The sequence below is a fragment of the Sminthopsis crassicaudata genome, chromosome 1, assembly GCF_048593235.1.
Source record: "Sminthopsis crassicaudata isolate SCR6 chromosome 1, ASM4859323v1, whole genome shotgun sequence".
NCBI classification, from domain to species: domain Eukaryota; kingdom Metazoa; phylum Chordata; class Mammalia; order Dasyuromorphia; family Dasyuridae; genus Sminthopsis; species Sminthopsis crassicaudata.
Window position 1 is genome coordinate 246,449,506 of NC_133617.1, and position 72,089 is coordinate 246,521,594.

At 34.6% G+C, this 72,089-nt stretch overlaps 1 protein-coding gene across 2 annotated transcripts; it reads left to right on the top strand.

The window, feature by feature from the left end:
• The first annotated feature begins 631 nt into the window (after positions 1–631).
• On the top strand, positions 632–58,997 carry DSG2 (desmoglein 2). Of its 2 annotated transcripts, XM_074277161.1 has the most exons (16): positions 632–742; positions 1,139–1,286; positions 39,117–39,149; positions 40,001–40,135; positions 40,993–41,154; positions 41,306–41,450; positions 41,859–42,025; positions 46,178–46,315; positions 46,449–46,634; positions 46,744–47,009; positions 48,367–48,509; positions 48,634–48,861; positions 50,547–50,774; positions 52,702–52,836; positions 53,180–53,532; positions 54,934–58,997. In XM_074277161.1, the coding sequence occupies exons 2-16, from the start codon at positions 1,251–1,253 to the stop codon at positions 55,933–55,935; spliced, it is 3,357 nt and encodes a 1,118-aa protein (XP_074133262.1). In that variant the 5' UTR covers positions 632–742; positions 1,139–1,250; the 3' UTR covers positions 55,936–58,997. The 2 variants fall into 2 exon arrangements, with proteins under 2 accessions (XP_074133262.1, XP_074133256.1); XM_074277155.1 differs by lacking the exons at positions 632–742; positions 1,139–1,286 and adding an exon at positions 13,995–14,168.
• Positions 58,998–72,089: the final 13,092 nt, after the last annotated feature.

Below are 72,089 nucleotides of genomic sequence, written 5' to 3' on the forward strand. Positions count from 1 at the left end.
GTTCCATTCCTTTTATGGTCAACCTCACATGTAAGACTCTGATGTAACTAAATAGTAGGTAAAAATATTTATATTGTCATCTAACACTTTCTTGAAATATTTTATCCTAGGATTGTCTTTCTTGTCAAAACAAATTCCCCATTCATGGAATACTTAGCAAAGTAAGAAATTGTAACCATCAAGCCCTAAGTTATTTTAATATACATCCCTGGTTTCAATATGACAGGAGGCTTTAAAAACCTCATTTTAGTCCTGTCCTTCTACATTCCTCTTAATAGATATAATTGTCAAAAATTCAAATTATTTATGAGGTTTTTCACTATATAATTATATGGGCATTCAATCATTGGGCAAACCTTCCTTCTGAAAACTTCAAAATAAGTTGCCTCTAAATATGATAGAAAATCCTTTATTGGTTTAATTTTTTAAGATTTTTTTTTGCTTTTTTTTTTAATTACAGAAGGAGGAAAACTCTGATAAGTGAGTATCATGTTAGCATAATATAACATTTGTCAAGTTCTTTGAATTTGGAAAAGCTTTGATAAGGGCCCAGAGACAGGCTGTGTTTTGGTTGTCCAAGGATTAGTCTTAATGTCAGAGAAGCTCAATCCCTGAGCTGATAGTGAATTTCAAAGGTACAAAAACTCTCACAGATCAGCAACTAAGTTATAAAAGGGTTATGTTTTGAGTCAGCAGAAGATGAATCCATAGAGGACAAAAAAACAGAAATCAAAGTATCAAGGCAAGTATATGTTGTATTATATTTTGTGTTTTATGAAATTAAGGTGGATAAATATGATTTCTGTGTGAGAAAAGTAAACAAATGGTTTATTATTTGTCACTAATGTTTCAAGCTAGCAGTACTGAATTAAGAAAAAATATGGGATCTCAGGAAAGGGAGAATAGGCACTAGTGCTAAAGGACCCTCCCCCCAAAAAATAAAAGGAAGAACACCAATGAGTTATGTTAAAATGCTGAGAAGAAAACAGAAAAAAAATGTGTCTAAGTAGACTGCTTACAAATAGCTTTATTAACTAATTTTATTTTGCAACTAACATTAAGTTTATTATATGCTTTAGAAAAAAACTATGGGTTAGAGATTTGTAGGTTCATATAAAAAAAAATTTATCTTTTTTAGATATGAAATAGGGGCTAGTGAACATATATAATGTGCTTGACTGGTGCAATCTCCATGTGGAATAGCCTGAGGATTCTGCTTCTGTAAAGACTTTTATCTCTGCTACCTCCATATGGAAATGTCCTTCTGGTCGTCCTTCTGGTCAGAGGTGAGTGATATAAGGAATCATCCAGAAGCTATGTTACATTTATTTTTTTTAATAGTTTTTATTTACCAGATATATGCATGGGTAATTTTACAACATTGACAACTGCCAAACCTTTTGTTCTAATTTTTCCCCTCCTTCCCCCTCCCTCAGATGGCAAGTTGACCAATACATATTAAATATGTTAAAGTATAAATTAAATACAATATATGTATACATGTCCAAACAGTTGTTTTGCTGTACACTTTGAAATAGTGTACAATTAGCCTGTGAAGGAAATCCAAAATGCAGGCAGACAAAAATAGAGGGATTGGGAATTCTATGTAGTGGTTCATAGTCATCTCCCAGAGTTCTTTCACTGAGTGTAGCTTGTTCAGTTCATTACTGCTCTATTGAAAATGGCCACATCCATAAGAATTGATCATCATGTAATATTGTTGTTGACATATACAAGCTATGTTACATTTAGAAGTGATCCTAGAGGGACAGATCCCTATGTAAAAAACTGCTTTAAGTTTGAACTCACCTTCTCTAGAGATCAAGATGGTTTGGAGGAGAGTATATACTCCAGATGTTAGTGCAAAATATCCGTATTTTTGTTCTTGCTATATTTTTTTCAGCAGATATCCTCAGTAAAAGCTAAATGATGTTAACTGGTAAAATGGAATTAGTGTTCACGGACAGTTAATAGTTTACAGCATACACTGAAATAGGGGAGAGGCATCAAAATAATCACATTGGGTAAGTCAGATCCAGCCTCTACTACACTGAGGAGGTATTATGGTTACCCTTACTTTGAGGAAGTGAATCCAAAGTCCCATTTCATGTGAAACAATAAAAGCTGAATCCAAGATAATATATAATATCATATAATCTTTAAATGACTAAAAAAAGGAGCTAAAGATAATGGGAGCCACTGAAGCTTCCTAAGCAGAAGAGTAACAAAAACAGATTTGTGTTCAGTAATATAAATCTGACTGCTATGTGAAAGGGCCAATGAGAAAGTTACTGCAATATTCCAGGTGAGAAATAATGAGAACAAAGCTTAGGTTTGTAGTGGTATGAAAAAAGATAGGAAGGAGAATTAAGACAAATGAGGACACACACATACATCTGAGGCTGCTTCAGTCTATCAATCACGTTTTTAAAAAAGCAAATTATAGATTTTTCTGTTTTCTTCTTTGGTCCAAGAAACAGTAGAATTCTTCTTCTCTTTTTTTATTGAATGTTCAGTCATGATCTTTGTTTGTTTGTTTCTAAAAATGAGCATTATTTGGAACAATAAAGAAATGCTGAGACTATGAGAATTCTAATCCCTCTTTAAAATTCAACTGTCTAGTGGCAGCTAACTAGTGTAATAAATGGAGTCTAAACTCTGGAATCAGAAGACCTGAGTTCAAATCAAATTTGCTAGCTATGTGACCTGGGCAAGTCACTTAATTCCTATTCCCTCCAGTACAAACAAACAATACTGCCACTTGATAAAATGAAAACTAAGACCTTAAAAATTAATAATAATAATAATAATAATAGGCATTCCATTTAAAGATGACAGAAAAAACCACATAAATAATTTTTGGGCAAAAAGGGGTCACAAGTGGTAAAAGAAGATAAAAGAAACCTTGATTTTAGATAACTGTCTAGTGGCAGCTAGGTGATACAATGAACAGAGCCCAAACTCTGGAGTCAGAAAGACCTGAGTTCAAATCTCAGACATTTACTAGCTGTGTGACCCTGGGCAGTCACTGAATTCTGAGTCCCTCCAAAAGAAACATACAAACAATACTGCCACTTGGTAAAATGGAAACTTAGACCTTAAATATATATTTTTTAAAAGTAACGGATTTTTCACAAGAAACACTAGATACATAAATCATTTGCTACATTCACCTGACATATACATAATCTAAAAAGTAAAAAATTTTCATAAAACATTATTGCTACTGTAAAACTATCTCAGTTCAATGTATTAAACAGAGAAAAGAGAGTGATGAAACTTGAACCAAAAGTCCTAACTTCTAATCCCAGTATTTCTGATACTAACATCCATGGACAAATCACTTTACCTTTATTTATAAAAGAAATGAGTTAGACTAGAATCAGGGGTCTTTTTGGAACACAAATCTCTCTGGAAGCCTAGTAAAGCCAAGGGATCTTAATATTATCAACTGCATAAAATGCACAATATCCAAAGGAAACTAAAGGTTAGTAAAAATAGACATATTTTTTCCCAAACAAGTTCATACCTCCTTAGGCTGGATAATGTCTCAAATGCTTTCCAATCTTAAATCTTAAGAACCTTTTGACATATATAGAGTGCCTATTATGTACAAAGCATTGTTGATACTAAAATTAAAAAAAGAAAAGGGAATAAGCATTTATTTAACATTTATTGCATGCCAGATAGAGTGCTAAGTGCTAGTTACAAATATCTCATTTTATCCTCATAATAACTCTACCCTAAAAAGAAGGTGCTATTCACATCCTTGTTTTACAATTGAGGAAATTGGAATAAACAAATAAGTGTCTGAAATGGAATGTGAAATGAATAAATAAGTGAAGGAATCAATCAATGAATAAAACAAACAAAACAAATGAGCAAGTCCCTTTTCTGTAGAAGCTTTTTAATCTAATGGGAAGACTTAATGTTTATTAAGTAACTAGAATACAAAAAAGAAGTACAAAAAAGACTTCCCCATCCCAGGCAAGGGGTTAGAGTTCTAGGCCCAGAAAGACCTGTGGCCAAGTCCTCCCTCCACTTTCACTACTAAAAGAAGTCCCTCAACATCTAGTGCCTCACTCCCGAGTAAGTCCTTGACTGGGCTGGATCTGCTTTCCAAAAATGAAGCTAGGAATCTTATTTGAATATTGTTTAATGCATGGGTTACATCAGTAGAATTACTTAATGGAAGACTGCCCAGAGTTTTTGACAACCCCAAATTCCTCACTAAATTGAATTCTTACTTTTGATACTTAATAGCTAGACAAGTCACTCAGAATCTGTGTGCTTCCACCCAATTCCCTAAGAGTTACCTACTCAGTCATGAACAGTGAAGAGTTTTAACTTGCTTGTGGCTAAAATCACACATGTATTATAAAGTGCCTAAGAGAGGTATAAAGTTTCATGGGAATCCAAAGGATGGTGGAGAATCAGAGGAGACAATAAATAACTAGATTTTGAAAGACAGTTGGTAAAGATTTCAGTACAGGTGAAGGGCCTTCTAACTAGAAGATCCTAAAGAAGAAAAAAGCAATTCACAAATAAGAAACTGTGAATTTACAGTTGAACCACAGTACAATTTTTTTTTTTTTGGTGGAGGAAATAGGTAAGTAGCAAATTATGAAGGGCTTTGAATGCTATTATAAGGAGCTAGGATATTATTTGGCAAAAATAGGGGATTAAATAGATTAATTTGGCAGGGAGGAATTTGACGAGGAAGAAACTGGAAGTAGAGAGCAACCTAAATAATCCAAATAACAGGAAATAAAAATCTGGATTTCAAAAGGTCATTTGTAAGAGAGATTCTAGAGCTAATCAGTAGTAATTGGGAACATTAACTGTATGTAACTGTTAAAGGAGATATCAAGGATGTCTCTTTAAGCATTTGGGAAGCAAAATAGTGGGAGAAATTAGAGGAAAATAATAGAAAAGTAAGACCTTAGAACAGTTCCTGTTTTCAGTTTGGAACACATTGATTTTCAGGATCCAATAGAACACTCAGCCTCTCATAATTCTAATGCATTCTTTCTCTTAATTATTTCCTATTTATCCTATTTACATCTTGTTTGTACAAATGTGTTTGCTTGTTGTCTTTTCCATTAGATTTGGAGCTCTTTTGAAGATAGGAACTGGTTTTTTTTGTCCCTTTTTTGTATCCCCAGGTGCTTGGTATATAACCTGGTACAGGCACCCAATTAATGCGTCTACTGACTGAATATGTAGGGAGCACATATTCAGAAAGTAACAAGTAAGTAAGGATCTGAAAATGAGAGCATGGAATTCAAAGAGAAAGGGCAACTTTGGCATTAGATATCAAGATTTGAGAATTGTACACAGAAGTAAAAAATGAAGTCACAAGAATTAATGATATAAAAAATAGACGTTGTGGGAGAAAACAAGAAGGCTGCAGAAGGAACTTGAGAAAAACTTGTTGTTAGATAGTAGAAGGAAAAAGATTAGCCTAAAAAGGAGACAGCTAAAGGCCTGGAAAAGATGGTTAATAATTATATCTTCAGAGAATATAGAGAGGGGGGAAAGTCATTACATTTCTTGAGGAGGTTATTGACACATTGAATCACAATTTCTGAAGGCATCTGTAAACATGTGGACAGTAGTTATGAAGGATGCTCAGACTGGGTCCCTTCCATTAAAGGGAAAAGGAGGGAAACATAAACATGAAAAGCTAGAATGACTAACAAATTTTTGAGTTTGGTGGCTAACTGTAAAGAAATTCTACAAATGAGTCTTTAATCTTATCTGACTTAAGCAGGTATACTCAGATATCTGGGGTCTTCTTACTCTACATTTTTACATTTGTAAGATCCTTTGCATATCTCAAAAAAATAAATAAAAAATTACAAACCCTTTTGATTCTGTCTATAGATAGGATAAACCCTATTTCATTGCATATGGCAGTTCCATTTCCCAGAATAACAGGGCTAAGACCCTTGATATGGCAGCACATATTTCCATGGATCCATTGTTCCATATGAGTGCTTTACTGGTGATTTGTATGTTATTAATAAGTCTCTAGCTATCTTAGAAGTGGCTGTGACTGTTTATTTTCCTAGAGATCCACAATCAAAGCACTACTTATGGAAAGTTAAAGGGCATGAGATTAAGTGTACAGGTAGAGAGGTAACCTTGACAGAGAAAAGAAACACTTCTTTCTCTCACAAGCCAGGAGGAAGAGAAAATGGATAAAGACAGAAGGTCAGAAATGTTAGTGAATTGAAGGAACTCTAAGGACTCTGAGGAAAGTCATGTTAGGTGAACTTGATCCTTCTCCCCCCCCCCAAAAAAAAAGATCACTTGATAAGTTTGAATCATTCTTCCAAAGCCACACAAAGTGCATCTGGGTTCCAGTCCACCTTGAAAAGTTTGGGGTATCTCTACTGCTGTCGATTCTGAATCCCAACTAGATAATATTTCCATTAGGTATCAGTGAATAGTCTAATTCCATTTAATCACTTAACTTCAATTGACTTTTACAAAGGAAAACATATCAAAATAGAGCACTAACAAAGTACAAACAATCCCCTCAATACTGCTGGGACACTAATCTCATTTCCTAAACAACTTTGATCTTGGCAAAGTTCAAGTCAAACTTACATCCAGATGCAGCAAATCAGATGAGTCTTGCCCTCAACTATTGCTGGCCTAGGACCAGATTACTCCCTGCCCCTCTGGGAATTTATCCTGAATTGTGAACTCAGACTCTAGAACCACGATGCCAGGATGCCCCACTGACTTCTTGAAACTCACAGGATTAAAGTACTACTCCCTTTAGCTAAAAGAAAAGGACCCACACAGAGTTGATTTAAGAGTCACATGGTCCTGAATGGGAGAAGGCCTCAAGATCTTTCTATTTGAGCTCAGTCTTTTGCTAGATTTCATAAGTGAAGAAGTCTACTTACAAACTGACCAGTTGAAAGGGACAAAGGCTTACTCAAGCCTAAATGTCTCAGTAGCCATTCACCAAGTTATTAGCCATCCAGAACCATTTATAGATTATCAACTTATGATCTACAGTTTCTCTAAAGCATTTTCATTCTATATTATTACAATGTGCTCAGAAGCAGGCTTTTCACCTCTCTATTTTGGAGAAATGCTACCCAAGTCATTCCGAGCTTGCACCAAATCCTTATCACACAGAGAATGGTTCTTTCCATTTAGTACAAGTTTCATAGGGAATATAAAAGAAAAATAATGAGAATTGATTACAAAGTTAAATAAGCAACAGTAACCCCCAACCAAAAATTAAACTCGAAATACAAAAATTAAAAGGAGAAATCAATAAAATTGAAAGTAAAAAAACTATTGAATTAATAAATAAAACCAAGAGTTGGTTTTATGAAAAAGCCAATAAAATAGATAAACCTTTGGTAAATTTGATCAAAAAAAAGAAAGAGGAAAATCAAATTGATAGTCTTACAAATGAAAAGGGGGATCTTTCCACCAATGAAGAGGAAATTAGAGAAATAATAAGGAGTTACTTTGCCCAACTTTATGCCAATAAATTTGATAACTTAAGTGAAATGGATGACTTCCTCCAAAAATATAGGCTCCCTAGATTAACAGAGGAGGAGATAAATTGCTTAAATAGTCCCATTTCAGAAAAAGAAATAGAACAAGCTATTAATCAACTCCCCAGGAAAAAATCCCCAGGGCCAGATGGATTCACATGTGAATTCTACCAAACATTTAAAGAACAATTAGCCCCAATGTTATATAAATTATTTGAAAAAATAGGGGATGAAGGAGTCCTACCAAATTCCTTTTATGAAACAGACATGGTACTGATACCTAAACCTGGTAGATCGAAAACTGAGAAAGAAAATTATAGACCAATCTCCTTAATGAATATTGATGCTAAAATCTTAAATAAGATATTAGCAAAAAGACTTCAGAAAATCATCTCCAAGATAATACACTATGATCAAGTAGGATTTATTCCAGGAATGCAGGGCTGGTTTAATATTAGGAAAACTATTAATATAATTGACCATATTAATAATCAAATTAATAAGAACCATATGATCATCTCAATAGATGCAGAAAAAGCATTTGACAAAATCCAACATCCATTCCTACTAAAAACTCTTGAGAGTATAGGAATAAATGGATTATTCCTTAGAATAATCAGGAGTATATATTTAAGACCGTCAGTAAGCATAATATGCAATAGAAATAAACTGCAACCTTTCCCAGTAAGATCAGGAGTGAAACAAGGTTGCCCACTATCACCATTACTATTCAATATAGTACTAGAAACGCTAGCCTTGGCAATAAGAGCCGAGAAAGAGATTCAAGGAATTAGAGTAGGAAATGAGGAAATTAAACTATCACTTTTTGCAGATGACATGATGGTATACTTAGAGAACCCCAAAGACTCTGCTAAAAAGCTACTAGAAATAATTCAAAATTTCAGCAAAGTGGCAGGATACAAAATAAATCCACATAAATCCTCGGCATTTTTATATATCACTAACAAAATGCAACAGCAAGAGATACAAAGAGAAATTCCATTCCAAACAAATGTTGAGAGTATAAAATATTTGGGAATCCATCTACCAAAGAAAAGTCAGGAATTATATGAGAAAAATTACAAAACACTTGCCACAAAAATAAAATCAGATTTAAATAATTGGAAAGACATTCAGTGCTCTTGGATAGGCCGAGCGAATATAATAAAGATGACAATACTCCCCAAACTAATCTATTTATTTAGTGCTATACCAATCAGACTCCCAAGAAACTATTTTAATGACCTAGAAAAAATAACAACAAAATTCATATGGAAGAATAAAAGGTCAAGAATTGCAAGGGAACTAATAAAAAAAAACTCAGAGGAAGGTGGTCTAAGTGTACCTGATCTAAAGCTATATTATATAGCAGCAGTCACCAAAACCATTTGGTATTGGCTACGAAATAGACCGGTAGATCAGTGGAACAGATTAGATACAAAGGACAAAAAAGGGTACATCTATAGCAATCTAATCTTTGACAAACCCAAAGATTCCAACATTAGGGATAAAAATTCATTATTCGGAAAAAACTGTTGGGAAAACTGGAAATTAGTATGGCAGAAATTAGATATGGATCCACACTTAACACCACATACCAAGATAAGATCAAAATGGGTCCATGATTTAGGCATAAAGAGGGAGATAATAAATAGATTAGAGGAACAGAGGATAATCTACCTCTCAGACTTGTGGAGGAGGAAGGAATTTATGACCAGAGGAGAACTAGAGATCATTATTGATCACAAAATAGAAGATTTTGATTACATCAAACTAAAAAGTTTCTGTACAAATAATACTAATGCAAACAAGATTAGAAGGGAAGTAACAAATTGGGAAAATATTTTTAAAAACAAAGGTTCTGACAAAGGTCTCATTTCCAAAATATATAGAGAACTGACCATAATTTATAAGAAACCGAACCATTCTCCAATTGATAAATGGTCAAGGGATATGAACAGACAATTCTCAGAGGAAGAAATTGAAACTATATCCACTCACATGAAAGAGTGTTCCAAATCACTACTGATCAGAGAAATGCAAATTAAGACCACTCTGAGATACCACTACACACCTGTCAGATTGGCTAAGATGACAGGAACAAATAATGACAAATGTTGGAGGGGATGTGGGGAAATTGGGACACTAATACATTGCTGGTGGAGTTGTGAAAGAATCCAGCCATTCTGGAGAGCAATCTGGAATTATGCCCAAAAAGTTATCAAACTGTGCATACCCTTTGACCCAGCAGTGCTACTACTGGGATTATATCCCAAAGAAATACTAAAGAGCGGAAAGAGACATATATGTGCCAAAATGTTTGTGGCAGCTCTTTTTGTTGTAGCTAGAAACTGGAAGATGAATGGATGTCCATCAGTTGGAGAATGGTTGGGTAAATTGTGGTATATGAAGGTTATGGAATATTATTGCTCGGTAAGAAATGACCAGCAGGAGGAATACAGAGAGGGTTGGAGAGACTTAAATCAACTGATGCTGAGTGAAATGAGCAGAACCAGAAGATCACTGTATACTTCAACAACAATACTGTATGAGGATGTATTCTGATGGAAGTGGAAATCTTCAACATAAAGAAGATCCAACTCACTTCCAGTTGATCAATGATGGACAGAGGTAGATACACCCAGAGAAGAAACACTGGGAGGGGAATGTAAATTGTTAGCACTAATATCTGTCTGCCCAGGTTGCATGTACCTTCGGATTCTAATGTTTATTGTGCAACAAGAAAATGATATTCACACACATGTATTGTACTTAGACTATATTGTAACACATGTAAAATGTATGGGATTGCCTGTCGTCGGGGGGAGGGAATAGAGGGAGGGGGGGTAATTTGGAAAAATGAATACAAGGGATAATATTATAAAATATATATATATATATATATAATAAATTTTAAAAAAAATAAGCAACAGTAAAAGGCCAGCTAAGACCAAAAAGAACTATTTTAAAAATTAGTACCTAATAGTTTATAATGGTTAAACCTGTGGCTTTGCACATAACAGATATTTAATAAATATAGGTGTTCAATAATTATTGAATTTTATTGATTCATAGCTACTTATAAAATTCTTAAAAACCAAATTTTTAATTTTTATCCTGTGAATTATGCTATATATTAAGTGTCAACTATACATAGCACTCTGCTAAATATAAACTAGATGGTCTTACCATCTAGTCGGGAGAGGTAATAACATTCACAAAAAAACTATGATATAGATAATGAATGACAAATGAATAAGTATAAACTAAATGCTTGATAATTCAGTGACCATGTAAAAATGTTATTCAATGCTAACTACTTCAGTCAGAGTTTTGGAATATGAGTGTGCTGTGCTATAGGAGGAATGTTATCCTGAAACTTGTATTGGAAAGTATCATGAGGAAGTTTAACAACCTATTTTGAATGACCAAAAAATTCCTCATTTAATCACCCCCCAAAAAAATTTTGTCTATTTCCAATACTGAAATATTTCCAGTCTTCAATCACTTAATGAAAATTCCAGAACGCGTCAGTCTACTGTGCACCTAGGTGCCAAATGATAGGTAGGTAAGGAGGTACATGAATGGATGGAAAGAGAGGGGAGGGGCACAGATCACAAACATTACATAGAAAGATAATAGATCATTTATTAAATACTATGTATCAAGCACTATGTTAAATTAATAGAACTTAATATAGTTGTCAGATGATGTTTTAATAAGGAAAGACTGTACTCCTGGTCATAAAGACTGTACTCCTGTTCAGAAAGGTTGCCTTGATGGTAGTGAGAGAGCATCCAATTCATTGGTGCCAATATCTTTTTAGGAGAAAGGACAGAAAAGGAAAGAAACAGAATTATGAATGTAAGAATAATCCCTAAAGCCATAATTCTTTAGGGATTATTCTTACATTCATTCATTTAAATGTTTAAGTACCTACCATAGGAAGGACATAAAGAAGTACCCTCAAACAGGTTAAGTATTAGTTTATAGTACCACAGATTTGAAGCTAGAAAGAATGAACCTGAGATCATTTAATGAAAACTTTTGATTTTACAAATGACGAAATTGAGGCAGATACAAATTAAGTGATATTTCCAAGGTACTGGTGGACACTGGGTTATCCAGATCCTCTGATACTAAAACCATCCCTCCTTCCACTATAGCATACTACCAAGAGTGAAAAAATGCATATATAAAATAATAATACAAGAACAAGACAGAAATACAAGAAAACAACCAAATTATCATTATCTGAAGCATCAAATGAATGGTGTAGACAGTAAACTGTATGAATCCAGAAGAACAAGAGCAATTAATCAGCAAGTATTTCTTTAATGTGTGCAAAGCAATGTACTTGCAATAAAGATAGAAAGGCAAAAGAAAGAGAGGGGGGAAGGAAGGAAGGAGAAAGGGAAGAAGTGAAGGAGACAGACAGAGACAGAGAGAGACAGAGGAATATTGTTGTCAAATTTGGAAACCCCCAGATCAAAGAGAAAATTTTGCAAGAAACAAGAAAAAAATTCAAATATGCTGGAGCTACAATTAGAATTGTTCAGAACTTAGCAGCTACAATAAAAGACTGTCTTGAAATCATGTCTGCCCATAATCAAAAGAATTAGGCCTACAGACAAAAATATATTCATTGAATGAGATACTGAACAAGAAAAAAAATGAACATTCAAGGAACTTGCAGATTTTTTTTCAGGACTTTATATCAACCAAACTCGAACTTAATATTAAATTTTCTATTAAGAGAGTCAATATCAAAGATCATTTCAAGGAGCTTAATATGGAAAAATGGCTAATGTTTTTTTTTTTTTTTTTAACATGGGAAATATACACTATATGTTTAAGGTTCTTATCAACAATAGGATTGCTGGAAAGAAAAATTGGCAGAGTTAAAGTAAAAATAGTAATTAGATTATACAAATGTGGTGCAGAGGAGTACATACATAAAGGCATTAGAGGAGAGGAGGGCTCCTAGTTATATAAAAACCTACACACACCGGGAATAGGTAAAATAGGCAACACTACATATATACCATGAAGGGTTTAGCGCCCTCCAAAATCTGTGAAGAAATGAGGCGGTGCGATGGGCTGATGGGGAAGCAAAGGATGTGGGAAAAAGAAAATGGAGGTATCCATGGGTGGGAGGAGGTTAAGTAACAGCCAGGCAAATTAAGGAAGAGAATTAAAGCAGAAGAGTTAAAAGGGACAGGAAATATGTCTCTGTGTATGTGGAGTGTGTGTAACTATATAAATATATATGTTTACGTAAATATATTTTTTCTTAACCATAGTTTATTTGAGGGTGAGGGGGGATGAAAGGGGGAGAAAGAATAAAGTATGCAGCAGAGACCCAAAAAACAATTTACAAGGAAGTAAAAAAATGGATATTTATGAATATAATTTCATATATATATATATACATACATACATACATACTTTCTTGATCTGCTAATTTGTTGTTATACATTTTGAATCTTCCCAGATGTTCTGCTGGACACATAACAAAACTTTTGTTTTATTTTGTTTTGTATTTCTTTTCTGTTTTTCTTATTGTTTGTTTTTTAAATAAATTTTTTAAAAAATTAAAAGAAAAGAAAGTATTTAAATTTGTTCTAGGCCAGCGTAGGCTGGAAGAATTTAGAACACTTCCGGAGCTCTTTCCTATAAATAACTCTTCTTCGAATGACTAGATAAGCTAGTAGGGAGGCACAATAGGCCGAAATAGTGTATGGGGACATTTTTATTCCAGATGGCGACCTGAAATCCTATATCTTCACTTCTCCCTAAATCCAACCTGCCTAGCCAAGCAGCAGTCGTTAGGCTTTCGAGTCAGTCTCTTCAACTTCATCTTTACCTGCATGGCTTTGGAAACGCACCCGTCCTTCCCACCCACAGTGTGCGGCCTGCTGCGAGTCACTTGTCCTTTGTTGCACTCCCCTTTGGAACAAACACCCGCAGATCCAACCCCGGCGCCTGGACGATCCCAGCCCAGGGATAGCAAAGGTAGCGGAAGTTGCACCGTGCCAGGTCTAGCGCCTTCTCCAAAAAACTCCCCCACCCCAGTTACAAGACCCCATTAGGCTTAGTGCTATGGGGGAGGTGGTTCCCCGGAGGAGGAGGAGGAGGAGGAGGAGAAGGAAGCAGCGAGGCGGAGCTTGCAAGCCAAGGTCCCCTCTCCTGGGGACGTCACAGTCCCAGGTGTCCCTGTGGGCGTTTGGAGGAGGAGAAAAAGGGGAAGAGGGGTCTACGAGCTTCCCGGAGTCTTCCCTCACCTCCGCTTATGCGCCCGACCGGAGGCATTAGATAGAAAATACTGAATCTCCCAGGAGGGTGAGTCACACCTGGGCACGGCCACCCACCTCGGAGCTAGGAAGGCGTCCCCGGGGATCACCAAGGCAGAGTAGCTGCAAAAAGGGGCGGTGCCGCCCAAATCCCGGAGGACAGCCGAGGGCCTAGGGAGGAACCTGCCCCGGGGCGGAGCGGGGCTGAGGGCGTTGGAAAGGGAGCGAGACTGGACGAGTCCGGACTGGACAGTTGCCCCGGGCGCCGGACGATACTGGGGAGAACTCCGCTATGGCTGCGCTCCAGGCGCAAGGAGCCGGGGAGTTGTGCGCGCTGCTGCTTCTGGTAAGTTGGGGTCCCCAGGGCTTTCCTCGAGCTCTGGCACGTCTAGGCCTGTGTCTAGGGCGTAGGTACGGGGAGCCGCGCCCGAGACCCGTTGCCTCCAGCTTCCATTGAGTTCATTAACTAGCTTGCTTGACTGATTAATAACTTACGGGATCCCACTGCTCATTCGTTCACTCTGCGCGCCCGGAGGCTGCTAAAGGCTAAGGCGAAATGGTAACTCGGGGAGAGCCCAAGCTGCCCAAAATGGGATCTTCCTGGGCACGAAAGGGGGAGTCCAGGCTTGTCGGTACCTCTTCTTGTTCTCCCTTCTTGCCACACCCAGACCGGAGCCTCCTAAAATCGACTTCTGTAGCCAAGGCTGTTCAACACCTGGACATGCAGACACTAGCCAGTTTGATTCTCCTTTTTTTTTTTTTTTTTTTTTTTTTTTTTTTTTTTAAACACCAGAGTGGGAGTGGGGAAGTTCGGCCAATTATTAACCACGGAGCCGCGTCTCTATCCTAGAAATACTTAGAGAAAGCAGTTCCCTATCCTGAAGCTACTTAAAAGAAGCTTTTACCTAGGCTGTCCACGCCCAAGCAAAGTCAGCCGGGTGGAGAACTGGGCTGAAGCTGAGTAGTTTGGTTTCAATCAGTGTCACTCAGCAAGCATTTATTAATTTTCTACTGTGTTTCACTGGGGGTGGGGCTGGGGTGGGGGGCATGAGCGTGAACATTAGCGGGAGGAGATAGATAAAGACAAAGGAAACGGTCTCCTTTCTCCTTTCTAGGGAGATAAAAATCTTTGCATGTTGAGACACTCATTAAAACTTATAATTTTAAAATTGTGTTCCATTCATAGCTCAAGAAAACAAAAGTAGTTTATAAAGGCAGGAAACGTTGAGAATAGTAACTGAATACAGAATCTGGGACATTTTTTGATGTTTAATATTTATTAGCAGTAATTAAGAACTCACATTCTAGATTTAGCAACAAAAAGAATTTTGATTTCATAAATTTATTTTTTATTTTTTATTCCCTTAAAATAGTAGTCATTGAAGATCGTGAGAACTGCATATACTGGTTACCTAGGACATTTAAAAAAAATTAGCTGGTAATAACATTATCCCTTTAGACTTTCCTAGCACTTTGCTGCTGTCTCCACGGTTTATTTGGTTTTTGGTTTTTTTTTTTGGGGGGGGGAAGAGGGGATCATTTTTAAAATTTTAGCTATCTTATTTGTGTCATCCTTTAACTATAATGTAAACTCCATGAGGACAGGGACCAGTTGCCTAGATTTTGTATCTTCCTCAACCATGTTCATTTTAAGGTCAAAGAAAAACTTTACAGTAAATACAAATCCAGGATTTTTGTTTCAGTGGTGTCCCAACTTTCCCTGACCTCATTTGGAGTTTTTATTTTGGAGTTATTTGGAGTTTTCTTGACAAAGATAATGGAGTGGTTTTTCATTTCCTTCTCCCCATCATTTTACAGATGAGGAAACTGAGAAAAACAGGGTAAAGTGACTTGTCCAGGGCCACACATTAAGTGTCTGAGGCAAGATTTGAATTCAGGAAGATGAGTCTTCCTGATTCCAGGCCCCAATCCACTGTTCCACTTAGCTGCCCAAAATTAAATCATCTTTATTTTATTATGTTAGTAAAATAATCTTTAATCCTTTTACTCCAAATGAATGATACACAGCTTCATAAATAACCTTATGTTTATTTCTGAAGTAATATGTTCATGTTTTATCAACTTAGAGACATTTAATTTTAGGGGAAAAAACAATGAAATCAAATCATGCTGAAATATGACTTAAATTAAATATACTTGACTGGAATTGTGAACAATTATCCTTTAAATTTCAATCTCTCTCTTTCCCTATCCCTTTGTTTTACCTCTTATATTATCCAAGTAATTGCCTCAATTCTTCACCAGTATTTTCTTGCATTATCCAAACTATTCATCAACTCATCATAAAGCCTTTACACATTCAGACACTGTTAAAAATCTTTATAACATTAAATTTGTGTTTCCTTCATATTTCAAGAAAGAGCAAAATGAACAAAAGTTCTTGGTAATGTATAAAGATAGTAAACAGAGATTAGTAGATGATATTTTTGATGTTTAATGTTTATTAAGTACTACTAAGTAAGGAAATGCATGATAGAGAACTAATTTAAAGCTTAGGACGAATCTGCCAGAAAGTTATGCCAGAGGAAAAATGAATACATAATTTGACAAATTTTTCACTTTTTAAATAATTAAAGCTTTTCCATTTGCATTGAAATTTTTAACTCTAGTATTTTATATATGTCATTTTAAGACCTGTAATCAATCAGCTAAGCTCTTACTGTCTGCCAGGTATTGTGCTAAACATTGAAGATACAAAGAAAGGGGGTGGGGAGCAAGGAATTCCTTCTTTCAGTGAAGGAATAAGAACATTTTTGGACAATAGTCCATTGGTTTCCCACACTTAAAAATGTAACCACTCACATAATCATAGATTTAGAGTGTGAAATGATCTTAAAAACTACTTAGTCTACCTTCTTTGTTTTACAGCAGAGGAAACTGAAGTCCAAAAAGATGAATGACTTTTATACTGATTTACATTGGTAGTAAGTAGTTGAGCTGGGATTTGAAAGTAGGATCACTTACTTTTAGTCCAAAGGTCTTTGCATCGAACATACTATCTCCCCATTATTTCTTTAATGATATATTAATCAAGAATCTAAATATTTATTTTTAGACATTTAACTCATGTTCTTACAGTCTATTTAACAACCAAAGAAACTAGCTAAAATGACTTGCTTAGGGCCACAAAATTGCTAATAGCTGGAACTCAACTTTGATCTTCTTAACACTGGATCCAGCATTCTTTTTACTATTTTGCCATCAGTTATTGATCTCTAAACATTAACATTTATATAATCCCTAAAATAATGGCTGACTTGGAATTAAATACAATTTAATTTATAAATGCATCATTATTTGTTCATAAGATTATGGATTTCTAGGTGATTAAGGCCCTTAGAAACCAAAGTAATGCACCTTTGTATTAGAGGCCATAAAGCCTAACTCCCATATTTCACATAGCTGGGAAGTTTTTGAAATAAGTCTTTCAGCTTCCAAGTTCAAATCCATAATTCTTTCATCTGTCAACCCTTACAAGAAACTGCCTGTGAGTTTATAATTAGAAGGAATGATTGTTTTGTTTTATTTTTAAAGACATTTTTTAACCTGGTGTGGCTCTAGTGGGTTTTTTTTTTTTTTTTTTAATAACAAATGAGTTATGCAATACATAAAAGTGTATTTCAATACAATGAGAACCAAGTTATATTTTCAGTTGTAAAAAAGTTAGCAAAAAATATTACTTTTAATAGCTTTCCAAGGCATATTTTAATTTAATACTATATTTCATTGAAAACTAACACTGTTCTCTAAAGTAGTATAATAAGCTAGTTTTACATATTTTTTATATTTTAAGTTTAAAAAATGGTTTATTCTGGCAGTCTTCTGAGGCCACCTACTAACGTGATGCAATTTTCTTTTTTTTTAATTATATCTTTTTATTTATAAAACATACACATGGATAATTTTTCAACAATGACTCTTGGAAAACCCTCTGTTCCAAATTTTCCCCTCTTTCCTTCCACTCCCTCCTTTAGATGGCGGGTAATCCAATGTTAAATGTTAAATATGTTAAAATATATGTTAAATCCAATATATGTGTACATATTTATACAGATATCTTGCTGCACAAGAAAAATTGTATCAAGAAGGGAAAAAAAAACCCTAAGAAAGAAAACAAAAGTTCAGGCAAACAACAGAAAGAGTAAAAATGCTATGTTGTAGTCCACATTCAATTTCCACAGTCCTCTCTCTGGGTGTAGATGGCTCTTTTCATCATTGAACAATCAGAACTGGATTGAATCATCTCATTGTTGAAGAGAGCCACAGTGTGACACAATTTTCAGAATTTCTGATAAAATCCAAGAACCTGCTCTTCTTTATTTAATGACATCAAGAATAGTTAGGGAATCAGTTAATCTCTTGGGTTACAGCTGAGTTGAATTTATTTTACTTTTTCACATCCTATTTTCCCCTAGTTACAAATCAAAATTTTTAGCTTTATTTTTAAAATATTTTGAATTCCAAATTTTCCTCCCTCTCTCTCCTCTCCTCCCCTTCTGAAATGGTAGACTTTTGATGCAGTTTATACATGCACTATCGTGTTAAACATATTTTCATATTAGCCACAGTTATGAAAGAAGAAACAAAACAAAAGGGAAAAAATGAGAAAAAAATAAAGTATATAAAGGAATATGCTTCAATCTGCATTCTGAATCCATCATTTCTTCATCTGATTGTGGATAGCATTTTCATGAGATCTTTGTACTTGTGTGGGATCACTGTGTAGTGGAGAACAACTGAGAAAATCATAGTTGATCATCATACAATGTTGCTGATACTGCATACATTGTTTTCCTGGTTCTGCTTATTTTACTTTCTACTAGTTTGTACAAGTCTTTCCAGGTTTTTCTGAAATCCTCCTGTTCATCATTTCTTATTGCACAGTTGTATTTCGTTGTATTTATATATCTCAACTTGTTCAGCCATTCTCCAATTGGGGAGCATCCCCTTAATTTCCAATATATTATAGGTACAAAAAATTCTTCTATAAATATTTTTGTGCATATAAGTCCTTTTCCCTTTTCGATGGCTTCTTCAAGATACCTAGTCGTAATAGTGCATAGTCAAAGGGTATAGTTCCAAATTGCTCTCCAGAATGCTTGGCTCTGTTCACAATTCCACCAACAATAATACATTAGTATTCCAATTTTGCCACATCCTCTCCATTTGTCACTTTACTTTTTTGTCACATTGGCCAGTCCGATAGGTGTGAGATATTATCCCAATGTAGTGTGTTTAAAAAAAACAATCCCTGGGTTGCTGAATTTAAATCAAGTGTCTTCATCCTGCCCCTCTGAGACTTAGAAGTGAGTTGAGGAATTAGAATATGAATATATGGAAGAAAAGTAGCAATAGCAAAAAGGTGGAACAGGGCTCAGAATGGGACTAATTTCTCAATTTTGCTAAAGGCCTTGACTTCCCCTGTTCCATGGTGGCCCCAAAATTTGACCTCCACTATTTCTTTTTAGTCTCACAAATCCGAGCTAATCTTTTCATTCTTTCCAATGGTAACTTCCTATATGATCTTTTTATTTCCCTTCATATACTTTTAGAAGAAAGAGCGAGAGCAAAAGAAGACTATTGGCTAAATCCAGATTAAATAAACCCCAAATGGGAGCTTTTTAAAAGAGAGGATAAACCAAACTTAGGGGAAGAATTACAGCTTTATAACAATTTGAGTTTAGATTTAGTTCAGTTTAGTTTAGTTTAGATTTGCTTGTTGTAGGTTATCTAATGACAGTAATTTAGAAGAAAAGACCCAAATTGACATATATTTAGTCAGGTGCAAAAATAATAGTATTAAAATATAAATTGATCTACACAATTGGGGGGAGGGAGGTCACACTAAACATGACACCAGTACATGTTTATTTAGAAGAAAGTGTACATATAACAAATACTTTGGAATGTATTTGGCTAGAGATGATATTGATTATTACGTAAAACCAGTATTTCTACATTTATAATATGTAATACCCAGATTATCAATCTTTCATCCCTTTGTCTACCAAATCACTGACTCGATTTTCCATGTTTGCATTTTCTGAATGATTACTCTTAGACATCCTTTTCTCTCCTACTTTTAGCACCTTGAACACCATTGAAATATTTTGTTGCCTATTATTCCCCCTCAAGTACTTGGCTACTCTATGAGAGGTGAAATCAGTAAAGAATCATAGATTTAAAGCTAAAAGGGCACTTAGTTCAACCCCCTTCGTTTTACAGAAGAAACCAAGACCCACAGTTAGACAACATAATATTTTGGCTTTGCTTCCCTTCCTATATTCTCCTATATTTCCTTAAATTCCTCAGATTTCTCATTTCTTACAATCTGATGATCTCATGTTAATATATTGTAGTTTGTTCAATCATTTCTTAATTGTTGGATATATACAAACCAAATGTATTAAAATGATCAATATGACCTTTCATTTGTGCAGCTCATTATAGTTTATAGAATAGAAAGGAAAGGAGCATTCATGAAGTACCTACTATGTGGTAAGCACTGTGCCAAGGGTTTTCCAGATATTATCTCATTTGATCCTTACAACAATCCTGGGAAGTTGATATTATTATTCGATAATAATATATAATAATAAAGTCGATAATAATATATATTATTACCCCCAATTTACAGTTGAGGAAACTGTTGAGGTTACAGTAAAGATCACATAACTAATAAATATCTGAGGCTGATTTTGAATTCAGGTCTTCTTGACCCCAGGATGAGTGCACTATACAATGGGCCACTTAAGTTCCTTAGTTTGTATCCCTGGGCATATAAATTCAAGATAGTTTAGCTTTTAACTAAAATTCATTCATCTCCCTGTCTGTTTCTTATATGAGTATATATATTCATGTGTTTTACATGTTATTCAACAAATGTGATTAATTTTTTAATCTATAACTCCAGTAAAATCCTTTTTCTAAAGAAAATTCCTGCCTTGTTAAATTGTATTTGAGAAAGGTAGACAAAGAGTTGCTGCTGTAACATGAAGATAGGCTTCATTTAGATTGACTTCCTTCTGGCAGAGAGGCAACCCTAATCATTTCTAATTCCTGAGGTCAGCCCCTGCAATAATCTTTCAGAAATATTGTAATTCTTAAACTATAGTCAGGAGGAGAATAGTATTTTTAAATCATGTACAACAGCAGCAAACCATTGAAATTCCTTTTTTTGTTTGACTCTTTTGCCTTTCATACTAACTCCATTATGACCAAAAAGTTTACAAGTGAGCTGACCCACCTTTTTTCTGTCCCAGATATTATTTGATTCTTAAAAATACACAAAATTAATCTCGATTGATGGAATAGCTTATTGTGATTGTTCTCGTGTAGAACTGACTTTGAAGAGAACCAGTTTTCATAAAAGCTAAAGAAATTCCTTCTGTCTTCTAGTTCCTGAAAGTTACAGAACTACTTCAATATTCCTGTTTAAATTTCTCTTTTTTGGAGGTCTTTTCCAGAGGTTCCAGAGGAACTGATTCTTATATCCCCAGAGTTCATTGCACAAAGTTAGTACTCAATAACTATTGTTTCTAATTAACTAAATAGTCTTTAATATCCCCTAAAACTGTAATAATTCTAATAGGCCATATTTTTTTCCAAGGATAATGACTGATCTTGTGATTTCTCCCTTGGTCAGTGCAGTATAATACCATCTCTGCAATTAGTCTTGGAGAGTTGCCTAGAAATTAAGAATTTATCTTGGATTATACAACCAGAATCTATCATTGTCAGGACTTGAACCTTGTATCAAGGCCAGCTCCATATCCATTACATTCTGCTTTGTATAAAGTAAGGGTTCTCAAAGAATGGCCGCCTGGGTTATGGCAAATGGGCTGAGGGGCGGAGACAGAGTGTGAGTTTTTGTTTTTACTATAGTCTGGCCTTCCAACAGTCTGAGGGACAGTGAACTGGCCCCCTATTTTAAAAGTTTGAGGACCACTAGTATAATGCTTCAACATTAATCCTCAAAATAAATAAAATAATATATAAATATTTAAAATTAGTTTTTGTTTAACTAGGTTAATCTATGGTCAGACATTTCAATGTTATGTTTTTATTTGTTTTAGACTTAAACAAATGCATTTTTTAGCAACAATGCATTTTGGGAATATTGAACAATAAAAAATACAAATCAACTAAGATATTTTCAGTGGTTTTCTGCTATTTAATTTTAATTTTTAAACTTTACTATTAATTTTTTTAATTTAAAATTACTATTCTCTGATTGTACTTTATAAATTATAGTATTTCTGAAAGAGTATTGTAATCAGTAGGGGCTGACCTCAGGAGTTAGAAGTAATCTGAGTTTATCTCTAGGCCAGAAGGAAGTCATTTTAGATTTTATTCCAGCTAGTGCATTAAAAACTCATTTATTTCCACATGCCTTTAAAGAGGACCTGTACCTTATAATAAGTAAACTGTAATCATTTGCAAATGAATGGTAAACATATGGTTAGTATTTTCACAGGAGATGGTATGTCCTGAAAAAAAATGACATAAAAATTTTATGACCATTATTTAGTAACTCTTTCTCCATTCTTTCAGGGGGATTATAGGTACAATAAAGCACATTTCAGCCCACAGGTGCAAAAGGGTGTCTTCATTCACTATGTTTGTAGCATAGAACTTGGGAGTTAACTAAGATAATTGCTGGCAATTTTATTTTCAGAGTTTATTCAAATTTCTGCTTTCTGATAATGATGATCTGGCTTAATATTTACTATCATTTACAGATGTTTATATGTATCTAAATTTTACCTTATTCTACTTTGTTTTCCCTAGGGTACCTTCCCTATAAATTAGTCTTCAGCAATTGTTGAATTATTGAATCCAAGAAGATATCTTAACCCAGTAGATCCTTTCTAGAATTCCCAAGAAATTAATAATAAACAAAAAAACCTTCTGCTTAATTTCATCATGATTATTATTAGGTTTTTGTCGGTGTTTTACTCATAATGTTTCCAAAACTTAATTGGGTTATAATTTGCTTTTGATGTGCTCAGTACTCTGAATCAGTACTCAGTGAATATTCAGCAGAGAACGTTGCCTCATTCTACCCTGAGAAAGTAGAAGCCATTTCACAATGAATTTCCTGTTCTCTCCTCGTCTTTATCAGAAGATCTCTTGAAATTATCCTCCATTTTCTTCTGCCTCTCTCCTCAACAAAACTAATTTTTCGACTTGTTTCTTTAACCCCCACTTCTGTTTTCTGTAGAATTTTCCCCAATAAACTTGCCTAATTTTCTCTAATTTTCAGTCTTTCCCTGCCTATTGAACTCCTTCTCTACTGCCTATTCACATGTTCAAGTGCCCCATCTTATTAAAAAAATCCTTTCACTCAGTCCTACCATACCCACTCCTCCTCCATCTTTCCTCACCTTTAAAACCTAAGCCCCCTTAAATGGCATCTTGTTCAAGATTCAGAGTCAGATGACAAGCCAGGAGAGAGAGAGAGAAAAAGAAATAGTCCTGAAAAATACCTGAAACAAGCCTACTTGTTTCAACCATACAATGCTTGTTCTGTTCTTTGTGAAATAATCTCTTAATCTGTTATATCCAAAACACAAAATAAAATTATATGTTATTGCCCCACTCAAAAAAAACAGACCATAATTAAGAGAGTATCCTGGCTTTAGTCCTTTTGTTAGCTATTTAGTTTCAGATAAAGTCAACAAACATCTATGAAGTACTTAATATGTGTCAAGCACTATGCTAAATGCTAGCAATATGTTGAAAAGCAGAAACAGTTCCTACCTTCAAGGAGCTCACATTTTAAGAGAAACAACATGTAAACAACTATGTACATACCAGATGTATACAAGTAAACTAATGGCAATCCAAAAAAGAAGGTGCTTGGGAGGAGGCAGGAGGGGTTAAGGAGCAAGAGGAAAGGCTATTTGCAGAAAATATCTGCCCAGTCTTGAAGGAAGCCAGAGAATACAAGAGGTGGAAATGAAATGGGAGATCATTCCAGGAATGGTAATTCTGTTCTGTTGGTTGGGGTAAAATCCTGTAGGCATGTGAAGCACAATTTGAAGGGGCTTAGACAGACAATGGCTAAATCATTGCAAATCTATCACACAATGTGGAAATTCATTGTTTCTGCTTTGCGTAGCTTCATAGATATATAAAGCTGCAGCATTCCATTAATTTTTTTTTTTTACTTTCATTGACAAATGTGTTTTTCCTGTGTTTTTTTCTATTTCGGTTTAAAATAAATACATTAAAAATTAAAAATATATATTCTTCTTCCTCCATACTCAGTAAGCCACCTGTTAAGTTGTTTTTTTTTTTAATGGAAATGAGACAGTTCAGAAAAACTCACCAACAAGCAAATCCCATAGCTCTGTACCTATAAGAAAGACAGGGAAGGCTACTTTTCTGTTCTTTTCTACCTACTATGGTAGTTGCAATTATATAGGGCCCAGTTTCAATATTTTGTTCCTTCCCATTCATTTTATAGTCATTGTTTGCATTGTTTTCCTGGTTCCTCCACATAGGAGCAGCTGGATGGTTCAGTAGATAGAATGCTAGATCTGGAGTTCAAAAGAGCTTCGTTCTAATCCTTCCATTGATATCAGCTCTATGAACCTGAGCAAGCCATTTGGCCCTTTGCTTAGTTTTTTCATCTATAAAATGGGGATAAATAATAATTGCACTTACCTCCCAGAATTCACTGTGAGGATCCAATCAGATGAAAATTGTAAATTACTTAGCGTAGTGCTGGGTACATAGTAGATGCTATATAAATGTTAGGTATCATCAGCATTTACTTTTATTTTGAACCAGTTCATGTCTTCCCGTGTTTGTCTTAATTCTTCATATTTATCTTTTTATGACACAGTGATATTCTAATACATATATGTACCATATTATTTTAGCCATTACTCAATCAAAAACTATTTGTTTCTAGTTTTTTGCTTCTACAAAAAGTCGTTTTTTAAATATTTTGTGTATAAAGGACCTTTCCTTTCATATAATATATTTTAACTGGTATTTATTCAATTTAGAAGGGGAATTAAAAACTACCAGTTTTGGAGGTAGCTAATTGGTGTAGTAGAGCACTAGCTCTGCAGTCAGGAGGACCTGAATTCAAATCTCACTTAAGACACTTAATACTTCCTGGCTGTGTGACCCTGGGCAAATCACTTAACCCCAATTGGCTCAGCAAAAAAGAAAAAGAAGAAACTACCAGTTTATATTTTTTTTTAAAATAGTATCAGTTCAGAGAAATGCAAGTTAAGACAACTCTAAGATACCACTACACACCTGTCAGATTGGCTAAGATGACAGGAACAAATAATGATGAATGTTGGAGGGGATGTGGGAAAACTGGGACACTGATACATTGTTGGTGGAGCTGTGAAAGAATCCAACCATTCTGGAGAGCAATTTGGAACTATGCCCAAAAAGTTATCAAACTGTGCATACCCTTTGATCCAGCATTGTTGCTATTGGGCTTATATCCCAAAGAAATACTGAGGAGGGAAAAGGGACCTGTATGTGCCAAAATGTTTGTGGCAGCTCTTTTCATAGTGGCCAGAAACTGGAAAATGAATGGATGTCCATCAATTGGAGAATGGTTGGGAAAATTATGGTATGTGAAGGTTATGGAATATTATTGCTCTGTAAGAAATGACCAGCAGGAGGAATCAGAGAGGTTTGGAGAGACTTACATCAACTGCTGCTGAGTGAAATGAATAGAACCAGAAGATCGCTGTACACTTCAATGCTGTATGAAGATGTATTCTGATGGAAGAAATCAGATCAACATAAAGAAGATCCAACTCACTTCCAGTTGATCAATGATAGACAGAAACAACTACACCCAGAGAAGGAACACTGGGAAGTGAATGTAAATTGTTAGCACTACTGTCTATCTACCCAGGTTACTTATACCTTCGGAATCTAATACTTAATGTGCAACAAGAAAATGGAATTTACACACATATATTGTATCTAGGTTATATTGTAACATATGTAAAATGTATGGGATTGCCTGTCATCAAGGGGAGGGAGTAGAGAGAGGGCGGGGATAATTTGGAAAAATGAATACAAGGTATAATATTATAAAAAAAAATTACTCATGCATATATACTGTGAAAAAAAATTATAAATAAATAAAATTTTTTTAAAAATAGTATCAGTGCTACTAATGATGTAGAGTCAAGTAGGACAAAACCAACCACAGATAGATTCTCCATTTATTAGTAGAGAGCAGAATGTTTTAATTATAAGAAAGAAGGAAGGAAGGAAAGGAAGGAAAGAAAGAAAGATAGAAAAGCAGGGAAGAAGGAAAGAAAGAAAGATAGAAAAGCAGGGAAGAAGGAAAGAAAGATTTTAGAGATGACTTGTCCCATTGATTTCAATTTCTATCTATTGGTCCTGTTTTCCTGCTACTTACAAATGTGCTCTGGTCTCCAATCTTAAAACACAATTAAGATCTTACTTTGCCCCTGCCATCAGCCTTATGCCTCTCTTCACTTTTACTGCCAAACTTTTTGAGGCATTATTTTAATTACCATCGCCGATTTACTACTTATTTGCAATTTGTCTTTTGACACCATCGATTTACTGAAAATGCCCTTTCCTCCCTTTTATCCTTCTGAATCTCTTCACAATTTTCCATGTTGATAATCTCTTTCCTTTAAAATCCTCTCCTAACTCTGGCTTCTATGTTGATTCCCTTGCAATTCTTCTATCTATTGAGGGTTACTGCTTCCTTTCATTCACCCATATTTATTCAATGTCTCATTCTTAATCATATGCATTCATTTGCTATGACTGGAAGATCTTACTTCCAGCTCCCATCAGTTCCTTTTCACTTCTTTCAACTCATCAAATCACCACTTTTCAACCAACACAGTTCAAACCTTTATCATCTCTTACCAGGGCTGCTAATTGGTTTCCCTGATTCCATTCTATCCCATTTCTATCCATGTTCTACACAGCTAAGTTATTCTTCCTATAGCACAAATCTGAGCTTTCAAATACTTTCCTTTACCTCTAGGATAAAGTACTGAGTTGTATTTCAGTCATTTCACTCTTGTTGACTATATTTAAGAGTTATCTTGGCAGAGATACTAGAGCAGTTTGCTATTTCCTTCTCTAGATCATTTTTACACATCAGGAAACTGAGACAAATAGGGGTAAGTGTCTTGCCTAGATTTCACACAGCTAGTAAATCTCTGAGACTAGATTTGAATTCAGTTCTTCCTGACTGTAAACTTAGCACATTATTCACTGAACTACCTAGCTACCCCTAAAGTACTTCATTTAAAAGCTTCCACAATCTGCCTTCAGTCTACCCTTAAAACCATATTTCACATTACTCCTATTGGAGAAACTCCACCTACATTCCTTCCAGACTGGATCTGCTCACTCTTCCACATACCATTCTATATACTGCCTCCATACATTCACACATTGTCTTTATCTCTTCCTTTTATAATCTTTATCTCCCTTTAAAAAAACATTTTTATTTAAAATTTTAAGTTCCAAATATCATCCCCTTCTCCCTTCCTCTCTTTCCTGCTCCCTGAAATAGTATCAGTCAGATATAGGTTATATATGGGCAATTATGTAAAACATTTCCATATTGGTCCTTTTTCCTTTCTCCTTTCCTCTCCTCTGCACTCCCTGAGAGAGTATCAATCAGATATAGCTTATGTATATGCAGTTATATAAAACATTTCCTTATTAGTCAATTTGTACAAAAAGACTCAAAAGAAAGTGGAAAACATGCTCCAGTCTGTATTCAAACAATATCAGTTCTTTCTCTAGAAATAGAAAGTATGCTTCATCATTAATCCTTTGGGATTGTCTTGGATCATTGTATTGCTAACAATAGCTACATCATTCACAGTTCTTCATCAAACAATATTGCTGTTACTGTGTTCTGTTAACTTCACTATTTATCAGTTCATCTAATTCTTCCCAGGTTTTTCTGAAATTATCCTGCTTCCCTTTTTTTTTTTTTTCCATAATAACATTCCATTGCAGTCATATACCATAACTTGTTTAGCTATTCCCCATTTTGGGGGCATCCCTTTAATTTCTAATTCTTTGCTGCCACAAAAAGAGCTGCTATAAATATTTTTGTACAAAGAGGTCCTTTCCCCTTGATATCTTTAGGAAATAGACCTAGTAATAGTATTGATGAATCAAAGGATATGCACAGTATTAGGGCCCTTTGGGCATGGTTCCCAATTGTCCTCCAGAATGGTTCTCTGTATATTTGAGAAATGAAGTCTTTATCAGAAATACTTGTTGCAAATTTCCCTCAAGTTTTCTGCTTTCCTTATAAGGAATTATAATTTATTATAATATATATTATATTATAATTTTAGTTTGTTATATAGTAGATTACTATGGTCATTTTACTATAATTTGTACTTAATCTAGTCCATTAATCCACCACTCTATTTCTGAGCCAATTTTGATATATAAATATAGTTTGAGATCTGATATGACTAGACCATCTTCCTTTGCAGTTATTTTTCATTGATTCCCTTGCTATCCTTGATCTTTTGTTCTGCCAGATGAATTTTATTATTTTTTTCTTGTTCTATGAAATAATTTTTTTAAATTTGATTGATGTAGCATTGAATAAATAGAATAACTTGAGTAGGATTGTCATTTTTATTATATTTGCTCAGTCTCCCCATGAGCATTTAATATTTTTCTAATTATTTAGATCTGACTTCATTTATGTGAAAAATGTTTTATAGTTGTGTTCGTATAGCTCCTGAATTTGTCTTGGCAGGTAGACTCCCATGTATTTTATGTTATTTCAAATGGAATTTCTCTATCTCTGCTGGACTTTGTTGGTAATATCTAGAAATGCTGATAATGTATATGGGTTTATTTTGTGTCCCCTAAAACTTTGTTAAAATTGATAATGATTTCAAGTAGTTTTTAGCTGATTCTTAATGATTTTCTAAGAATAAGATCATATCTATAAAGAGTGATGGTTTTGTTTTCTCATTGCCTATTCTAATTCCTTTTAATTTCTATTTCTTCTTTTATTGCTATAGCTAACATTTCTAATATTATAGATAGGATAATGGCATCCTTGCTTCATCCCTAATTATATTGGGAAAATTTCCAGCTTGTCCCTATTACAGTGCTTTTGTTGGTTTTAGATACATTTTATTTATCATTTTAATGATGCATTTAAAATTCCTATGTTCTCTATTGTTTTTAATAGGAATGGGTTATATTTTTTCAGAGGCTTTTTCTGCATCTGTTGAGATATATGATTTCAGTTGATTTTGTTCTGATATGGTTATTTATAATGATTATTTTCCTAATCTTGAACTAGCTTTGCATTTCAGGTATAAATCCCACCTGGTCATAGTTTATGATCTGTGTTATATTACTGTAATCTCTTTACTAGTAATTTTATTTAAAAATTTTACATTGGTGTTCATTAGGGAAATGGTCCATATCTTTCTTTCTAATTTTTGGTTTAGGTATTTTTCTGGTTTAGTATCAATACTTTGTGTCATAAAAGAAATGTGGTAGGATTCCTTCTTAGCCTATTTTTCCAAGTTTTTATAGTATTAGTATTAATTTCTCTTTAAATGTTCAGTAGCATTCACTTGGAATTCATCTGATCCTGGGAAATTTTTCTTAAGACATTCCCTGATGTCTTCTTCAATTTCTTTTTCTAAAACTGGGTTACTTAAATAATTTATTTCTCCTGCTACCATCCTTCCTTGACCTTTACAGTGTATTATTTCTGACTATCACCTTCCCCAATTTACCCTTCCTTTTATCAGTCCCCTTTGGCCCTTCTATCATCCCTATTCCTTTTTGCTTCCTTATAGAATGATAGATTTTTGTATACAAATGAATGTGTATGTTATTCTTTTTTTTTTTGATATTGCTTTGAGGAGAGTAATGCTTAAGCTTTGCCAGTCCTGTTCCTGTGTCCCCTCCTTCCCCTCTATTTTCAAATTTTGTCTTTCATGACTCTTATGTGGAATAATTTATCCCATCCAAACTCCTCTCTGCTTCTTTTTCCAGTGCAATTTTCTTTTTCACCCCTTTATTTTGTTTTAGGGGTATCATCCCATCAAAGTCAACTTATATCTATATTTTCTGTCTATATATCCTGCTTTTTATTTCTTATATAATACTAAATGATTATAGTTATAAAGTTCTTAAGTTATGAACATTATCTTGCCCTATAGAAGTATAAACAGCTTAAAATATCCTTATTGAATTTCTTATTTTCTCTTTCTTGTTTTCTATCTGTTTATGTTTCCCTTAAGTCTTTTATTGAAAGGTCATTTTTTTTTATTCATCTCTGGTCCTTCATTTAAGAATGTTTGAAAGTCATTTATTTAGTTAAGTATATATTTTTCCCCTCAAAGATTATATTCAGTACCTAATTTTTCTGGTAGACAATTCTCCATTGTAATCCTAATTCTTTCACCTTCTAGTGTATTATATTCTAAATCCTGCAGTTTTTTTTTTTTAATATGGAAGCTGCCATATCTGTGTTCCTCATATTTGAATTGTTTCTTTTTGGCCACTTACAGTACTTTCTCTTTGATCTTTGATTTCTAGAATTCAGCTATGATGTTCCTGAGAGTTTTCATTTTGGGATCTCTTTCAGCAGTGATCTTTAAATTTCTATTTTGTTATAATATAACATATACATTATATATATATATAAAATATAGTAATAACATATCAGAGCAGTTGCCTTTGATATTTTCTTGAAAGATGTTGTCCAGGCTTTCTTTTTTTTTTTTCTTTTGATCATGGCTATCTTTCCTGGATTTATTTTCTGGGTCAGTTGTTTTTCCAATGAGAAGTTTCACATTTTCTTCTCTTTTTAAATGTTTTTGATTTTGGTTTATTGTATCTTAATGTCTCATAGAGTCATCAGTGTCCACTTACTCAATTATCATTTTTAAGGAATTCTTTTCTTTAGTGAACTTTGGTACTTTTACATTTGGCCGATTCAATTTTTTAAATTATATTCTTCAGTAAATTTTTGTGTACCTTTCCTCATGCTGTTAACTCTTTTCATGATCAAAATGATAGACAAATTGTAAACAGCTAAGGTTCTTTGTAGCTTGAGATTAACATTAGAATACTATATTGCAGGAATTGAGCTTTATCTTATGGTTATGTAGGTTTGGTTTTGTAAAGGGAAAAAATCCTAAAATGAATCAAGTCAGGTTTTTGTGTGAATTAACTGTATTTTCTTGAGACAAATCAGGACATCATTGGGTTTCAAGTGATGGGACCATGATGTCCTAAGAAGTACCAAGAGGTCTCACTGAACACAGTGGTGGGCACCCTATAGCGGTGGTGTTAGCAATGTGCCCGAGTTTACTGGGGATGCAAAATGTTCTGTTAGATTCAGGCTGAAACACATCAACAGAAAGACCCTTCTGAAGTTCTTCTCTGAACAAAAAAGGATTTAACAGCTTGGCTTATGTTTTTACAAAGTTGTTTAAATTCTTCTTCCTTCCTCTGCCTATTTTTTTTCTTAACTGTCCAAATTATCTAGCCATTATCAAACAAAGGGTATATATCATATTTCAGTAGCTTATAAAAATACTTGAGTAAATTTAGAGTACTTTGTGTAAGAAAGTTTTTTTTTTATTTATTTAAATTTTTTTCAAGGTTTTTTTTTGTTTTGTTTTGTTTTATTCAAAGGACTTCCAGAATAAGTGCCCTTAAATATAAGCTCATTTAGGCAGATGTTCCCTATACTGTTCTAATCCCAAATGTTAGAAAAACAGTTTTTCTTGAGGTCTCAATGAATGGAAGGCAAAACTCTTAAATGGCATTTTTTCCTGAGACAGAGTATACTGCCCAGATGGGAGTTTTTATAGATTTTATTGCTTGTTAATTTTGTGCTATAATAGATAGAATGTTGGATTTATATTCTGGAAGACCAGGATTTGCATTCTGTCCCAGATTCTTTTATCCCCATGCCTGGAATGCCTATCTTATTTATCTTTGCCTTCTGGTTTCTATCAAGTCTCAGTTGCCTTCTGTAAAAAAAAAAAAAATCTTTTCCTGTTTCTCCTTAATCTTAGTGTCTTCTCCTGACACTAACCTCTCCCCCCCTCCTCCCACAACACATTAAAAAATCAGTTGTGAGCTTCTTGCAAAAACTCTTAATATTTCCCGTTAGCAAACTTGTGAGTTAAGTAGGCACAATAATCCTTGGAAGGTAGCCATCCAGGCTTTACTTTTGTACTTTTCATAGATAGGGAGCTCATTTCACACATACACACAAAAAAAATCCACTATACTCCCTCTCAAGACAACCTATTATATACTTGGAAAGAACGAATGTACCTTTTGGTATAGTGGAAAGAGCACTTACTGGCAGTGGAGTAACTGGGTTCAGATCCTTCCTCTGACAATTATTATTTGTGTGAACCTGAGAAAATCACCTAAACTATAGGATCTCAGTTTCCTCATCTGTAAAGTGAGAAGGTTGATCCTGAGATTTTTTTTTTCTTACTCTAAATTTCTTTATTCTATAAACATATACCCATGCAGTGATTAAGGTTAGGTAGTAATTGAGGCAAAAAAGCTCCTCTTTCACCTACTCAAAAAAAAAAAAAAAAAAATCTCAAATCAATAAATCTGGAAGGGGAAGACTCTCTGGGATTCTGGTCAAAGCAGAAATGGTGTCTAGAGCAAAGTAGATTAGCAGATTCTAATAAGTTGAAAATAAAGGTATGAACTCAACAATGACAGAATTTGGTGATTCCTTGTCTATTTGAAGAAAGAAGTAGTTAAATATAATTTTGAGTGCCCAGAATCTGAACCTGAGTGGCAGGAATGTGACTGTTATTAACAAAGCAACAGTATTATTTTTTTCTGGGAGAGGGGAGACATTTGGTTTTTCCATGTATTACATTTGCATTTCCTATAAAAGTTGGGTGGAATTTAAAAGATATCATTGGAATTAGTGATTGAGTGATCATTTGAAGACTTAGAATTAGGATTTGTTCATGACAGGAATAGCAGAACATAAAGGAGCTGTGGAGCGCCATTTTAGGTTATTTAGTAAAGTCATCTTTGAAAATTACAGTCTTTGGTGTCCAAGCTAAGTTGAGAGATGAATAAAACCAGAAGAGGACTTATGATTAGCATTAGCAAGACAAAGATCAGATTTAGTAAGAGAGAGAAAGAGAGGGAGAAGGATAGATGGGAAATAAATGAGCTGTGTTGAGAGAGAGAAGCTCAGAGCTTGAGATCTTGAGGTGGGGTAATAACAAATTATAATATGCTTAAGGAGATGCTTGAAAATGAAGGATATGGAATTAGGGAGACCAAAAATTGTGAGACTAGTGTGCTAGGTAATAAAGAATTGATTCTAGATTGATTTGGTATTTGTTTATGAAAGGGGAGAGATGCCTATACAGGGTATAAGGATAAATGCCAGGACGGGAGAATGGAGAGGATGGAGAAAGAGGAAAGAGGGAAAGAGAGCAAAATTTGAGACATTTTGAAGCTTTATGGATTTAGTTTCCTGTGCCTTTCCTCCCCCACTGAAGCTGGGCTAACAACCTGCAGTTAGAGAGCAGGAATCTAAATCCAGAATTTTCATGTCCACTATAGATTGAGACCTAACACAGGAATCTAGGTGACTTGAGGGCTAGGCCTGAAATTAGGAAGACCAGAGTTCAAATCCACACAAACACTTACTAGCTATGTGACGCTGGATGAGACACTAAGTCTTGATCAACTTCAAGTTCCTCATCTGTAAAATGAAGGATAATAGCATCTACCTTCTGAAGTTATTGTGAAGATAAATGAGATGATATTTATAAAGCATTTTGCAAGCCTTAAAACACCATACAAATGCAAGCTATTAAAGGAATGTTACATACTGTCATAAGGATGGGTTAAGCTTCTATTTACATAAATGAAAAGTTACATGATAAATCATTCATTCAGTATAAGTATTTTTCTTTGTACCTCTGAATCCAGAGCAAATAAGAATATAGCATTGTCAACAGCTGTTACCATGAATGAGGAAGACTTTCCCATCTGCATAGCAAAGTGATGAAAAAAGAACTAATAATGACCTTTCAGGGACAGACCCTGGAAAGGATATTTTGTGGATGATTTTTGACTGCCAAAGTTTCTACCTTCTGATCACATAGAATCCTAAGTCTGGAAGAGAGTGGAGTTGCCAGAGTTAAGCCCAATATTTTTGTCTACCATTTGCAACAAGGAACTCTTAAGGAAACGAGGAAAACATTATTATAGATTTTAGACTACAGGGACCTCAGAAGTCACTAGGCCAGCCAGTCCTTTCATTTTACAGATGGTGAAACTAAGACCCAGAGGAATTAAATTATTTGCCTAAAGAAGCATGATCAATCATTCTTTACATTTGGCGCCAACTTCAAACTCCTGCTCCTTCATCACATAGTAAGGAAGCAATTGGCAAAAAAAATTTAATTTTCACTGATGATAATGGATTTTGAATGGCAACTAAAGTAGCTCTATTAGAAAGAACACTTGAAGTCATGAAGACCTGAATTCAAATCCTACCTTAAACATTCAGTGAATGATCTTAAGAAAGTTACTTAAACAGTCTGAGTCTCAATTTACTATCTGTAAAGTGGTGATAATGATCACATCTGTTCAGTTCTTTCAGTCATGTTTGACTCTTCCTGACTCCACTAGCAGTACTCTTGGTAAAGATACTGGAATGGTAGGCCATTTCCTTTTTGTAGCTTATTTTACAGGTGATTAAATTGAGGCAAACAGGGTTAACTGACTTGTCCAGGAACATACAGCTAATAAGTGTCTGAGGCTATATTTGAACTGGTCTTGCTGATTCCAGGTCCCACATTCAATCCACTTGCTCCACCTAGCTGCCCAGTGATATCATGTACTTTATAGAATTGTCATAAGGATATATGAGAAAATGTAAATAAACTTTTTTGCAAACTTTAAAGAGCTTTACAGCTTTGTACATGTCACTTGAAGACTTGTCCATTTAATTCAGGGATGTTCACCTGAAAGAAACAAGTACGTTCTTCTCACCAATATTCATTCCATCAAATACATATTGTATTCTTCAAATAGAGAGTAGGGTAACTTATGGTGGGTTAGGCAAAAGAGATTGGCAGGGGAAAAGAAATATTAGGAAGAAAGGAAATATTTGGAAGTTTTGTTTTGTTTGTTTTTTTTAATATAGGGTTAATATAATTAGAGAGGTTTCATGATACATTGGAAAGAAGGCCATACATAACAGTCAACCCAGCTCTACTACTCACTTTACTGTGTGGCTTTGGACAAGACAAAGATTTTTCTGAGTTTCATTTCCATTATGTCTCTACAATATAAGGTTGGATTAGGTATTCTCAAAGTCCAGAGCTCTTCTAGCTCTGTCTCTATAACCTTAGGGTTAACCTTGGAGTGGTTATAGGGCAGATCAAAGATGGGAAGATTGTTTTAAAAGATTTTTCTTCTAGTGAGTATTGATAAGAGCTGGAATTGTGATATGAAGACACTAGGACTGATCAACTCAGAAGGTATTTATGAAGAAACACGTCTCACTTTCCCCTCCAGAGTCTAGCTCCTGTGGCAAGATATAGATCAGTTTGATTAGGGATGGTCCTGGATACAATGGGAGACCTTGACCTTTTTAAGCTATAAAGTCTTCAACAAATCTCAATTTGAGTAAGGCCACACCCATTTGGTGACTAAGGCTAGGTGGCAGTAGAAGCAAAGAATGTTCTCTTTCACCTAGTTAAATAAATCTCAGAGGGGATGGTATGCTGAAAAGAAATAGGGAAGTCGAAAGAAAGGGCAAGATATTAAGTTCAGGTTTGTGTATACAGTGTTGCCAGGACTACAAGCACATTTTAGGATTATAGTTTTAAAACTGAGAGGTATTTAAAAAGCCACTGAGTGGAGTACAACCAAGGTCACACAGCTAATAAGTTTTTGAAACAAGAGTTTAAGACAGTTCTTTCTGACATCAAGTACAGCATCTATCCATTATGTCATGCTAGGGACAATCTGCAAGCTATTAGCAAGGTAAGTTTTTGACTTAAGGAGCATCTAGGGTAAAGGTAAGGAGACTTCTAAAAAAGTAATTAATTTTTAATAATCATTGCTTTATGAATCATGTTAGGAGAGAAAAATCATAACAAAAGGGAAAAACTATGGTAGAGAAAAATAAAACAGAAAAAAAAAAAGTGAATATAGCATGTAATGATTTACATTCAATCCCCTTTGTTCTTTTTCTGGATGCAGATGGAATTTTGTGACCATAGTCTTTTGGGATTGCTTTGGATCACTGAATCACTGAGAACAACTAAGTCTTTCATAGTTGATCACCTCGCATTCTTGCTGTTATTGTGCACAACATATTCCTGGTTCTGCTTGTTTCACTCAGTATCAGTTCCTGTAAATCTTTCTAGGCCTTTTAAAAATCAGTGTGTTCATCATTTTTTATAAAACAGTAATATTCTATTACCTTCATATATCGCAGCTTAGTCAGCCATTCCCCAATTGATAAGCATCTACTTATTTTCCAATTCTTTGCCACCTCAAAAAGAGCTGCTTTAAATATTTTTGCACATGTAGGTTCTCTTCCCTCCTTTATGATTTTCTTGGAATACAAATCTAGTAACAGCACTGCTGAGTCAAAGGGCATGCACAGTTTGATAGCTCTTTGGGCATAGTTCCAGATTGCTCTCCGGAATAATGAGATCATTCTAGGGAGATTATTTTTGGAAGAAAGAGGAACCAATAAAGAATGTGTAATGTAAGAGCAGATAATGATTGGAAATAGAAGAAATAACTCAGTTTATTCATAAAAAGCCAGTGAAATAAATAAAGCAAACGTTAGCAAAAATTAAAGAATGTTAATTGGAGAAGGAAATGGCAAACAACTCCATTATCTTTGTCAAGAAGACCCCTGGATGTTGTCATGAAGTCAGACATGACTGAACAACAGTAACAAAAGGTTAAGTAATATGCCAGGTTTTAAACATGGGTCTTTCCATATTCTATGTAAAACAAAACAAAACTATTTTTGATTGTCCCTCATTAATTTTCTATGCTCCTACAAGACAAAGGAGGTTCAAAAGGAGGGGGTTTTCCATAGCCCCAAGGCCAGTATCCTTGTTTCAGAGTATATCATTGAGATTTAGGAAGCTTCTGCTAACCCTAAAGAAAAACAAGTCCAGTACTGTGGTCAGAGTAAAAATTAGATAGCAGGGATTTAAGAGTGGAGATTATAGTTAAATTCAGTTGTAATTAAATTCAAATCACTCTCAAGAAGATTAGTATTAAAATGAAGTAAAGAACTTTTAGTGATAAAGAACTAAAAAGCAAGTTGATGTCCTTTGATAGGGGAATATTGACACAAATTGTGATATGATACATAAATGTTATAAAATGATGTTTAGTCATGTTTAACTCTTTGTGGCCCCATTAACCAAACTCATCATGCAGTTTTCTTGACAAAGATACTGGAATACTTTGCCAGTATCTTTCTCTAGTGGTTTAAAATAAAGAGCAATTAAATCACTTTTATCCAAGTTCACAGAGTTTCTGAGGACAGATTTGAACTTAGAAAGATGAGTCTTTATGACTCCAGGCAGAGCATTCTATCTACTGTGTCTTCTGTTTGCCTCAGTGAAATATTACTGTGCCATGAAAAATAGATGAATAAGAATTCAAGAAGCATGGAAAGATTTATGGACTGTATGAACTGAAATAGGAAGAAAAGGGAAAACAGATACCCAATGACCACAACATTGTAAATGGAAAAATTACAAAACAACAATCTGTGTAATTGATAGAAAGAGTTTTTAACCAAAGAAGCAGAATGCAGTGGTTTGAAACCTTGAGAATGCAAGGGAGGTGGAGGTGACTTGATTGAGGAGACAGAGTAGTCTTAAAAAGTAGGAGGCCTCCTCTTTCCCTGAAATAAAAGGGAAGAAACATAAGAAGGATGGAAATAATGAAAAATGTTAAGGTAGACAGAACTGGACTAAAGCATGTAAAATGTGTTATGTCAAGATTGTGGAGAATTAAGAAAATGTGGAGAAGTATGAGGTACTTTAATGTAAGTTTATAATGTCAGATTTTAAAATGAGTGCACTTGGAGTCTTAAAGTCATTCAAGTACCTATATATGATATTGATGAGGTTTAGATTTGGGGTACCCAAATGAAATTAGGATTACTGATGGTGAGGGAGTTAAATAAGGTCTAGTGGCGGCGCAAGGGAGAATTCTGGAATTCCTTTCTGGCAGTTCAAGAGTCCCCTGTAAAGGAATTTACAGACCCAAAAACCTAGATTGATAAAAGAGGTTTATTTGGGGGATTGGAAGTAAGCTTAAAGTCTAGTCTAGTTAAAGAAATAGGTGAGAGTAAAGAAAAGGAGCACTGAAAACTGTATTCCAGTGGACAAAGGTTCCTTGGGATGCCAAACATGGCATAGCTGGCATGTTTGGAACCTCTGCAAAGAGAGGGTTTTAGTTTGGCTCCTTTATAATGGGGGGTTTTGGCTACAAGTTGAAGGGGGCTCCTGGGTGAAGTCCCAGGTTGGCTCCTCCTTGAGTTTGAGCTAGGATTAGAATTTGAATTGAATTCATTGGGTTTGGGAGCTGAGCGGTCCCACCCAGTTATATAACAAAGATGAAACTGTTTGTGCTTGGGGTGGAGTCCCCTCCCTGAGGCACAGTTGAGGAAGATTTTCTCCTTTAAGGATTTTTCAGAGTTTTGGGGTTCCCTCTTCAATATAGCATAATTTAATTATTGTTCTCTAGTGCCACAGTGGATAGAATGCTAGGCCTGGAGTTAGGAAAACTCATCTTTTCAGTTCAAATCTGGACTGAGACACTTACTTTCTATGTGTCACTTAAATTTGTTTCCTTAGGTTTCTTCATCTGTGAAATAAGTTATAAAATGGAGAAGGAAATGGAAAACCATTCCAGTATCTTTGTCAAGAAAACCCCAGATGGGATCAAGAAGAATTGGACACAATAGAAATGACTCAACAACAAATTGTGTTGAATTCAAATTTATTTTGGTTTTGAAATAGAATAATAATAATAATAATGGCCTTTTAAAAAACTTTTGCAACTTTCTAAAATGTGCTTTTAAATTTTATTATTCTTTAAAATATTAGTGCCATACTCAATCCATCATGATAATATAATGTTTTGAATATTTAAGTAAATAAACATATCTTTATTCTATAATAATATCTTATAAGTAAATAAATATATATTTATTTTACAGATCTTTCACCTTGGAAATGGACTTCACTTAGAGGTAGGCACCAGGAATGGGGGAAAGAAATAGTTTATTTGAAAAGCAGAAGCTTATTGATAAAAATAAAATTTTCACCTCTTATAAGGTCTTATAATGTCTGTCTATTGTAAAGATTCTAAAACAAGCTATCACTAAATGCTACATTCCCCTCCCCCATTAGTCATATGATTTTGAACATCTGAATAAAGGGGGAAAGGATCTAATTTTAAGGTATTATAGTATTATGGTCTGATCTTGCTTAAAATTTTTAGTCTTTTTCTCATATGTTGTTGTTTTGATTTTTAAAAGACATTTTTACGGCTCTGATAACTAACATTGTAATAAGTTTGCCAAGATAGCTTCTAAAAGCAAGAGACACTTGTTCATTTTTTTTCATTCCTTAAATCTGTTAATTTTACAAGCCAGTAATTTTACTTAATAATGACCAAATCTAAGTCAGCTTTTCACTGAGATTTTTTTCTTACAACTTTGAACAGCTGACCAATGGTTACTCCATAGTTTAATGGCAAAATGGAGCCTCAATTTTAATTTAATAATAAATTGTGAAGTAACTAAATACTAATATGTTACTAGCATGTAAGCTCTAATAATTTTTATGTGCCTTTCAGCCTTCAGTGAAAATAAAAACTCCAAAAAGGATTTTCTACTATAAAAAACAAAACTGATATTCTAATTCTATCTTTATTTGAAAGTTGTATATATTTTTCATATGATTAGGTGGATAAAAATAGGCATTTGAAAGTTGGACAAATAAACTTAAAGGATACCATACTTTGAAAATTGGGTCTATATATCCATAATATCTCAAAAGATTTAAGATATTCAGAATTCAGTCTTTTTTATTTTCATAGGTTTTATATACAAGTAATGAAAATGATCGGATCACGCAGCAAGGGCACTTATTCCGACAAAAACGAGAGTGGATCACTGCTCCTGTGGCTCTTCGGGAAGGGGAGGACCTCTCAAAGAAGAATCCAATTGCCAAAGTAAGTCTGAGAGGCAAGATAAAATGCATGTTTACTATTTGAAATATATGGATATATGACAGGACCAAACCATGGTTTTTATCCTAAATCTTGGATAAATATTAGAATAATATCTTAAGTTGTTGGTTTATAATATCTTAGTTTTCAAAAACCATGGACTAGTATTAAAGCTTATACTCTTTTATTCAACAACATCAGTGCATCTTTTGTCCAACCTTCATAGGGAAATGAGGTATTCCTCAAATTTCACAGAAGTGAATTTATTTATTTTGTTTCCTTTTAATGTCAAAATGATTATGTTAGCAGTCTGATAGAAAGTATTCTAAAAATACTTTAGTATTTCCTTGATGAGTAGAATGAGCATCATGGACTTCATTTCTGATGTGGTGTCAATCTTTGGTATGGGTCAGTTTTGCCCTTCTTATTGTCTTTTTTTATTCTCTGGTAGTCCAGGAAATAAGAAAAACAGTTACCTTAAAATTGACTAAGCAAGAATCACTGAACTAAAACAAGAACCTTGTTTTAAATATAAGGGCATAAAGCATTCACTTGAATAAACAACCTCAGCTTTGATACACAGACATGGATAGATGTATATACTTCTCAAAGGTTTTGTCCTGGTTTTTGGTTATTTCCTTGGATAGTTTCCTTCAAAAAATACAAAATTTCATTATTCATATTTCTAAAAAAGTTAATACCTTTAAAAAAATTTAAGAACATTTGAGAAGAAAGTAATCCTACCTTGTAGCATCTCCACTCATTCAAAGGAAATTTTTCTTTTCCAAAAGTTTTTACCTAAAAATTTAAAGGGGTTTTTAAAAACTCATCATGTATTCAATTTATCATTTTTCTGCCAGATACACTCTGATCTTCACGAGGAAAGACACATAAAAGTTACATATCGTTTCACTGGACAAGGGATTACAGAACCACCTTTTGGTATATTTGTCTTTGATAAAAATACCGGTGAATTAAATGTTACTAAGATTCTTGATCGAGAAGAAGTTCCAATGTTTGTAGTAAGTGAGATTTTTTTGCATTTTTTTAATCAGCTGTTATCCATTTGTTTTCATGTTGTGTGATTTGTTATGTTAATTTTCAAATCGCTTTTTAATTTTACTTAACATGAAATATTTCATTTCTTATTTAATTTATGTAATATGATTTCAGCTAACAGCCTATGCTTTGGATGAGAGAGGAAACAATTTAGAAAGGCCACTAGAGTTGCGACTTAAGGTTCTTGATATAAATGATAATGAGCCTGTGTTTACCCAAGATGTCTTTGTTGGGTCTGTTGAAGAACTAAGTCCAGCAAGTAAGTTCTTACTATATTGTTAATAATCATTTAAAGTAATTTTAAAGTATCTTTGAGCAAATGTACTCTTAACTCTCACATCTTATTGGAATAAAAGAACTATCGTGAGATAAACACTTAATAAAATTTTAAGCTAAGAACAATCTTTTTTTTTAAAATCTCAAAACACTTTATATAAGATATATGTGTGTGTGGGATTGGTGTTGGGGTAATAGGTATAAATATACAAATTTTAAAGATAGAAAAGCAGAGATATGCTTATCTCTAATACAAGTTTTCCTTTAGTTTATAGTCATGTATTTGACAACTCCAGTTTGAATTTTAAAGTTAAACTTAAACCCACATAAAGTATAAAACTGTGGAAGAAGAGGTTGAATGAAATGAAAAATATTTTTTTTTTGTTTCCAGATACACTTGTGATGAAAATTAGTGCGACAGATGCTGATGAGGAAGGTCATATTAATTCCAAAATTTCTTATAAGATTGTCTCTCAGGAACCTCCTCAACCTTTTGTCTTTTTCCTTGATAAAGACAAAGGAGAGATTCTAACAACGGCATTTGTTCTGGATAGAGAGGTAAAATGGTGCTTTGATATTTTTGTTTCAATTCTCCTGAGTCCAGACACTTTAATATGTATCTCCATTTTTTTAATTTTTTAATTTCACCCTCATTGCCCTATCTTGCTTTATTATTACCTCTACTAAAAAGAGTTAATCAATCAGCATGAATTTACTAAGTTCTCAATATTTACCAAACAATATAGATAACAAAGGAAAGCAAAAACCCAGTCCCCACCTTCAAGTAGCTCATAAACTAATGAGGGAGATGCTGTGCAAAAAGTTTAAGTTCAGGATATTTGTAGTGTAAATGGAGTAATTTCAGTTGGAAGGCACTACAGTGGGTAGGGTGGGTGAAAAAGGTATTGGAAAAGAAGATGGGATTTAAGCTGAGGCTTGAAGGAAACAGAATTCCTGAAAATGCTAGAAGGCAGAAAGAAGAGGAGTATTCCAGATAGGTCAAAAGCTAGTATAAAGCTCTAAAGAGATGGTGTCTCATAGTGAAGGAACAGCAAGTAGCCTGGTTTAACAGATTACATGGAGGGGAGTAAAACGTAAGATGACAGAAAAAATGTTAGAAGGAGCCTGATTGTGAAAGGCTTTAAATGCTAAACAGAGTATTTTTCAATTGATATCTATTGAAGTTTATTGAATAGGGGAGTGGTTTAGTCAGACCTGCACTTTAGGAAAATCATGGATGTATTGAAACAGGGATAAGAAGGCACTCAATTGGGTGGTAGCTATGTAAGTGGAAAGAAAGGACCATATAATATGAGATGTATTGTAAAGATAGAAATGACAACATTTGGCAACGGATTAGATCTGTAGGATGAATATTAATGAGGAATCAAGAATGATACTAAATTTGATAGCCTGGGTGCCCAGAAGAATGGTGCTCCTCTCAATAGTAATGGGGAAATTCAGGAATGGGTTGGGTTTGAGAAAAGAGCTCTTTATTTATTTATCTGATAGTAAAACTTTTCATTTGAATACTGTCATGTGTTCACACACACAAAAAAAAATTTCCCAAAGATTTACATTTGACTTAAAAAGTCAGTACATAGATAACCCTAAGGGTAATTTAAGTAGTTTTTCAGTGTCCTCTTCAAATAATCACAATAGATAACAATGTAACATTAATGACACTACCTCCTCTCTGAGGACTAGGTCTGTTATAGTTTAATCTACATCATATTCTTTTGAGTCCTGAGGGTATAGTGAAGTCTGTCTTCTCTGCAATTGGCTTAATACCTCACCAACTATGTTCACCACACTTTTAGGAACCCAGTGAGTAACACTCCAGTTCCATTAAAGGCTATTTGCTTCAAAGATATAGTAAGAAAAAATATATATATAAACATTTCCCCTAGTATTTTGAGAGCATAATCCACCCTTTCTCTTCATTATTATTGTTCAGTAGTTTCAGTCATGTCCAAGTGTTCTTGATCCCATTTGAGGTTTTCTTAAAATAGATCCTGAACTGGTTTGCCATTTTTTTCCTGCTCATTTTATTATAAAGAAATTGAAGCAATCAGGACTTACTGACTTTTCCCAAGGCCACATGGCTAGTAAGTGTCTGAAACCAGATTTGAACTCACAAAGATGAGTCTTCTTGATTTAAGGGCATGTTCCATACTCTGGGCCATCTAGATTCCCCTGTAATCCATCCTATACCACCTCAGTCCCTGGATAGAGAGAAGAATTAGGCTCATAATTTAATGGGAATGGCCAAACCATTGTTATTTGGTCGAGCCCCTTCTGGCCTGATTTTGGCAAATGAACTTTCTGTGGCATGATGAGTTTGAGATTAGATTTGAGACATCCAATTCCAAATGTCCAAAGTGGAGGTGATAAGAGAGATAAGGGTTGAATAAACAGACTTAGAAATTATCTGCATAAAGGTGATAATTGAATTGGTTGTTAGGAGCCAATGAGGTTACTAAGTAAAAAAATGAGTACTAATATACCATTGTTTCAGACCAGAGTTTCTAAAACTTTTTCCACTCAAAGCCTCTTTTCACCCAAGAAACTTTTACATGATCCTAGGTATGGCAGACAAATCAAATGTTTACTGATAACAAATCATAATTTTGCAACTCTCACATTCAGTAATGACACCACATAGAGTCACAACCCACAGTTTAAGAAGCTTTATTCCAGACAGTCTAGAAAACAATTTGGAATAATATTTAAAAGATGTCAGGGGCATCGAGATGGCGCAGTGGATAGAGCACCAGCCTTGAATTCAGGAGGACTCGAGTTCAAATGTGGTCTCAGACACTTAACATTTCCTAGCTGTGTGACGTCCCATTTACACCAAAATATTTATAGCAGCACTTTTTGTGATAGTGAAGATCTGGAAACCAAGTGAATGTCTATTGAATGGGAAATGACTAAAATACTGGGTATATGAACATAATGGAATATTATTATGCCATAAAAAATTCAAAAGTTTGTGGGAAGATTTACATGAATTGATACAGAATGAAATTTTTAAAAAGTAATGTGCATGATTTATAAATGGAAAGCACAGAATAAACAAATCGGATGGTTGTTTTTATTATTTAGAATTATAAATTATATATTTACATATAATTATAATTGCCAAACTTGATACTGGAAAAAGAATTGAAAATATCTATCCCCTTCCCTTCATTGCAGAGGTGGGACATGATAGATGTGGGATAATACATATAAAATTAGACGATTAATATGCTGATATCTTTGCCAGTTTGTGCCTCCTGGCACATTCTAGGCACCTAATAAATACATCTTGACCTTACTTGAGAGAATTAAAACCCCACAATTTACTTGATTTGTAGTTAGTTCCCCTAGCTTTACTAATTTGAAACAAGTGTTCTCTACCATCTTCTTTACTCTTTGCTCTAAGGAAGAGAATATTAACTGTTTTTTTCATTATGGACTCTTGGCAATTTGATGAAACCTATGGACCCCTTTTAAAATCATTTTTAAATGCAAAAAGCAAAATATATAAGGTTACAAAAGAAATTAATTATATTGAACTTGTTGAAATTTTTTTTTTTAATTTAGACTCTCAAGTTTACAATACCCTATTTAAAGGGTGTTTTTAATAGAAAATTTTATGTAGAAGATATTCAAAGATCATAGTTTTAAGAGCCAGAGCAGACCCCAGTAATCCAAGCCCATCATTATGTGGATATAGAGAAGCTAGTTTTTAGTGCCTGAATTTATACAGATAATAAGTGACATAAGTGATTTTTTTAAACTTAGGTCCTTGGGCTCTCAATACATCATGTTTTATCTGCACTCCATTGAAAATAGAATTCCTATCTCTAGTCATTGCCCTCGAAGCCAGCTAAAGGTGTTAACACTACCAACATGCAACTCTATTAACTCATTGCAAATTTTGTCAATGATTCATGACATGGTAGCACTAAGAAATATGAAAACTCCTGGGACTGAATTTTATCTGTCAAAGACATACTTCAAAACTCATTTTAAGTGACTGGCCACCAGTTCCCAAAAGTTGCAAAATCAGCATAGGGGAAATTAAGATTGTCCAATGGTAAGTTTCATTATCACTGGATTAATTTGTTGCTAGGAAAAAAGGGAAGAGAAAAGCCAGGCTGAAAGATATTGTGCTTCTATAATTTTGAGACCACAAAGGTTCAGAGGGTCATATCTATAACTGGAAGGAACCTCAGTCTTGTTTAATCCCTCCAGTCTAAGAACCAGTTTCAATCTCCTCCTTATATAGATGATGGAACTCAAGCCCAGAGAAGTTAATTGATTGACAAAAAGTTATAGAAGTAGTAAATATCACAAGCAGGGTTTAAATCCAGTTCCTTCAGTTCTAGGACCAGTGATTTCTAGTCTAGTATGGACTCCTTTGTAAAAATACAAAGATATGGGGGTAATTTTTTCCTGAAAACAATCAAAAATAGATGATAATAAACCTGTAGAAATAGAAAGGGAGTAAGAGCTAAAAAGGCTATTTAATTCAATTGTTTAATTCTTTCAGATATGGAAACTAAGGCCTGAAAGATTACATGATTTGTCTAGTAAATGCTAATAAAAGCCACATCTTCTGATTCTCTTAAATCTTGTGGTCTTTCCATTATACCAGAAACTCAGATTTGTGTAAAGTAATTGATTTTAATTGATGGTTTTTTTCACTGCTAAAAACAGAAACATAGCCACTACAGTCTCATTGTTGCAGCAACTGATGGAAATGGAGAAAAAACAGACAAGCCAGTGAATCAAGCCAAAGTACAAATTAACATTTTAGATGTCAATGACAATATACCTGTGCCTGAATTTGAGATGGTGAGTTTATGCCAGGCGTGTATGTGTGTTTGTGTACTAATGCAATCTAACTATAGTAAAATAATTTCAGTTTATGTTAAGTTGGACTAAATGAAGAATAATTAACTCAAAGCAATGTGTCCATCTGTTGTAGTATGAAGGAACAATTGAAGAAAATCAAGCAAATGTGGAAGTCATGCGTATAAAAGTAACCGACTTGGATGAAATAGGCTCAGATAACTGGCTGGCAAATTTTACATTTCTTTCAGGAAATGAAGGGGGTTATTTCCATGTAGAAACAGATGTACAAACAAATGAAGGAATTGTAACTCTTATTAAGGTAAGTGTTCTGAATTTTAAAAGATTTGAAAATATTATAATTTTAAGTGAAAATAATGACTTTTTCCATTAGGTCCAAGTCTTAAGGCATTTACTTTTCTGTTTCTTAGGAAGTGAATTATGAAGTACTGAAGACTCTTGACTTGAAGATCCTTGTCACCAATAAAGCACCATTTCACAAATCAATTAGAAATAAGATTGAAGCAAAATCCATTCCTATCAAGATCAAAGTGAAAAATGTCATAGAGGGTGTTCATTTTAAACAACAAAAAATTGTGATCCAAACCAGTGAACACATGGAAAAATCAGAAATAGGTAAAATTATTGGAAAATATCAAGCCTACGATGAGGATACTGGACAAATAGCCCAAGTAACGTAAGATATTTGTTAACATTTTTTCCTCTTTATATGTTGTTTCTAACTTTTATTAAAATTATGATGGCATGCAAACATCTCATCAGTATCCAAGCCCTATTCTTTGTATTCCCTAAAGAAGGAACAAACCTCCTCTTTTTGAAAGTTTCATGGAATTTCTGGGTTGGAAGAAGCTTCAGAGAATGGTTCTAATACATAACAATGGTTTCTCTCACATTCTGTAAAAGTAGCCCAACTTATTCTGATTTATATACCTTGCAAGTATGGGGGAAAAAACCACTCCATTGTCTCCCAAAACAGTCCATTTTACCTTCAATCAATCAATAAACATTTGTTAAGTGCATACTATGTGCTCGGTACTGTGCTAAACTTCAAACAGTGTTAATTGTAAAGCTGTTTTTCTCAATGGTGAACATAAATCTGACCTTCTGCAGCTTCAACTCATTTGACCTAGTGAGCTCTGTCCTCCAGAATCAAAAAGAACATAATTGCTTTTAGATAGATCCAAGTACCTTCCATCTGCCTTTTATAGCATGCTTGTTCCAGTTGCCACGCTCAGGTTGTATTATACTTTGTCAGTGATCTTCCTAAAATACTATGAATGTGTTCATACCAAGTCTTGTTAGTTCTGGATACTGTGTCTCCTTTTTAGTCAAAAAGAAATTGTAATCATTTACTGCTTCCCGTGGCAAAATGTACATATGTGTATGTGTGTGTGTGTGTTACATTAAGAAACACAAGAAATAAATAATGGGTTCTTAGAATTAGAAGTGAAAGAATTTGAGAGTTAGAAGGAACTTCATCCAATTCAATCCATAATTAGAAGAAATAGACACATACCTAATTAGTAGCCATCTAGTCTATTCTTGAAAACTTCCACTGAAGGGGAGCCCATCCCTTCTTCAATAAAACAATCAATAAATATTTATTAAGTGCCTATTACGTTCCACACTCTGTGCTAAGCACTGGAAATACAAAGAGCAACAAAAAGCAGTCCCTGATCTCAAGGAATTCAGTCTAATCAGGGAAACAATGAACAGATAAATACGTGTTTATGTGTATGTATGTATGTATGTATGTATGTATGTATGTATGTATATACCCAAGATAAATTGGAAATAATAAACAGAGTGAAGGTACTAAAATTAAGAGGGCTTGGGAGAAACTTCCTATAGAAGAGATGAGAAGCTGGAATTTAAAGGAAGACAGTCCATTCCATTTATGGACAGCTATCATCATTAGAAAGTTGTTTTTTTCCTTGACATCAAGTTTAAATTTGGCTCTTCATATTTTCTATAAAAAAATAATGGTCAACTTGTTAACAACCTAATCATTTTTATTTGTAATCTCTGAACAGGTATGCCAAAGGAGTAGATATGGACAATTGGATCACAATAGATTCAGTCACATCTGAAATTAGACTTGCTAAAATTCCTGATTATGAATCTAATTATGTCATTAATGGCACTTACTTTGCAACAATCTTAGCTATAACTAAAGGTAAGGTTTTAAATAGTTTTATCATTCTGACCATATGTATTGCTCATATAATACCTAATTGAAAAGAAAACTCGTAACATGGACTTCTTTCAAGATTTTTAACGAATGCACTTTTTTTTTTCAGATTTTCCTAGACAGACAGCCACTGGTACCATTGAAATTGTGGTAAAAGATTTTAATGATAACTGTCCAGAGCTCATAAATCCAGTGCAAACTATCTGTGATGATTCACAGTATGTAAATGTTACTGCTAAGGATTTGGATGGTTATCCATATAGTTCTCCTTTCAGCTTTGCTGTCATTGACCAACCACCTGGAATGGCAGAGAATTGGTACTTTGGACACCAAGAAGGTAGGCATAATTAGGAAAACCCATATCATTTTCATAATTATAGTTTCCTTTTTCATCTGCAAAATAGACTCATCTTTTTTATATTTCCCTAAATATTAGATTCTGCACACTAAAATGAGACTCAGTAGTTCCATAGATGTATTTGGATATAGCTTTTCAGATGAATGAATAGCTTCTCTTTTGTAGCTGCAAAGAGTAGTCATATATGTCCCATGCCTGTTATGAGAATAAAATGAGATAATTGCTGTAAATTGCTTTGCAAACCTTAAAAGCATTTATATAAATGCTAGTCATAATTAGTTGTTGGAAGGGTAGCTATAGAAAGTCTATTTCCAGGGTTGTTTTGAGGATAAACTGAGAAAATATTTACAAAAAATTTGCAAACCTATAAATGCTATATAAATACTAGCTGTTGTTAGTAGTAAGTGGGAAGAAGTAAGGGTTCTCACATCCTGATGATTGCCATCTTTTTAGAGTTTCTATTGAGTTACTTGTGTCTCAGTTGAGACTCAGAGTAGATATTAAAACTCAAAAATCACCTACTCTTTCTAATCCTTGAAAAAGTTTTAGGAATGCTTGCTGGAAGGTATCAAAATGTTCTCTTTTTCTTAAATGTAATCAGAGGCCAGATGAGGAACTCAACTTGCCCTAGCTCTTGCATTGAAATTCATCTCAAGTATATAGAAATAATATGAAATAAAGATGGAAATGTCATATGGCAAAACCTCATGGCAATTTTTTTAATGATAACTATAACATCTATATTAATAATGACCTATTATTGTTTGTTCATTATAAATCACGTTTATTACGTAATTATCACAGACAATTCTATAAATATATTGTATTATAAAATTATATGGACTATTAAATATATTTGTTAGTAATGTGATTATAACATCTATATTACAGTAAAATACATGCATCATATATACTATGTACTATAAATATCATAGAGATGTGTAAATTTTTAGCTTGTGGTACTTCGAAGTCTAATAGAGATAAAGCATAAATACAATAAGTAATAACCAACATTTAAATAGGATTGTAAAGTTTACAGAGATATTTTCATGCTTTATATCAGTTGATGTTTACTCCCCCCCCAAAAAAAGAAAAACAAATCTGTGAGGTACATGCTACAAGTTTTATTTTTCTTATCTTACAGATTAAGAATCTGAACCTCAGAAAGAATAAATGACTTGCCCAAAATCCAGGGCTAATAACTGTCAAAGGTGCAGTTTAAATCCAGATCTCTCTTGATGTCAAGTACCAGTACCAAGTATACTTGAAAGCATGAGAGAAATATAATGCTTTAAGAGTTCAGAAGATAGAATAGTAATTTCTAGTTGTGTAATCAGGGAAAGTATGATGGAAGGAACATCATGAGAGAATAGATGACAGAGTAGGCAGAGAAACCAGGATGTCCGTGACAAATCCAGTAGTTTCTTTTGTGAAAGCAGAAAGAATAATGGAATTGACATTTTGCCCAGATAGGTCATTTTTGTCTTGAATGCTAGTTTGAGCCTTCTGTACTAAACTGTATGATTTACATGTAGAAACTTATTAAGGAACAGAAAAAAAAATTAAATCTATGAACGGAACAGAATATTTTTAATGACTGGGAAAAATGCCCATTATTAAACATTATCTTTTCTCTTCTCCTTTCTCTACTTTGTACACCTCAGCTACAAGTGCATGGTTGATACCAAAAGAATTAAAAGTGGGAAGAACTGAAATCCACCTGTCAGTGAGTGATAATCAAGGATTAAACTGTCCTAAAAAGCAGATCCTTACATTGACAGTTTGCAACTGTGTGAGTGGTAGTGGCTGCATTCAACCACTGGTCGATAGTTATGTAGGACTGGGATCTGGAGCAATTGGACTCATGATTTTTGCACTTCTTCTGTTGCTACGTAAGTATTAAACTAGTTTCTCTTTATTGACTTCTCATATTTTAAGAATTTTGACAGGTAACTAGTAGTTTGAACACTGGATCAGACAGCATCCTGAGTGCCTACCTATTCTGTTAGATTAAGATATTACCAAATTTTGACTCCAGTCTTTTTTACTGATTATGATGGCTCCCTGATGTTGTTAAACTATAGGTTTCTACCTTTTGGGAAAAAAAAAAAAAAAGACATGATGAATCAGCTGGGGATAGCTATCTAGGACTAAGGGATTCAGAAATACCCATCTCTGTCATTGTCACAACTTCATATTTGTTTGAATATAGTGAAGTCAATAATTCTTAAGACATTGATTTCTGCCTCTGTAAAATAGAAGGTCATTTTTCTTTCTTCATTGAGAACTCAAAAAAAGATAGATATGACCGGAAATTGTCTAAAATAAGAAAGTGCTTTATAGTGAAATTCTTTTGGTGCTTCTGAATTTGGATGGAATTGAAGACAAAATATATCTTACACCAAATTTTACCCTCTAATGAAACAGTATAGTAAGATTCAAGTGAAACTTACTCTGTTGTTGTTGTTTGTTTATTTTAAATTCAGAAGATTTCTTATGTTTTGAGTACTCTTTTTTTTTTTTTTTTTTTTTTAAAGAAAAGTTTATCCATATTAGAGATCTACCTGGCAAGCTCTAAATCTTAGCAGGGAACCTTAAAATTGACTTGATTATTTAGATATTGATTATATTAAAATATTATATGTTAGAACAGAAATTCTTGACCTGGGATCCATGGGTTTTTTATCTTATTTTGATAAAAGTATTTAAATATCATTGATTTCTTTTGGCCTTATGTTCTTTATTTTATGCATTAAAATTATTTTGAGAAAATGAATATCGGTTTGACTAGCTTACCAAAAGGGGCTTCCCAAGACACAAAAAAGTTAAGAACCCTGAGCCAGAGATTGAAAATAGGGGTGTCTTGTTGAGGAATTGTTTTTTAGTCATGTCTGATACTTTAAAACCCCATTTGAAGTTTTCTTGGCAAATATACCAGAATGATTTGCCGGCTTTTTTCCCCCTAGTTCATTTTACAGATGGAGAAGCTGAGGCAAAGCTATTTAATTGCTAGTTTAAGTCACACAGTATCTGAAGCCAGTTCCAGGTTCTCTGCTGTATGCACTGTGCCAACTAGCTGCCCATGTTAAGATTTATCATCTTGAAAATAGAAAAGAGACAGAAATATTCATGATGGTTCCAGAATAAATGTCACTCCATTCCTTTAAAAGATATGGTGGTTTTAGACAATCTCCATGGAACTGAAACTATCTACTTTTACCCTTTGAGACACTCTCATTATGCATTCAAAAGTAGTAGTATCAATAAGGATCTTTATGAACTGCCATTGACTTAGAAAACTAGTTATTAACATTATCTATGCTATATTGTATTTTAATTTATTTTGTTATTTCTCAATTACTTTTTGGTCTGATTAGGACAGCACCCGGAGTGTTAAAGGCTCTATCTAGCCAGATAGCTTTTTATTTGATACCTCTAAGAGTTCCTAGTCTTTACTTGAGCTCACAACTGAACAAACTTAATAGAGGAGGGACAAGATGAAGAGAAAAAATTGATCCATGAGGTAGAATGTCAGAAATGGGGACAATGTGGCTCAGTTGAAAGACTTGGATTTAGAACTGAATGCACCACTTTTCACCTGTGTGACCTTAAGGATGCCATTTTCTGTGTGGATCTCAATTTCCTCATCCGTAAAAATGAAGGGATTGGACTAGATATCCTCCTTTCCTGTTCTCAAGATACTATCTAGTTATAGGGCTGAGTGAGTAATAAATTTATTTCTACACCTGAATTGAATGCACAATATTATTAGCATGTGGAAACTAATTTATCCTCTACTTAATTTTTTCTTCTCTGCAGTTATACCCTTGTTACTGCTTCTGTGCCACTGTGGGGGAGCAGGAGGAGGAGCCAAAGACTTCACAGCCATACCTGGTACTGTAGAAATGCTGCATCCTTGGAACAATGAAGGGGCACCACCTGAAGATAAGGCATGTCTATTAGATCCTATAAAAATTAAAAATTATTTTTGTTTTGAATTTCAGTTATATTGCAGAGCATTAGCCCAATGATTTGGACTTGTAAAGAGCCATTACAGATAATTCTTGCATTGGGTTAGTACCCAAAGACTCCAGGAGATAGTATCATGTACATAATGAAAAGAAAGAGAGTCAGTCCAAATTAAGCCCTGCTCCTCCGCAAGAAAGTTCCCTATTATTTTTAGACACTTTAACTCACTCATTCTGCCCATATCTCATAAGTCTCAGAGTCTAAAAACCACATATAGATCTTCCACTCCTCCTAAATCTCTAATGTAATTTTTTGTTTTCATAGGTAGTGACATCTCTCATAACAACAGATATTGTAGGAAATTGTGGAGCATCTGCTGGAGGAGGAAGTAGAACAGGAGTCTTGATAAGCAGTGAAACAACTAGGAGAGAAAGTAGCTCAGGTCATCGTACTATGACAATGGTAGATGGAGGATGGGAAGAGCACAGAAGCCTTCTGACTGGTGGAATTAAAAGAAATGCAGGGGTGGCTGGAGCCAGGAGAGATGTCACAACTGTTGGAGCAGCTGCAGCCATGAGTGGTGCTACAATGATGGGGGCTTCTGGAGCCATGGGGACTATTGGATCCAGGACAACCACAGCTGCACTGAATGAAGAATTTCTGAGAAGCTACTTCTTTGAGGTAAAGACCTATTTGGAATCATTTGTATATGAGTGTGGCAAATTTTTAAGAATAATCAAAGCTTAAAACCAAATAGACATTTATTAATTCATTTTTAAAGCAAGTTTAGTATTAATGAGCAAAATTAGGTCCCAGTTCTTTATGTTACATTGCTCTAAACTGAAATATTTGATTTTACAATTAACATCATAATATATCAAATATTTGAAAATATTCATGAGAAATTTAAGGAGAATAAAAAGGAGGGTAAGTGTTATTACTCCTATTTTTCCTTTTTTAATTAAGATGTTTTAATGCCACTAGTAGGTGAGGTTTGGTTCTTGGAGAGTTTTGTTGGTTGAAGTTTTTTTGATGGCTTTTCCAAAATACTCCTCCCTCTTGGTAATTGAGAGTTATGGACAGGGATGGGACAAGTTGCTTTCAGGAGTTTGAAGTTCTTGAGAACACTATCTGGTTGTCCATAGTGCTTTGATTGAATTTATGGTCCTTCATTCTCAAAGAGGACCAAAATTGACATCACTATGTTATATTCAAGCAGCAGAGTGTCCAAGTGTAGCTGGTCAGCCCAATATAAACTTGGAATGCTCTATTACAGGTTGGGCACAAATAATCCATAGGAACATTTGGGGTAGATTCTCTAATTTTGTTCATATTGTATTTCTTTTTTGAGCTGCTTCAGTTCTGCTTTGCTCATAAAATACACCACCTTCTCTGATGAGGGCACACCATGCGGGGCAGTCCTGGGCCAGTGTCTTCCACATCATACAATCAATTCCAAAGTTCTTAAGAGAGACCTTGAGAGTGTCCGTGTATCACTTTTTCTGAGAGCAACTGTATTGGTTTAGTCACATTGTTCAAATGCCACTATTTTACAGAGAATTCACAAGGCAAAAACTCACAAGGTGGTCAGAAATAAAGCAATCTAAGGACACCCTCAAGGTTTGGTTGAATTTATAGCCTTGGTAAAGAATCAGGAAGATGAGAAATAATTAAAAGAGGCCAAGAGATGATTCTCTAATTCTTTTTACAAATTAATTCTGCTCTACAATGTCTAAATCATAAATCATACCAGTTCTCCTTTTTCTTCCTCAGATTTCTTTTTGACATTCCCTTCTTTGTATTACTCAAAGAGTAATGGATTGGTAAGGGAATGTTCAGTTAGAAGAGAAGGGGGCGGGGGGGAGTAAACCTACTATTTGCTAAGCAGTGTGCTAAGCCCTTTACATGTATTCTTGCTTGATAAAAACTTTTTAAAAAGGGATAATAAGAGAGAAGCATTTGTTTTTGCATATTTAGGGATCCTGCTTAATTTTTTTTCTTTATTCTAAATTCTCATACTTACAAGTTATTTGAAAGTGACATTATTCCTAAGCTATGTTTTGATTCTCATTTTCTTTTTAGAAATCTGCTTCCTATGCCGACAGTGATGAAATTCAAACAGGGAAAGACTGTCTCCTAGTTTATTCTCAGGAAGAAACTCAATCTCTCCATGGTTCTGTTGGGTGCTGCAGCTTCATTGAAGAAGAATGGGATGACCATTACCTGGATGATTTGGGAATTAAGTTCAAGAAGCTAGCAGAAATATGCACGGGTCAAAAAATAGAGACAGAAAGCGAAACTGGCCTGAGATACGAGCTTCCCACTGAAGCTAGCATGAATGCAGTTTCACAGTCAGTTTATGAGCAGAATACTCTTCAGGCAGAAAAATCCCATTCCTCTTCTAGCATCAGCTTCCCAGCTCCCAAACCAATGAATGAATCCATTTCAGAAACCTTGACTCAGGAATTAGTCTCTGAAAGAACCTTATCTTCCAGACAGGGTTTGAAGGTGGCAAGACCCCTCCCTGATCCCTTGCCTGCTGGAAATATTGTTATAACAGAGAGGTCCTACAGCGCTGGCTCCACATTGCCCCCCAGTACTCTGATCCTCAGCTCCAAGCAGCCCCAGAGCCTTATGGTCACCGAGAGGGTCTATGCTCCCGCTTCTAGTTTGGTGGACCCACAGTTTGTCCAGCAACATGCCAGTGAAGGCAGTGTAGTGGTCCAAGAACACATGATCCAGCCTAATGGTGGTCTGGCTAATAGCCTAGGAAGCCTTCAGGATCTGTCTGATTCCCATTATGTTGTCGTAAGGGAGAGAGAAAGGTTCCTGACCCCAAGCTCTAGCCTGCAGCCCATTCAGACAATCCCCAGTCTAGCAGTAGGACAGAATGTGACCGTTACAGAAAGAATGCTCACCCCTGCCTCCAATCTGCAAGCCTCAAAGACTGTGGTTTCTGGATCTGGGACACTACCCCCCTTGCAAAATTTAGATTTTCAGGAAACTGTTCCATCTAATTCTAGTGTAACCATATCTTCCAGCAGAGTCACCAAACATAGCACTGTCCAGCAGTCTTATTCATAAAACAATAATCAGCCCCTCCATCTGCAGCTAGCAATTTTATCTTTTCAAAGTGCCTTACCCCTGGGTGAGCTCTTTCTGCTCACAGAACTCTCCAGTCACTTGTAACTGAGCCAATGAGCAAAGGCCTGGACAGCCGGCCTCTGCAGTCTGCTTGTGGGCCTGTGTGCAGAAATGATCTGCTGGGGTCGTGGAAACGAGCACGTTAATTAAGTGGCCTAATAATTCGTTTCAGTTCCATTCAACAAGCATGTATTAAGTGCCTGTTCTGTGTCTAGGTGCTGTACTGTGTACTGAGATACAAAGACAGTGTATCTGTGTTCTACTGAGGCAGTAATAATATTATTATCATAAATAACATTTATATAGTGTTTACTGTGCACCTGGAACTATGCTAAGTATAATCTAATTTGGTCTTCACAATCATCCTGGGAGTTAAATGCTACTATTTTCATTCCCATTTTACAGATGAGTACACTGAGGCAAACAAATTAAGTTAATTTTCCCCAGGACACACAATTATTAAATGTCTCAGGCTGTATTTGAACTAAGGTTTTCCTAATTCCAGACTTGGATCTTTCTGAGCCACCTGGTGACCAACAAACAAAATATTTGGAGGAGGGAGATTGATCAGCTACTAATTATGAGTAACATGTAAAATCCACCTCTGATTCAGCAAAAATGAAATACCTAACATATTGGTCTAGAGAAAGGAGACTTGGTGTCCATTTAGTTCACACAAACATATTATCTTATCTTACAAATCAGGAAACTGGCCCAGAGAAACCTTAAGTGACTTGTCATGATCTATACAGATAGTAATCAACAGAGAGGGCATTTGAATCCAGAAGTTTGTCACTTTTTTTCATTAAGTGTTTAAGACACCAGGACAGGGCCTGGAGATACAAAGATGAAATAAAATATGATGTTCCTCCCCTCTCCCCCTCCAACTTCAAGGAGGAAAATACCTTCTAGAGAATATTGTTGAAAGTAGAGTTAAGAAGTTATCCAAGTTGGATGAGCTTCTATTGCCTTATTCCCCTTTTCTTATTTCCACAAGCTCTTTCTTATACTGAGCTATCTACATAACCAATTTCCCCAGAGACTCCTAATTCAAGCTTATCTTGTTCTCCCAAGTCTCCATTGTACTTAACTCAAAGATTCTGATCCATCTGTGAGGTGAACTCATTTGGAGGGCTTTATCTGACCACACTGATTTTTATTTTCACAGAAAGTACCACACTTTTCCTTTTCCTCCTTTTCATTAAAAATATATACTTAAAACCCAAGTGCTTAATCCTAGCCATTCTTTCTTTAAGTTAATTTCAATTACTTTTCCTGTAGCATGAAAACAAATATATATATATATAATAGTTCTTTTTAAAATTAGACAACTAAGACCCAATATAGCTAAGCCAATAGACCTATATCACAGTTATTGTCCTACAAACAACCCCTTCCTCTGACCCGATTTCTCCAAAAGCTGCCAATGATATATGCAATTTGCCTTCCAGATCCAATGCTAAATTCCAGTGAAATTTGAGAGATCCTGTCTGAAATTAAAGCTTTGGTTTGAAGGAATCCAACTTATGCTTACATGATGGGAACTTTAAGTTACACATTTGCACTTTCCCCTTTTAAAATTACTTTGGTCTTAATTAGGTCATATTTTTTACTTTGCTTGATGTTAAAATTCAATTTGTTCTTTCTTAATTTTTGAAGACACCTTTGCCAAAGAAAACTTAGTTAAGTTGATTTAATTCCAGACAAATGTATTAAGTGCTTAATATGAGTACTTAATGTCAATACTATGTTGATAATAACTATGTTTCAGAATACATGGATATGCATACATGTAAATATTTCTTGCACAGAAAATATTTCAGTAATTTATAATAGAACTTTAAAGAATTTTTTGGTGATAGGGCTTTGTAGGTATTTTTCTGGAAAAATAACTTTTTAAATTCCCAATTATATTTTTTTATATTTATTCACTTAATCCAAGTGATTTTCCTGATACCTGTCATCTAGAGAATTCAATAGACTTAAAACATTTCTTACTCCTATTAGCCAGATAAAAGTTGATTTATTTTAGGTTTGAGTTGCCACCTCACTCCTGTGCAGTAAAATGGGTATGAATGATTTGCCTACCCATGACTAAGGCAAAGAAATGTCCCAAATCTAAAAAATTGAAGTTTTTCCTGTAAATGAAAAAAAAAAAAATCTATCATATCACAAAATTCTTTTCTACTTCTTTTTTTTTTTTTAAAGTAACGTCATATATAGAACTTTAGAACAAGAATGTTTTCTAATCAAATCTCCTCATGTTAAAGGATGAGAAAATGGGGGCCTCGTTATGTGATTTGCCCAAGATCATACAAATAGTGAGAGCCAAGATTCAAACACAGGTCTTTATGACTTCTAATGCTGTACTTTCCATATTATGGTAGTATATTGTTTTTCCTCTCATTTGTAGCTTTACCAATGAGGTTTTTATCTAATATCTCATGGATTCTAATTTGTGTGAGCATTCAAGTCCACTGACATGGACTGTAATTTCTCCAGTCCTTAGTGGACAAGTCTGTGAATAGGTATGGCCAAAAATATTCAACCTTTGGTATCCTCACCAGACTTTCATAGGTTGGGCCTTGGATGAAACTTGGTCTGATTTCATGCCCTGAACTAACACTTCCAGCTTAGAATGGATTCAGCCAGGGTTTGCATTCTATTGGTAAAACCTTTGAGAATAAAAGGACACTTCCACGTCCCAGTGAAACATTAGCATCCTTAATGGAATTTACTAGAACAGAAGTAATTGTGTGTGAAATTTGAAATGTAAGGAAATAGGAGAAAAAATGAAGTTGGCTTAAGTGGAACTTGAGACTTAAAAGGGCAAAATATTAAAACTATAAAAGTTTGAATAATTTATATTGTATGTATTTAGTATCACACTGAAATAATCTTTTTTGTTCCTGAGGGGATTGCTAGTTAGTTTTTACATTGTTCTTTCACATAATTGCTTTTCTATGTATTGTCATGAAATTTTTAAATAAAAAGAGTATGCCGTAGTCCCTTTCCCATGTTTTCATTGCTTTGTGATATTTTAAATGAATATTTGAGTTGCAAATGCCAGATAAAAGACAAAAGTGAATTAGGCTTTTTCTGCTGAAGTTCCATTTGGGTTGCTATTTAGCACCCTTCTTTGGAAGATTATTGTTCCAAGATTTTATAGTTAAAATTCCCTCTTTGTATAGGTAGTAAAACTGGGGAAACCTGTTGAACTTGGCCAGGAGAAATTGGAATCTCTCACCAAATAAATGAAATCATTATACAAATAAGGAAATGCTTTGGAGGAAAATATTAGGCAGAGAAAAGATATCATTGAAGGTCAGGCTATTAATATGTTGCTGCATTCATGTGGTCTCCTTAATAATGCTTTCAACTGACATGTTGTGACATTTTTGTTCCACATACCATATATCATGCTACTGCATTAAAATGCATAGAACTCGCCAAATAACTAAAATCTTTCTCAAAAAAACTTATTTTTAAGTGAATCTTTTAAATTTTTTATATTACATGCTATACCAGTGCATTAACATGAATAGAACTTACCAGATAATTCAAAGTCCCTTCTAAAAAATAATATTTATATTTTAAACCATTTAAACTATTTAAATCTTTTAAATTAAGACTTTATTGCACATTTCCTGGCTTCTTAAGTATATAATTAAATGTTACTTAACCTCAGATGTTGCAAGGAATACAAAAAAAGGTCCACAAGTGGACTGGTGAGAGAGCTATACATTGTTCTACTCATCCTGAAAAGGAATTTGGAACCATTCCCCTAAAGTTACTACATTATGCTTAATCTTTATTCTCTACCCTAGAGAAATCAAGGAAGAAAACTCATTCATAGAAGATTGTAGCAATTTTTTCCCCAATAGCATAAGAAAATGGACAGAAGAGGTTCTCCCTTTGGGGAATTCAACTGTCCAAATTATGATTTGGCAATATAATGGAATATATTACACAGTAAGAAATAATTAGATGGATAGTTTGAGAGAAACCTGGGAAGACCTCTATGTATTGATACAAAGTGAAGTGACTGGAACCATAAGAATATTTTTATAATGACAAAACCAAGAAGGTTTCTAAGATTAGATGATTTTATGTAACAAGGTTTCTTTTTATTTTTTTTTTATTTTCTTGATGGTAAGCAATCTAAGATAATAGAGACTCTAAGAATAGTAAAGATTTGGTTCAATCCTGCATCTGATATGACCTCAGACAAGTCATTTAATCTCTCAATGCCCAAGGCAACTCTTTAAAACTATAAAATACAGATCAGGTGCAGATTTTTATCCATAAAGTGAGTTACTTTATCTAGACTTGCTAGTACCAATGAAATCGCAGATTAGTTCTACCCTCTAAAAATATACTCCATGGCCCAAATTTAAGGTTTGTTAAAGAACTATAGTTCAGAACTCCATATGGGCTCTCATAACTGAATGTGGGGATCAGAAACATAATTTATTATCAGTAATTTATTTTTATTTTTATACAAGTATAACCAATAAGCTTGGTTTTCTACCCAGAATATTCACAATGGTTAAAAATGCACTATTTGATAAAACTCCTGGGAAAACTAGGAAACTATAGGGCAAGAGCTAGATATAGAACAAAATAAGGTCAAAATGGGTACGTGAGCTGGACATCGAGCATGACACGATAAGCAAATTAGAAGAGCAAAGAATAGCCTACTTTTCAGGTCTGTGGAGAAGGGAAGAATTCATGACCAAATAAGAGATAGAGAGTATATGAAATGTAAAATAGATAATTTTGATTATATTCAATTAAAAAAGTTTTTGCACAAAGCCAAGATTAGAAGAAAATCAGAAAGCTGGAAAACAAGCTTTACAGCAAGTGTCTTTGATAAAGGCTTTATTTCTCAAAGATATAGAGAAGTGAGTCAAATTCAGGAGAATATAAGCTACTCCCAATTGACAAATGGTCAAAGGATAAAAACAGGCAGTTTTTAGGTGAAAAAAAAAAAAAAAAAAAAGCTTTCTATAGTCATATGAAGAAGTGCTCTAAATCATTTTTGATTGGAAAGATGCAAATTAAAAAACTGAGGTACCACCTCACACCTGTCAGATTTGCTAATATGACAAAAAAAATGATGAATGTTGGAGAGCATGTGGGAAAATTGGAATACTAATGCACTATTGATAGAGCTGTGAACTTATTCAACCATTCTGGAGAATAATTTGGAACTGTGCCCAAAGGGCAACCAAACGGTATATGTCTTTTGACCAGCAATATCATTAATAGATTTGTCTTCCAAGGAGATGATAAAAAAGTATAGTATCCCTTTTTGGGGAATCAAAATATTGTAAAGTGAGTGGATACCCAACAATTGGGAAATAGCTGAAAAGTTGTGGTATATGAATGTTATGGAATACTAATGTGCAATAAAAACTTTTGAGTGAGCAGTTATACAAACTGATGCAAAATGAAATGAGCAGAACCAGGAGAACATTCACAGTATCAACAATATTGTGTGATAATCAGCCATGAATGATTTAGCTCTTCTCAGCAGTACAATGATACAAGACAATTCAGAAGAACTTGTGATGGAAAATGCTATTTACATCCAGATAAAAAACTGCTGGGCTCTGAATGCAGATCAAAGCATACTTTTTCCCCTTTTGCTCTGTTTCTTCTTTCAACTATGACTTATATAGAAAAGTGTTTAGATGATATGTAAAACTGCTTTGTAAGAAAGAAGAGAGAGGAAGTGAGAAAGATTTGGAACTTAAAATCTTGTAAAAATGAATGCTAAACATTGTCTTTACATATAATTGTGGAAAAAATATTAAAAATTAAAATAAAAGCAACTCCAAAAAAAAAAGAAAAATGTTCACAATATTCCTTGGATTACAAGTGAGAATGCAACCTTAGTCATATAATTTCACCAATGGCTGGCTGTGAGATGAAAAAAATGATACCAATCCTATAAAATCAACTTCTTATTGGAGATGGAAAGGAGACTGGATGGAAAAGATCTTGACGGAAGTCAGATATTCTAAGAGATTGGGCCCAGGAAAGAATATATTCTGAGCATGAGCAGATGGAATATTGTGTGTAAGAAGGCCCATTTGAATGGGAATGGATAGTGTGGATACAATAAGACTAGAAAGGAAAGAGTCCAGGAAATTGATAGTGAAGAATAAAATATAGTTGAATTGATTAATTATATAGTCACTAAATATTAAGGGAAGAAAATAATACCAAAGTAGAAGAAATGGGCTGGGAGAACTGGAAAGGACAGACATTGTAGATCTCTGTTGATGGGAAAGATAAACAAATTTAAGAAGTGGATAAATAGGAGATTATGATTAAAGAGAATTTTAGAGTTCAAAAATCACAAACTTCTGGGTAATAACAGATTTAGGGTATGCCCTTCTTTGTGAATAACTAAGGTACAATGAAGGTATAGATCATGGAATTTGAGATTGATGAACTGGGAGGTCAGAGTGTTTGAGGGGATTTCAACATGTAAATTGAAATCCCAACTACTACAATTAGAACTATACCTTAGATAGATCAAAAAAAGGTAAATTTCCCATATGCACAAAAGTGTCTATAACATATTTTTGTGGTGGTAAAGAGACAAAAACTAGGGAAATGCCCATCAACTGGAGAATAGATGAGCAAATTATAGTATATGAATGTAGAGAAATACTGCTGTGCTATAAGAAACACAGAGAGTTTTAGAGAAACCTGGGAATATTTGCATAAAATGAAGCAGAGGGAAATGAACAGAGCCAGGGAATAATTTATGCAATAGAAATAACATTGCAAAAAAAAAAAAAACTTTGAAAGATGCAAGAACTTCAGTCACCTCAGCGACCAACCATGATTCCAGAGACTCCAATGATGATTCCATCATGGAGCATGCAACTCACCTGTGACAAGAGAGGCAAGGGGAAGTCAACCTAAGTCCATTAGAATTTATTAAGTGCTTATTATATACCAAGTATTATGCAAAGAGCTGTGGATACAAATACAAGCAAAAGGAAAGAAAGACTTCTCCTCAAGAAGGTTAAGACAACCCATTAAAGAGAACTGAAAAGCAAAAAAAGAGAGAAAAAATAGATATCTGTGAAGGATAGTAAAGTCCATAGAGTTAGAAGCAGAAATAAAATATGGTAATCCTGAGCCCTTCTTCAAAAGGGAGGATCTAAGAGGAACTTAATAGGGGTAGAGGGAGTGGAAGGGATAAGGAATTGTTCCAAGATAAGAGGGCCACAGAGATAAAGGAAACTTTCCCGGTGAAAGGGTGCAAGAATTTGTTCCGCATAATTATGCAGATTTGTCACAAAGATTTTGATTTAGTATTTTTCTCAAGATGGGGGAGAAATAAGGAGGAAAAGAGAAAAGAAAATTTTGTTCACTGGAAAATTAATTTTTTTTTTAAATTCTCTAAACAAGACAGAAATGATTAGGGTGGCAAGAATGAATATAAACCAAGTAATAAATCCCAGGGGAAGGAGGAAGAGCAGCCTGAAGGTCAGTAAATAAGGACAACAAAGATTCGGAACAGATGGCATAGATGAATGTAGCAAATCTCAAAGGGGAGAAGCAGAGGACGGATTTGAAAGTGGCAGTGGGGAATAAGGAGCACGTCATCTCCTCCTGACCCAGTGTGTCAGGGGACATCAGGGAAGTAGCAACCAGCACTGGAGAAGGCATCCAGGACTTTTTTCTGGATGAAGACAGATTTCCATAAGCACAAGAATATGGAAAGAGGGTGAAAAAAAAGGACCCAATGAATCAAAGGGCTAGTGAGGAAAGAAATGGTGTGGAGTGATAGGACTGAGCTGGATGAAGACAAGAACAGGAAGAGGTTTCAGGGGAAGAAATTTTTCCCTGGAGATTTAGCAACTCTGAATCACCATATCAGGGAATTAGGACAAAGACATTAGCTAGCAAAAATGCTAGTCGTTTGGATCCTTTCAGGTTTCTGCCATGCGGTAGGTGGTGTTAAGGTCAGTCATAGTATTATGAATTTGGATCTTCAAGGGAATGCAGAGATCATCTGGCCAAATGTCCTTTTTAACAAATGAGAAAACTGATATCCACTGAATTCAAATTATTTGCCCAAGGTTCCATAGCAGAGTCAGTTTTCAATCCAGGTGCTCTGACACTAAATCCAGTTTTTTACTGTCTCTAAATCCTGAAGAATTAAGAATGCTGGTGGCAGGAAATTTGTGGCAAATGTCTGTCTACCAGACTCCTTAATGTTTAAATCACAAGGAAGCAGAGGGTCAAGAAACAGGTCCGTGTCAGGACTAGTGACCAAGACTCTGGTCATTTTCAAATTTAGGCTGTTAAATGGGACCATTTAGGGGTGAAACTAAGCCTTTGGTTAAAGTCCCAGTGTTTCCATCCTCAGTCACAAACTTGATCTGAATGGACAGAGCTGGACTTTTGCCTGATAATCCTAATCTTTCTAATTCCAGGATTGGTATTTGAGTTCAAATTCAAGTTCCACCTTAAGGCTTTATTCAAACTGCTGCAAGGGCACACATGTATATACATATAAAATATTTTTGACACCATTATTCTGGTGATGCTATGTGACTTCAATCATAAGATATCAAATTCTCTGAAGAATTAAAATTACAAGTGGACCAACGGGGAAGTGGAGTGATGCATGAGAAATATAAATAGGCTACAGAATATCACCAAATGATTCATGTGCAAAAAAAAAATACTAGAAGGGAGATCACTCAGGAACAGCATCATCTTTCTGACTCTGCACCTGCAGGAAACTAGCAAAATAGACTAGGGTCAGTTTTGCAATCACAGTTCACTTTTCCTCCTCCTTGGATCCCTCTAAGATGCAGAAGTGAGAATAGAGAATATGAAACACTTTCATGCTTCCTCTGCTCATGACCCCATGATGAAGAATAAAATATGGCCAAACCTTGCAGGCAAATCCAAGCAAGGAGCTCATCTTTAGTGTCATATATTTTATGACCACCAGATGGCATTCAAATCACAATCAAGAAAACGAGGTCAAATGACATAATTTCATTAGATTAAACGTCTAATCAACCAAATATTACCATCATGGATAAATACACAAGATGTGGTCATCTTCAGCAAATTATGCTCCTCACTCACTAGGTCTCTCATCCTAAATAACTGTCTAGGAAATGCATTGCAAGAATCTAATAAAACTTGTTCTGCTCCATTAAAGAAGAAAGGGTCTAACTTATGAGGTCAGCTGATGCTCAATAGCTGGTGAAAACGCTGAACATTGGGAGAAAACCTAGAAGTGGGAAGATCTTGACTTTTTCCAATATATTTTCATTCATTTAATGTGTACAAATATGACCGCTAGGTGGCTTCATAGTGCAACATGTGGGAACTGAACTCAGGAATCCCTGAGTGCAGATATTGTCTTAGATAAGTAGCTCTAGGACCCTGGGCAAGTCACTTAATCCTGCTTGTCTCTGTTTCCTCATCTGTAAAATGAGCTGGAGGAGAAAATGACAAAATATTCCAGTATCCTTACCAAAAGAACTCTGAATGGGGTCACCAAGAGTTATTCAACAATTGAAATAATCGAACAACAAATGTCCAAATAACATTTTAGCAGACTATCGCTAGGGTCATGCAGTTGTTTGAAAAGTGCAGAGAATACAAAATTCAGGTGGCATCCTTGTTTGTTTATTGTAAAAGAATATTTGATTCCTTAAAGCATTTTCCCAAATTTTACACATGCATGTATAAAGTCATAAAAAATAATAATACCAGGCAACACATTTTACAATTATTATCTTATTTGATCTTCACAACATCCTAGTGACGTGGGGGGGGTTATTTATTATTGCCATTTTAGGGGAAAATGAAGCACACAGGTTAGGGTGTGATTACACAACAAATAAAGGGCTGAAGGCAGATTTTAACTGAGGTCTACTTGACTTCAGACTTGGTGCTTTATCCATCTGGCTTTTCAGTTCCTTAAAAGAAACAATAATGGAAGTTATTTTGTTTTATGCTTCTTTGAATATTAACATCAAACAATGTATGAAGGCATAGAACACTTTGTTTTTATTTTTGTACTTTGTGAAGATTTTACTATTATTCCCATTATGCAGATGAAAAAACTGAGGTTGAGAGAGTATACATGGTTAGCCTCTGGTCACTCTGACATTAAGTATCTGAACTAGATCTGAATTCAGGTCTTTCTGATTCCAGGGTTAATGCTTTGGCCATTATTAGTTACCTCATGGAATATATCTATCTCCAAGACTAAATAAAAGAAAAAGTACCTACAATGGTGAAATACTTCAAATGTTATTGTCAGAAGGAAATACTGATTGATTTATATCAAGCCCCAAAACATTGTAAATATATATATATGTTACTATTAAGATGGAAAAATCAAGCAGATGAAAAGTACCTATTGTCCAGACATATATAGTTGGATGGATGACCAAATGAGTTGATCCATCACTATATCTGTATCTTAGACAGATACTACAAATGGACAGTAAGTTGAGCCCAGAATAGAACTAAGGGAGGCTGCTTTGCCTTTGTGAAAATAAATGGAGCATTTATTAATCCTACACTTCTCCTTGAAACAAAGGCTCACCTTTTTGAACACAGATGTTCTTCTGCTGATGTTATATGCCTATGAATCATAAAAACCACATTTTCTAAAGATGTAAAACACATACAAATAATAAGCTATTTCAAGTTGCTTGCCTTCTCATTGAGAAAGTAAAGGAGAAAGGAAAGGAGAGAATTTGAAACTCAAAAATTTTTAAAAGAAATGATAAAATTGTTTACATATAATTGAAAAACAATTTTTGAGAAAAGCATACAGATACAATTTTAACCAAAGAGTAGTTATTTATAATAGTATAGTAGTTGGAAGGGAACTTGTAGATCATGTAATCTTATTTTGTCATTTTTAGAATAGAAAATTGAAATGTTTGTTTATTGTCATTCAATAACTGTTGAACAAGAATTTGAACACTTATTCTCTATCTCATTCTAATAATCTTTTCCCTTACATTGGTTTATACATTTTCTAATATTTTATTGATGATAGTCAATAGAAAACCAAATAACATTTTGTTACTGACTTAAGAAGGCCCTTGCTGTAATTCATATGTGTTATCTAAGAAGTAGAGGGAAGTTTGTTAGCTTTTTCCCATTAATTCAGTAAATTTATAAGATTGTCACCTTGGGAATCAGTGAGCTCCTATTCACAAGAAGATGAGGTAATAACACAGGAAGAAATGGAGACAGAAAAGAAAAGGTGAGCAGCATCCCAGCTCTCTGGGGATGGATAGAGTAAGAAGATAAGAAAAGGAACTTGCTAAATGGTGACAACAATGAGATTTGCTAGCCTAACAATCAAAGTAGTCTAGTATTTGATAATCCCAAAGACCCCAAATACTGGGATCAGGACTCGGTTTTTGACAAAATTGCTGAGAAAACTAAAAAGCATCTGACAGAAACTAGATATAAATAAATGCCATAGTTATAAATTGTCTCCAATATCTCCACTCCCTCACCCCCAGCCCTTAACAATAGAGTTGAAGAATTGTAGTTTCCTAATCCAAGGCCTTAGAAGATCTATTAATATGCATACCTCAGAGAACTGCTCTCCAAATAAAATGTTCCACTGTTTGGGGGATCCCCTAATATAGATTAGAAAATTGGGAACAAGATGGTTGGAAGAGAGAGAATGGGACTAGAAATCTGATAGTTTTGTATTTTAATGTCAGAAATTTAGAGTTTGGACCTATTTTCCCTAAGCCAGCATTCACACAATTACTTTAGTTGAAGTAGAAAATGAACCCATCAGTTTTTCTTACTATGACCAAATCAACAATGCAATCCAAATCAATTTAGCAGATACATATTATACCCCCAAATATGTGCAATTTATCAATTGTTCTCTCTAGTGCTGGGTCTTTCTGGGACCCAGAGACAACTTAATAATGTCCTGCCCCTTTCCATGTCCAAAATATGGCAAGCAACAAGGCCAACAATATTACTAATTTTTGTGATATCTTTTTCCATATTATCTCTCCTCTAGTGTCCCTAATCCCCTTCACTGAGTGGAGGTGCTTACTTTATATTTTTTATACTTTCAGCAGGCATTTTGCACTAATGGACTTGTTTCCTCTTCCTTTGAATTGAATTTTGTGTGATTCATTTTTTGACATTACATTCTTCATTGCCTTTCAAAATATGATAATTTTTCACATAAAGAATCAGAAAGTCTCATTTCTTTAAAAAAAAAATGCTAGAATAATAGATTAGGGAATGCCATAAGAGCCCAGTAAGAATTTCACAAATGTCTCTTATGATATCCCTTGTACAAAATTAAGAAATGTGGGCTTTATGATAGTTTTGCACCAGTATAAACATAAAACAAAAATTATGACAGTAAAATCTATTTTATATGCAGAAATGCCAATGTAACCCCATATTCTCCTCATGCCTGGAGCATTTTCTTGAAGAACAGCCCTGCTTGGGAGGAGGCTGACAGAGATGTGACTGATGATGGACTGACAGACTTCTGAGTTCGTGAACCTGCAGATTTTTGTGCATGGAAAAGAAATTTATTCAGATTCACGGGAAACTTCAGTGAGAAAGCAGAAAGATAATTTGAGAGAAAAGAAAAGAGAAAAGTGCATTTTTCCAATCAATGAACAAGCATTTATTAGGTGTTTGCTGTGTACTAGGCACTCTACTAAGTATTGAGGATACAAAGAAAAAGTAAAAACAGTCTCTGAGAGCACACAAGATAAATACAGTATATGTGGAAAGTAGAGAAAGTGGCACTAATATCTGGGAGGGACAAGGAAAGGATTTTTTAAGACTCTCTAGAAGCCAGATTCTAGGAGTAGGGTGACAGGAAGAAAACAACTCAGTCATGGGAAAAAGGCACAGAAATGGGAGATGAAATGCCTTGGTCATGGAAAAAATAAATAGACCAGTATGGTTGGATCTTAGAGTATATGAAAGGAAATATAACATAAAAAGACTAGAAAATTAAGAAACAGAACTTTAAATGCCCTTATATAGGATTTTGTATGTGATACTGATTTAATAGGGAGCCACTGGAAGCTGATGATGTAGGGCTGGATCTCAGCAGAAAAAATAGGGCTATGTATTTAAGTCTAGATATCATCAACATAGAGATAATCTGAACCCATGGGAGCCATTGAGATCACCAAGTAGGACATAGAGCAAATGAGAAGAGAACCAGAATAAAGTCCTGAAGGATACCCAGCTGCATAAAGAGCAAAGAGTGAAAGGGAATTGGCAAACATATAGAGAGGAAGAAAAGAGGACACAGAGAAAATGGACACCAATGCCAAATACTGCAGATGATCAAGAATTAGGATTAAGAAATCACTAGATTTGGCAATTAAAAGATCATTGGTAAATTTGGAGAAGACAGTGATTGTTGAATAATGGCCTTAGAAGATAGATTGCAAGAGGTTTAGAAGAGCAGGAAAAGAGAGAAATCAGAAGTTCACTTGGTAAATGAAGAATCCATGTTATGAATGGGTCTATGAATTCAGGAGTCCATGGAGGTGGGAAATAATTATGCCTTTATTTTCACTAGCCTCTAAATGAGATTTAGCATTTCTCTCCATCTTTTAAAAATATTATTCTGAGAAGGGGGCTAAGAGCTTAACATACTGTCAAAAGGGTCCATAATAAAAACAGTTAGAAACCACTGATCTAGTAAGTTGTGTTTTTTTTTTGTTTGTTTTTAGAATGGGGGCACTTAGGTATGTTTGTCGAAACAAGGAAGAAACCAATAGATAGGAAGAGATTGAACATTAGCTGGAGAACGGGAATGATAAAGTAAGCAATCTGCTGGAGAAGATGGGAGTAGATAGGATCAAAGGTTAATGTAGAGGCATTAGCCTTTGCAAGTAGGACTGCCTCGATGACTTTTATTGTTATTCAGTTATGTCCAACTCTTCATGATCCTATATGAGAGTTTCTTGGTAAAGACACTAAAATGTTTTGCCATTTCCTTCTCCAATTCATTTTACAGATGAGGAAACTGAGGCAAACAGGGTTAAGTAATTTGCCCAGGGCAAGAAGCTAATAAATGTCCGAGACCAGATTTGAACTTGAGAAGAGGAGTCTTTCTGATTCTGGACCTAGCACTCTATTCACATTGCCATATATGTGCCCTCAGTGACTTGAGTGGAGGAAATAGTGAGAGGCTATCAGAAAGATATATATATATATATATATATATATATGAGGAGAGAGATGTTGTAAGAGACTTTGAGAGAGAACAAAATGATGTGTTGGATAAAGAATCAATTGCCTTGCTATAAAGAAAGCTCAATTGAGATTAAGTAGATTAATTTATAGTAGACCCATGTAAAACAGTTTCATTATTTCCCCCAGTTCAACAACATGAGGGTGAAAGTAAAAGAGGTAAATGGTATAATCCAGGTTTGGAATTTGGCAAAGAATAATTGATAATGGCCCAATGGCCATTCAAGAATACAGAATAATGTAGAGTTGAACTGGTTCACCAAAGAGTGGACAGTGGGAAGAAAGGAGAATGTAGACAGAAGAGAATTGATGACCTGAGATAATATTGAGAGATGGAAGGACTGGAGATTATGTTGAAAATGAAAAGTAGGTTTAGAAAAATGGAGAAATGGAAAAAGATGGAAAAATATCCTGGTCATATAAAGGAAATTTAGGGTTTGGGGATATACATGTGGGCGATAGAAAGATCAAAGGTAAGACTATACCTGAGATGAAATGGAAGAATAATTTTAAGAATTGAGGAGATCAAATAATAACTGAGAAATTAAGAAATTAAGATATTTGGGGAAACATTTGCATGTATGTGAAATCTCTTAAAATGAGGGGAGGTTAGAATAGAAAGAGCCGGGCACTGAACTAATTAAGAAAACAAGGAGAATTTTCTGAGTAGGGTTCAATAGATAACAGCTACCAGAATATGAATTAAGTGATAAATTTGGATAAAATTAACCTTAGAATACAGAGTGCTGAGTGAGAGAAATGGAGTCTGGAAACAGAATTAGGGAGCAAGGTTCTAGCTCATTTATTATGATCCTAAAGCCCTGTTCCAAATGACCAAATTTTCAGAGAGAAGAACAAGATCATATATAGAATTATAGACAGAATTGCAAATGATTTATTACATAGATGATTTGTGAGTACTTAGAAAAGAAAGGGGCCAACAAAGATTTATCAAGTTCTGCTTTAGTCAAAATGTGGAAGAAATAGTGCTAGAAATATTCTAGACCTGATACTCACTAAAAGGAGTTGGTTGCTATAGAAACAGTGGAAACCTTGGGAATAAAGTGATCACTTCATCTTAAATCTGATGATAGAAAATGAGAAAAAAGCGTGACATAGTCTAATATTCCACTTCAGATGTGAGAAAGGTGAGGGAAAGGATGGGAAAGGATAAATAGAACATCATAGCTCTAGAGTTTCAAAAGCACTTCAGCTTTTCCAGTTAAACAGTTAAACAGAGAGAAGAAAGATACAAAGTTAAAACCCAGATCCAAGGTAGTTATGTCCTTCCTCCTCACTTTCTTAACCCTGCTTCCAATCTCCATCACCTCACGTCTAGACTATCAGTAGGCTGCTGGTGGATCTGCCTGCTTCAAATCCCTCCCCATTCCATCCTATAACTCCAGAAACCAAAATAATTTTCCTAAAGTTTGACTCTGTCATCCCTCTATCCCCAACCCCACACACTCAGTAAATTCCTTTCTCCTATAGGATTAAATGTAAAATCCTCTCTTTGCCATTCAAAGCCCTTTTTGGATGCAGTGATACTGGATTCCTGGTTGTTTGACAGACAAGACATTCTATCTCTCAGTTCTGAGCATTTTCTCTATCCCCCATTCCTGCAATGCTCTCCGTCCTCATCTCCACTGCTGGCTTTTCTGCCAGAAACCCTGAGGGTCTTCCCATCCCTGACTGAAGTTTTTGCTGTTGTTGTTTTCTGACTAGGTAAAAGAGAACATTCTTTGCCCCAATTTTTATCTAGTCTTAATCACCGAATAGGTGTTGCCTCGGTCAAACTGAGACCTGTT

Excerpts from the sequence above, each read along its gene's own strand:
- DSG2 (XM_074277155.1), top strand. The coding sequence starts at position 14,115 with ATGGCTGCGCTCCAGGCGCAAGGAGCCGGGGAGTTGTGCGCGCTGCTG. Across the intron at positions 46,635-46,743 it reads GAATTGTAACTCTTATTAAG|GAAGTGAATTATGAAGTACT; the intron begins GTAAGTGTTCTG and ends TCTGTTTCTTAG. Across the intron at positions 50,775-52,701 it reads TGCACTTCTTCTGTTGCTAC|TTATACCCTTGTTACTGCTT; the intron begins GTAAGTATTAAA and ends TCTTCTCTGCAG.